Genomic DNA, 72089 nt, shown 5'->3' with positions numbered 1-72089 from the left:
TACAAGAGGTGGAGGAGAAAACCAGTAGAGGAAGTGTTAGATATAGAGGTTTGCCCCACAAGCCTTGGTTATTGCAGACGGAGATGTTATGGTGGATTGAGAAAGATGTGATGTGTTTGATGTCTGAGATCTGTCAAAAACAGCAGGAATGTCCACTTTTGTAACATCTGATGTGCTGTAACTCACCGCAACTGTAGTGGGTAAACAAGTGGAGGTTCTGAGGCTGGAGACTTGTGTGAGAACATTTACCACAGTGAAGGAGGTGGAAGAAGCAGCAGATGCTGTTGATGGGGGCGGACAGTGGGGGTGGCAGGCCACATTTTAGCTCAGTGAGTTAACCAGACTAATGCATGTTGATCGCTCATGTGCTGGTTCATGCATGCAGTAGTCAATATATTGCAATATTTGCCTCTACTATTTTCTCTTTTTTTTACAAAATTGGCAGATTACCTGAGTTGGGTCTCAAAAAAGGCCCAGGCTAGGCAACCCTATCCACCCATGCGAACTGCACACCTGCCATCATTGCTGGCCACAACCAGAGTTGTGGCTGAGGATGCAGTGCTTCTCATGGTAGCATCACTCGCACATCTGAGGTTCCCCACAGTCAGTTGGGTGATTGGAGAGTTGTGACACAGGGGAAAACAAGGGTGATTGGGGTGCCAACTCTGAGTGAGGACTGGACTGTGTGTGAGGATAAGGAGGAGACACCACTTGATGCAGCGCATGCTCTTTCTGGCCCTCATCTACAAGGTGTAGATGAGTGTGTCCCACAAGCTCTGTGCCTCGGGGTAACTCTGGACTCTGATCTCTCCTTCAAAATACATATCCATGCCATTTCCACTTCCTGCAGACTATAACTCAAAAATATTTCCCGGATCCATACATTCCTTAATCAAGAATCTGCAAAATCCCTAGTCCATGCATTCATCATCTCCTGTTTAGACTACTGCAAGCTCCTGATTTGTGCCCTCCCCTCTAATAGTCTTGTATCTCTCCAATCCATTCTAAACTCTCCCGCCTAACTAATCCACCTATCCCCCCACTATTCCCCAGCCTCTCCCATCTGTCAGTCCCTACACTGGCTCCCCATTACCCAGAGATTCCAGTTCAAAACCCTAACCATGGCATACAAAGCCATTCAAAACCTGTGCCCTCCAAACATCTGTGACCTCATCTCCCAGTACTTACCTGCAGGGAACCTCCGATCCTCATAAGATCTCCATCTCTACTCCCCTCATTTCCTCTTCCCACAATCGCATACAAGTTTTGTTCTGCGCATCCCCCCTGCTCTGGAACTCTCTACCCCAACATACAATGCTCTTGCCTACTGTAGAAACCTTCAAAAATAACTTGAAGAACCACCTCTCCCGACAAGCCTACAACCTGCAGTAACCATCTCTCCACCATACCGCTGCCCAAGCAGCTCTACCCTCACCTATTGTATCCTCACTCAGCCCTTGTAGACTGTGATCCCTCACGGGAAGGTCCTCTCTCCTTCTGTATCGGTCGGTGACTTGTATTGTTTATGATTATTGTACTTGCTTTTATTATGTACACCCCTTTACACATAAATAATGCTATAACAAATAATACTGCTGAGCAGCTGCCAAAGAAAGGGAGTGGAGTAGCCCATCCAGTAACAGAAGATGTCAAAATGCTGCACAATTATACTATTCCTACTGTGGGGAAATTGATGCCACTTTGGGCATGTGTGACGATAATTCTCTGAAATGTGGAGACTCCAAGTTGGGTCTCCATGTGTGCTGCCTGAATTTGGCAGAGCTCTCAGAGCACCAGGCCTTCACCTGTCACTCATCCACCTGTTCCTGATCAGTGTTTCAGATAGAAATGCTGCTCTAAGCTCTGCTCCAGGCATCCATGCTGCACAATTATACTATCTGTACTTTGGGTCAATTGGTGACACTTTTCCTGGTGTCCGCCCCTAAAATTAGCTGTGTGGGAAACTTTTTGGCCCCTGAAGGTGTTGTCTATGCGTTTGGTTTTGCCTCTCACTGAATTCAATGGGGTTCGGGTATGTTTGTCAAACCGTTTGGCGAAAATTGGGACGTTAGAGGAACTGAACCTTGAAAGGTTCCCTCATCTCTATTGGGGAGCAACTGCTGTGATACATGGCCTCCTCCGGAGCGTCTGTCTGATTCCTTATTTAGATGAAGAACAAATGACAGAAGAAAACGACGAATCGTGATAGAGGATAATGAGGCCGCCAGCACCGACCTCCACCTACAGAGCCGCATTCCACATAGAGAATAATGGAGCCTCCGGCACCGACCTCCACCCGCAGAGCCACACTCCACATAGAGAATAATGGAGCCTCCAGCACCGACCTCCACCCGCAGAGCCGCACTCCACATAGAGAATAATGGAGCCTCCGGCACCGACCTCCACCCGCAGAGCCGCACTCCACATAGAGAATAATGGAGCCTCCGGCACCGACCTCCACCCGCAGAGCCGCACTCCACATAGAGAATAATGGAGCCTCCAGCACCGACCTCCACCCGCAGAGCCACACTCCACATAGAGAATAATGGAGCCTCCAGCACCAACCTCCACCCGCAGAGCCGCACTCCACATAGAGAATAATGGAGCCTCCGGCACCGACCTCCACCCGCAGAGCCGCACTCCACATAGAGAATAATGGAGCCTCCAGCACTGACCTCCACCCGCAGAGCCGCACTCCACATAGAGAATAATGGGGCCTCCGGCACCGACCTCCACCCGCAGAGCCGCACTCCACATAGAGAATAATGGAGCCTCCGGCACCGACCTCCACCCGCAGAGCCGCACTCCACATAGAGAATAATGGGGCCTCCAGCACCGACCTCCACCCGCAGAGCCGCACTCCACATAGAGAATAATGGAGCCTCCAGCACCGACCTCCACCCGCAGAGCCGCACTCCACATAGAGAATAATGGAGCCTCCAGCACCGACCTCCACCCGCAGAGCCGCACTCCACATAGAGAATAATGGAGCCTCCAGCACTTACCTCCACCCGCAGAGCCGCACTCCACATAGAGAATAATGGAGCCTCCAGCACCGACCTCCACCCGCAGAGCCGCACTCCACATAGAGTATAATGGAGCCTCCGACACCGACCTCCACCCGCACTCCACATAGAGAATAATGGGGCCTCCAGCACCGACCTCCACCCGCAGAGCCGCACTCCACATAGAGTATAATGGAGCCTCCGACACCGACCTCCACCCGCACTCCACATAGAGAATAATGGGGCCTCCAGCACCGACCTCCACCCGCAGAGCCGCACTCCACATAGAGAATAATGGAGCCTCCAGCACCGACCTCCACCCGCAGAGCCGCACTCCACATAGAGAATAATGGAGCCTCCAGCACCGACCTCCACCCGCAGAGCCGCACTCCACATAGAGAATAATGGAGCCTCCAGCACTTACCTCCACCCGCAGAGCCGCACTCCACATAGAGAATAATGGAGCCTCCAGCACCGACCTCCACCCGCAGAGCCGCACTCCACATAGAGAATAATGGAGCCTCCGGCACCTACCTCCACCGGCAGAGCCGCACTCCACATATATGGCTGCTCTGTGCGCACAGGACCTGTGATGAGGTCACAGGAGGGGAGGAGTCAGGGGTCACATGATCAGGGGCCTCAGTGTGTGCAGGACTCTGCTGTGCTGGTTGTCATGGTGCTGGATGAGGGGAAGTTTCTGTGTGGGGTCAGGAGGGGTTTACAGGGTGGATGTGGCAGAGCCGTGTGTGTATGAGGTGTACGGAGCGGAGCTGTGTGTGTACGAGGTGTACGGAGCGGAGCCGTGTGTGTACGAGGTGTACGGAGCGGAGCCGTGTGTGTATACGAGGTGTACGGAGCGGAGCCACGTGTGTACGAGGTGTACGGAGCGGAGCCGCGTGTGTACGAGGTGTACGGAGCGGAGCCGTGTGTACGAGGTGTACGGAGCGGAGCCGTGTGTGTGCGAGGTGTACGGAGCGGAGCCGTGTGTGTACGAGGTGTACGGAGCGGAGCCGTGTGTGTACGAGGTGTACGGAGCGGAGCTGCATGTATGAGGTGTATGGAGCGGAGCCGTGTGTGTATACGAGGTGTACGGAGCGGAGCCGCGTGTATGAGGTGTACGGAGCGTAGCCGTGTGTACGAGGTGTACAGAACGGAGCTGCGTGTATGAAGTGTACGGAGCGGAGCTGCATGTACGAGGTGTACGGAGCGGAGCCGTGTGTGTATACGAGGTGTACGGAGCGGAGTCGTGTGTACGAGGTGTACGGAGCGGAGCCGTGTGTGTATGAGGTGTACGGAGCGGAGCCGTGTGTGTACGAGGTGTACGGAGCGGAGCCGCGTGTATGAGGTGTACGGAGCGTAGCCGTGTGTACGAGGTGTACAGAACGGAGCTGCGTGTATGAAGTGTACGGAGCGGAGCTGCATGTACGAGGTGTACGGAGCGGAGCCGTGTGTGTATACGAGGTGTACGGAGCGGAGTCGTGTGTACGAGGTGTACGGAGCGGAGCCGTGTGTGTATGAGGTGTACGGAGCGGAGCCGTGTGTGTACGAGGTGTACGGAGCGGAGCCGCGTGTATGAGGTGTACGGAGCGGAGCCGTGTGTACGAGGTGTACAGAACGGAGCTGCGTGTATGAAGTGTACAGAGCGGAGCTGCATGTATGAGGTGTATGGAGCGGAGCCGTGTGTGTATGAGGTGTACGGAGCGGAGCTGTGTGTATACGAGGTGTACGGAGCGGAGTCGTGTGTGTATACAATGTGTAAGGAGAGGAGCATCGTGTGGACAGAGCAGAGCTGTGCGCTCCATCCTCACCCGACCTAAACCCTATTAAGAACTTGTGGGCTCTTCTTAACCGGGAGTCTCACAGTGAAGGAAACTGGATTGCCAACAGATGAAGACGCTGACAGACTCCATGTTGGAGCTTCTGACTTTCCATTTAGTTGCACAATAATTCTGCACACAGAGATAATCTTCTGACCTCCAGGCAGCACATACACAAGGGCTTATGTCCATCCACTGCCGAAAGACAAATTGAGCAACCGCACATTATACTTATTAATCCACGCAGCACAGCAGTAAATATCCTAGAAAATAAGACTGAGGGGCTTATATTTGAGCTTTCTGTACCCTCTAAATAGAACGAGTTCTGTGTCACTTAGACGAATGGCTGTACGGTGGCTGTATCCATGTGTGCATGAATTTCAGCCATTAACTCCTTGTTCGGTCTAAGAAAGATGTCTACCGGACACATAGTTGATGGGAGGTATGTATCACAGAGGTCGTTGTCCTCTGTGATGTAAATCTGGAGCAATGTTCTAGTGCACATAGCACTAAGGGGCTTGTTTTGTGCACCTTACCCTGGTTTTACAGGCAGCCTGAGAGATGAACGGGTCTGACTGCCCACATAGCCAACCCATGGCTCTGGTTCTTAGGGTTAAATGGAGTCTGCTTGACACATGGTGTGTGTGGAGTTAAGAAGGCCTCCTGTGTTTTATCTCCACACTGAGCTGTATATTGGATGCTATCTAGCCTGTATGTCCTGGACTGTCTCTAAAGTTCCATTGCTGGAACTGGTAACTTTGTTTTGCCTGCACTGAAAGGCCATTTATTTTCTTGTGCTTGTGGCTTGTTTATGGAACACAAAGAAACCAGCCTGGACATATAAATGGAAATGGTTTCTATGTTACCTCACCATACACTCAGTGAGTAGCATTCCCACAATTGGTGTTAGACATGCGGGCAGCCTTCCCTGGGAACATGTGTGACTGCTCCAGAGGTACTTGCATATCCTGGGTGATGGCACCCATAAGCCAGCAAGCAACATCAGACAGCATGGATGTCCTGATTAATCACCTGGTGCAAGCCCAGCTGTAGCAGCACTAACCACAACAGCTGGTGCAACAGGAGATGAGTAAGCTGCTTGTACAACAGATACAACAGCAGCAGTTTGATTTTCTCACGGAGGCGGTTTGTTGCACAGCGGCAGCTTCGACTCCAAGATCAGCTGATGATTTTTCCATCTCAACGATTATAAGGAGAGACGTGCAGAAAATGACAGAGGGTGATGACATAGAGGACATTTTGATTGTTTTTGAAAGGGTCTCTGAGAGGGAGAAACTTCCGTCATTACAATGGGCGGAAGTGCTGGCGCCATACGGGGGAGTCCCAGAAGGCCTACTATGACTTAGCCTTACAAGATGACAAGGCATATGCAAAACGGAAATCTTGTCACACTTGCAGGTGACAATAACTGTCATTGCCATCGATAAAACACCGTTGGCTCAAAATGTTAAGTTTGTCCCTGAGGAGTTTCTCATCAAGGTGAGTGCCTTGCACCAGGAACGAATGTTATGTTATGGATAATCTTCCAGTGGAACTTGTTGGGTTTCCCCTGGGTACAGATGCATAATCTTGTTACTGACTGAGAATCTCGTGATATTGTAAAATGGGGTCCTACTTGCTCCAATGGTTGTCTTGCTGCTGTTCTTGTGTCTGCCATAAATCTGGAGGGTATTCCGGAGTACCTGAAAGATTTTGGGGACTTGTTTTCTGAAAAAGAAGCTGAGGTTAATTAATCTGTTTCCGGGTTCTAAATTGCGCAAAGCCCGCTTGTACAATCTTTCTGGCCCGAAACGCACCGCTATGAAAAACTATATTTCTGATAGTTTACGCAATGGTCACATCCATCCCTATGTCTCGCCTGTGGTTGTTGGATTCTTTTTTTGTTAAGAAAAAAGAGGTGGTTTACGTCCTTGCCTCGATTTTCGGGAAATAAAATTATGGTGAGAAATACCTACCCGCTCCCACTCATTTCAGATCTTTATAATCAATTGTCTGGGGCTAAGTGGTTTTCCAAATTGGATCTCAGGGGAGCATATAACCTTTTCCACACTCTGGAAGTGGACGAGTGGAAAATGGCATTTCCCACCTCCGAGGTTTTTTTTTTGAAAATTTAGTCATGCCCTTCGCTCTGACTATCGCGCCTGCTGTGTTTCAGAACTTCATGAATGATGTTTTTTCTGATTTCATTGCGTGCTTTATGGTGGTATACCTGTTCCTAATGCAGATTTTGAGGATTTTTTGTAGATGGCTCCAGATACCACCAGGATGGGCGATTCTACACAGGATATGTATGAGGTAATCTGAGCTGAACCACTCCCTCCACACATGTCGCCACAGGAGGCAGAGTTGAAGGCACTCACTGAGGCATGTAGAGCCGCTGCAGGCAAAGTCGCTAATATTTGCACAGATTCGAATTATGCATGGGGAATAGCCCATGATTATGGCCCTATCTGGAGAAGCAGAGCGTTTCTTACATCAGCCGGTAAGCCCATTAAAAATGCAGAGCTGGTGAAATAATTGATGGAGGTATTGATGTTACCAGTCCAGGTTGGCATTGTCAAGGTAAAAGCACACATGAACGGTGACTCCATGGAGGTAGTGAGCAACAGAAGGGCGACGAGGCTGCTAAAGTAGCAGCAAGGCGGCCTACGGAGCAGTGGACGGTGGCGGGGAGTCAGCTTATTCCAGCCACACCGTCTAGATGTCCTGAAATCCCTCCAGCAACAGGCTGCAAAAACAGAGAAGGAACACTGGGGAGACTGGGAGCTGAGCTGAACTCAAATGGAGTATGGGAGAATAAGGATAAATTGTGCCTACCGAAGTCCCTGTTCCCAGTTATGGCGCAAGCAACACATGGCCCCACTCACGCCTCAAAAAGTCACATGTGTGCCATGGTAGATGCCTTCTGGATCGCTCCTGGTTTCAGTTACACAGCCGCGAAACTCGTATAATCATGCCTCATCTGTGCACAGCACAACCCAGGAAAAACAGTAAAAGTCCCTAAGAAAGCGACACCTAGGCCTCTCTACCCGTTTCAGAGACCTCAGATTGACTACATACAGCTACCAAGGTAGGAGTGTATGCAAATGTCCTAGTATGTGTAGATCTCTTCTCTTTTTGGCCGGAAGCATACTCGGTAAAATGTGAAAATGCTAAAACGACTGCAGACAAACTTATGAAAGAACTGATCTGCAGGTATATTGTCCCAGAAACCATAGAAAGCGATAGGGATACACACTTCACGGGAGAAATAATGAGGGAAGTCATGCAGGCCCTGTGTGCACAGCAAGCATTTCATACACCATATAAGCCACAAAGTAGTGGGAAAGTGGAAAGACTAAATGGGACACTTAAACTGAAAATTCAAAAGGCCATGGAAGACACAGGAAAGAGCTGGGTAGAGTGCTTGCCTCTTGCACTCTTTTCAGTCAGACACTCTCCAAATAGAAAGACAGGTTTGTCTCCTTTTGAAGTCCTGTTTGGTAGTGCACCAAAGACTGGTCTGTACTTCCCACAGGTGCTACAAATGCAACATGGTGCCAGGACAGCCTATGTCCAGGCCTTGCAGAAAAGACTTAATGTGGTGCATAAACATGTGTTTTCATCCATTCCAGATCCTAATGCCAGAACAGACCGTGCACCAGCTTAATCCAGGTGTTTGGGTGGTCATACGCAGACACGTGAGATGGAGTCTAGACCCATGATTTGACGGCCCCCTACAAGCCCAGCTGACCACATCCACCTCAGTAAAACTTGAGGGAAAGCCCACCTGGATACACGCCAGTCACTGCAAGAAGGTCCTTTCAACAGCAGAATGACTGTTCTCCTAATCATCTTGCTTTCAGTGGCAGGGTTACTGCACTCTACAGAGACAAAGGATAAACTCTTAAATCCTGACTGGGACAACAAACTTATTCGACATCATGCTCTTCTCATAAAGGACATGGAAGGATAGAAACCGAAAGACTTGGATCTGTACACACAGCCCAGTATCTGCAAGGACTATGCCGTACTTAGCCTTACCTCTGGAGCCATGGAAGGTATTAACCCCACACTGCACATACAATGAGACTTGGACTCAGTCTAGGTTTTGGGGAAAAGATGTGCCCCTTGATATATCTGCCTCATTGGCTATAATCGGATGGGCCACTAATCCCTGGTTTCAGTTTAATATAACGCGGCCTAAGGTACAAATGTGGTGGAGGGAATATGATTCAGACATCGGAAATATGGTCGCCAGGAGGATGACTGAAATCCCTCACTCAGACCCCATTCCCAATGATGGACTGTCGTTCAGTCTTCAACACACTGGAGCAAATACCTGTGGTGAGGACAATAATTGCTTCCGCATATACACGCATGATCAGACACAGGTTAATGATACGGTGTACCAAGATGGTGTTGAAGGCTGTAAATCATCTACGGGTAAAATAATAAGGAAAGAAAGGGGTAAATGTAAATCTGGTATAAGTGGAAAACAAATAATACTTGGTGTGCCCATAAACCTATGTCAGGACTTTTGAGTTTATACCAATGTATACAGACCCCGGGTCACGTTTGTGTTCTCCAAGAAGGAGTATTCTTGATTTGAGGACATCGTGCCTACAGGTGGGTGAGCCCAGACATAAGAGGGGTTTGCACTGTTGCCAAACTAACATCAGCGACTTTCATAGTTCCTCATAGTAAGATAGACATTGCAGCACTTCATACTTTGTATAGATGGTTTGTCGAGTATGGCCACTAGAGTTGAGCGATACCGTCCGATACTTCAAAGTATCGGATCGGAATGGATCGGCCGATCTTTAAAAAAAGTATCGGTATCGCCGATTCCGATACCGGAAGTCCCATTCAAGTCTATGGGACTTCCGGTATCGGAATAAGAAAAACCCTGTTTTTGCCTTGTACAGCCTCTCTGGGGTCTGTACGGGCCTTTCGGGGGGCTGTGCCGGCCTGCCAGGGGGTCTGTGCAGGCTCCGGTGGTCTGTGCCGGCCTGCCGGGGGGCTGTGCCGGCCTGCCGGTGGTCTGTGCAGGCTCCGGTGGGCTGTGCCGGCCTGCCGGGGGGCTGTGCCGGCCTGCCAGGGGGTCTGTGCAGGCTCCGGTGGTCTGTGCCGGCCTGCCGGGGGGCTGTGCCGGCCTGCCAGGGGGTCTGTGCAGGCTCCGGTGGTCTGTGCCGGCCTGCCGGGGGGCTGTGCCGGCCTGCCGGTGGTCTGTGCAGGCTCCGGTGGGCTGTGCCGGCCTGCCGGGGGGCTGTGCCGGCCTGCCGGTGGTCTGTGCAGGCTCCGGGGGGCTGTGCCGGCCTGCCGGGGGGCTGTGCCGGCCTGCCGGTGGTCTGTGCAGGCTTCGGGGGTCTGTGCAGGCATCGTCTGATGGGACTACAAGTCCCATCGGGCGATGCCTGCTACCATGACAGTGATTGACACATTAGCCAATGATGGGACAGTAGTAGTCCCATCATCCGGCTAATGTGTTAAATGTTAAAAAAAAAAAAAAAAAAATACTACATACATACTACATGCATGCTACATACATACTACATGCTACATACATACTACATGCATGCTACATACATACTACATGCTACATACATACTACATATATACTACATGCATGCTACATACATACTACATGCTACGTACATACTACATATATACTACATACATACTACATACATGCTACATACATACTGCATGCTACATACATACTACATACATACTACATACATACTACATGCATGCTACATGCATGCTACATACATACTACATACATACTACATACATACTACATACATACTACATGCATGCTACATGCATGCTACATACATACTACATACTACATACATACTACATGCTACATACATACTACATATATACTACATGCATGCTACATACATACTACATGCTACATACATACCACATACATACTACATACATGCTACATACATACTACATATATACTACATGCATGCTACATACATACTACATATATACTACATGCATGCTACATACATACTGCATGCTACATGCATGCTACATACATACTACATGCTACATACATACTACATACATACTACATGCTACATACATACTACATATATACTACATGCATGCTACATACATACTACATGCTACATACATACCACATACATACTACATACATGCTACATACATACTACATATATACTACATGCATGCTACATACATACTACATATATACTACATGCATGCTACATACATACTACATGCTACATGCATGCTACATACTACATACATACTACATGCTACATACATACCACATATATACTACATACATACAATACATTCATACAATACATACATAGACATACAGTACATATAACATAGAGTAACATACTTACCAATACTTGTCACATTGTTCCCCGAAGCCATTGTCTTTTCCGGAATAAATATTAACATAACAAACCACAAAAATACTCACCCACGATCCGAAGCAGTCCACGAGTGTGTCCCACGACGATCTTGGGTAGAGAACTGCAGCATCAGATGATGCTGCCGTTCTCTACGGGCTGCAGGAATCCAATGACGGAAGGTAGGTATCCTTCCGCACTGTATTCCTCCGCCACTTAAAAAAAAAAAAGTCCCTAGTCTCACTTTATGCCATTGCTGTGTGGGACCACCGGCAGGCCGGCACAGCCCCCCGGCAGGCCGGTACAGACCCCCACAGGGTGCACAGACCACCGGCAGGCCGGCACAGCCCCGCGGCAGGCCGGTACAGACCCCCACAGGGTGCACAGACCACCGGCAGGCCGGCACAGCCCCCCGGCAGGCCGGTACAGACCCCGGGCAGTCCACACAGCCCCCCGGCAGGCCGGCAGAGACCCCCGGAAGGCCCGAAATTACGGCGCATCATGATGCGCACACACCGCGCATCATGATGACGTCAGGCTGTCAATCAAAAAATATCGGAAGTCGGTATCGGAATTCCGATACAGCAAGTATCGGCCGATACCCGATACTTGCGGTATCGGAATGCTCAACACTAATGGCCACCTTTTCTCCCATGCCTGTGGTACCGATGGCTGTAGAGTGGTCTGGGAGTGTGAGGATGACAGGGAACGTGGTGCTGTGGGTGGAATGTCACTGGGTCTCTGGACAACAGTGCCAGAGGTTCTTCCATGGCGATCCTGTGAGAAAGCCGAACCAGCTGTGTGTGAGCTGGAGGAAGAGGCTACAACACGAGCTGAAGAGGTGGTAGGTGGTGCTGTAGGTTGGCCTATGTCTTCAGTGTGTCTTTGTAACTCCACCACGTGCTTGGTCCGCACATGTTTCCACATATTTGTGGTATTCAGTTTGCTGACACTTTTCCCTCTTTTGACTTTCTGATTACACAGCTTGGCTTTGACAAAGCAAATGTCATCTGCAACTGTGTCAAAAAAGGACCACGAACTGCAAGTCTTGGGAGCGCCCGTTTTGCCTTTTGAAAGTGGAATGCTCCTAACGGGTGCCGAAGTGGAGGCTACAGGCAACCAAGTCGGCCCCCTCCCTCTCCCTCCTGTTTTGGCCGTTAGGGGAATCTCTTCCTCAGAGCTGCTCCCACCACCTTCCTGTTCCTCACGCCAAGATGGGTCAAGGACCTAATCATCTACACTCCCCTCTTCAAACACCTGCTTCTCCTGGGTAGTCTCGCCAGCACAGTACGCACCAGAAAGTGGCACCTGAGTCTCATCATCTGATGCGTACTGAGGTGTGCTGACCATAGGCACTGGCCCACCCACCTCTTCAGATTCAGATGGACAAAGCAGTTGCGCATCACTGCATACTCCCTCTTCTTCACATTCTAGAATGCTGCTTGGCTGGCCCCCTCTTTCCAAGCCAACGGATTCAGAGAACAGAAGTAGATATGGCTCCTGTCCAGGGCTCTCTGACTGCCTGGGCAATTTTGCAGGTGGTGAAGAGACAGATGGTTGCTCTTCAGTGCTCTGGCCCTGAGAGGATGTGGAAGTAATTGAAGTCGATGCGTTAGCTGCCATCCATCCGACAACGGCTTCAATTTGTTCATCCCGCAGCAGTGGGGTACGGCGAGGTCCTACAAATCTGTGCATAAAGGACTGTTGCCTGATAAAACTGGGGGATGCTGAGTCACTGGTGCCCGCAGCAGGCACAGAATCCCCACGTCCTCTCCCTGCTGAAACTCCACACCCACGTGCCTTACTCCCTGCCTTCTTCATCTTGGTAGACTGATAAAGATAGGCAGAAAAGTGCAAAGGGGGGGCTTAGTGTGCTTATTCCTGAACAGCTGCTAACAGGTATAAGAAACACTAATTTTATAAAGTGTGTGGACTACACTTTAATATGAGCTAATGTGGCCTACACAACTGTCAAGTGGAGTGTTTGGTAAACTTTATTTACGTGTTTTTTTTAAAAAAAACAAAAAGCATGTGACCAAAGATGTGAAAGCGATAGTATCACAAACTTTTTGGAGCTATTACAATGCAGGAAGGTAACCTACAATGCAATAGATGAGGCTCCAAAAAATAGGCTAATACCAAACTGGCTGTGGCTGCAGGGCACAAGCCAGCAAAAAGGCTCCTCTATCTACTCCTATATAGTGTTTGCAACCAACCAATGTAGATGGATACGGATGGAAGCACACTAATAAGAGAAAAAAATCAGGAAAAATGAGCTGCAATAAAACAAAAAAAGGACTATGTATGAGGCAGTGACGCACGCTGAGCGGACTACAACCAGAGGTGGTTGCAGAACACACTACAGCGTGAGCTGCACTCACACACAGAGACCTCACAGACAGCCGTGAACAGTGCATAGAACTGGGCACTAGCACTGAAAGGCTGCATAAAGGCTCCGCTATCTACTTCTATAGTGTTTGCAACCAATGTAGATGGATAAGGATGGATGCACACTAATAGGAGAATTAATGAAAAATGAGCAGCAATAAAACAAAAATAAATATGTATGAGGCAGTGACGCACGCTGAGCGGCCTACAACCAGAGGTGGATGCAGAACATACTACACCGTGAGCTGCACTCACACAGACCTTGCAGACAGCTGTGAACAGCGCTGCAAGGCAAAAGAAAGCTACAGTGATTGATAATGTAGCCTGGGTAAAGCACAGTATTATTTAGCAAATTGCTATCTCTATCTGTCCCTCAGAGTCTTGAACAGCAGCCTGTCCCTAACTGAATTGACAGCAGAGTGAACCCGAAATGGCGGCGGCGGCTTTTATAGTGCATCATGACATCATTTCAGCAGCCAATCACAGCCATGCCATTAGTTAACATGCCTACATGCCTAACAGGATGTGCCCACACTTCTGAGGATTCCTCATTGGCTGAATCAAATCAAACTGGCTCATAGCATTATGGGAACTTCCGATTCCGGTATTCGATATGCAAAAAGTATCGGAACTCAGTATCAGAATTCCGATACCACGAATTTCGGCTGATACCTGATATTTGCAGTATCGGAATGCTCAACACTAGCGGCGGGGCTTGCAACCTATGATGACATCAGCGTCGCCATGGCAACCATTATGACATCATGATGAGGGGCGGGGCTTGATACACACACACACACTTTTTCCCCATTATGTAGATAGGGGCAAAATTGTTTGGTGAATTGGAATGCGCGGGGTTAAAATTTCGCCTCACAACATAGTCTAGGACGCTCTCGGGGTCCAGATGTGTTACTGTGCCAAATTTTGTGGCTGTAGCTGCGACGGTGCGGATGCCAATCCCGGACATACATACATACATACACACACACACACTTGAGCTTTATAGATTAGATAACACCATCCCTTATTACGTACCATCCTCTCTAGTTATATATGGTGTCGTCACTTATTATTTAGCTTCCTCTGCTGTTATGTATAGTGCTGTCTTACATAATGTATTCTTGTTAATTTTTTTATTCACAGCACCCTCTTTTATTACATATTCCCTCTCTTTTTAGATATAAAATGACTGCTGATCGAGGAGCGTGTGACTAGACGACCAGTCCATCAGCTCCTCCATTAGAAAGGAAGCTTTCCCATGCTCCATCAGCCATCATTGCATTATACAGCTAACAAGACAGGACGGTAGGTAATAAAAAACAGGGCTCTATATAATCCAATATGTAAGGGACGGTACTGTACATAACAAGAAAGGGCACTGTAAAAGGGACAGCAATATACATAATAAAGGAGACTATGTAATATACATACATGTATGTGTGTGTGGCTATATATACTGTATATATGTAGCTTTGTCACCATAAAAGGAAGGGGGCCCAGACACATTCCTTGCACAGGGGCCCCAAGCTGTCAGTGTCCACCCCTTGTTGGGGCTAAAGATAGGGTGAGGGTTGAGATTAGGGTTAGAGTTGGGATTAGGGATAGGGATGTGTTTGGGTTAGGGTTGGAATTAGAATTGGGGGGTTTCCACTGTTTACGCACATCAGGGGCTCTCCAAACGCGTCATGCGTCTGATCTCAATTCCAGCCAATTCTGCTTTGAAAAAGTCAGAGTTTCCAAGCTCTGCCATGCGCCCAAATAGTGGTTTACCTCCACATATGGGGTATCGGCATAATCAGGACAAATTTTTCTGGTCCAATTTCTCCTGTTACCCTTGGTAAAATTTTAAAAAAAATTGGGTCTGAAGTACATTTTTGTGAAAAAACGTTAAATGCTAATTTTTTTTAAACATTCCAAAAATTCCTGTGGCGCACCTGAAGGGTTAATAAACTTCTTGAATGTGGTTTTGAGCACCTTGAGGGGTGCAGTTTTTAGAATGGTGTCACTTTTGGATATTTTCTATCATATAGACCCCTCAAAGTGATTTCACATGTGATGTGGTCCCTAAAAAAAAATGGTGTTGTAAAAATGAGAAATCGCTGGTTAACTTTTAACCCCTGTAACTTTCTAATAAAAAAAAAATTGGCTCCAAAATTGTGCTGATGAGAAGTAAACATGTGGGAAATGTTATTTATTAACTAGATTGTGTGACATATTTCTCTGTTTTAAGGGCATGAAAATTCAAAGTTGGAAAATTGTGAAATTTTCAAAATATTCACCAAATTTGTTTTTTTTTCCACAAATGAATGCAAGTCATATCAAAGAAATTTTACCACTTTCATGAAGTTCAATATGTCATGAGAAAACTGTCAGAATCACCGGGATCCATGGAAGCCAGAGTTATGACCTCATAAATGGACAGTGGTCAGAATTGAGAAAATTGGCCCGGTCATTAACATGCAAACCACCTTTGGTGGTAAAAGGGTTAATGCACCCCATGATCCTGCCTGGCACTGGCTGCTCCAGGTAAGTTTATCATTAACTAGGATCCCCAAGTCCTTCTCCATGTCAGATTTACCCAGTGGTTTCCCGTTCAGTGTGTAATGGTGATATTGATTCCTTCTTCCCATGTGTATAACCTTACATTTATCATTGTTACACTGCATCTACCACCTTTCATCCCAAGTTTCCAACTTGTCCATATCCATCTGTAGCAGAACACTATCTTCTCTTGTACTGACGGCTTTACATAGTTTTGTATCATCTGCAAATATCGATATTTTACTGTGAAATCCTTCTACCAGATCATTAATAAATAAGTTGAAGAGAACAGGTCCCAACACCGACCCCTGCGGTCCCCACTTGTCACAGCGACCCAGTTAGAGAATATACCATTTATAACCACCCTCTGCTTTCTATCACTCAGCCAGTTACTTACCCATTTACACACATTTTCCCCCAGACCCAGCATTCTCATTTTGTGTACCAACCTCTTGTGTGGTACGATATCAAACGCTTTGGAAAAAATCAAGATACACCACATCCAATGACTCACCTTGGTCCAGTCTATAGCTTACCACTTCATAAAAGCTGATTAGACTGGTCTGACAGGAGCGATTCCTCATAAACCCATGCTGATATGGCGTTACACAGTTATTCTCATTGAGATAATCCAGAATAACATCCCCCAGAAACCCTTCATTTCATCAACAATAGAGGTTAGACTTACTAGCCTATAATTTCCAGGGTCACTTTTAGAGCCCTTTTTGAATATTGTTACCACATTTGCTATGCGTCAGTCCTGTGGAACAGACCCAAGCAACTCGTCGTGACTTTAGCTTTAGCCAAAACTGTTTTTTGATCCAGTAAGGATCCTATCACTGCTCTGACAGGGCAACTGGGAAAGCTTAGCCTGGAGGTGGCAGAGCTAGGCACTTTCGTTTTGCAGCACCCTAACACACAAGTTTGGGGACCATGACTCCCTTAGTGGAGCCCAAGATCGCTTCACCTGACATGTTCTCTGTGGGGCATGCAAGTTTGTTGTTTTCAGGGAGGCCAGTAAACTATACTTCAGGTTACATCCTTGTTCCTCAGGAACCAAGGAGCAAAGGGTGGGGATAACAATCTCGCGCCTTCAGGATGACCCCCCCAAGCATGAGCATTCTCTCTCCTGTCTGACTTCCAGACGGTGGTGGAATTTCTTCTGGCGTTGGGTCATATATATGACAACTCCAACCACATCTCCCTAGCTGACTCCACACATCAGCTCCAGCAGGAAGACCGGTCGGCGGAGCAGTATTGCTCCGAGTTTTGGATGTGGTCCACAAACACTAAGTGGAATGACCCCGCACTACATAGCCAGTTCTGTGAGGAGCTATCAGTAGTGGTGAATGATGCCTTAGCCCTGTATGAGACTTCAGTTTTCCTTGAGACAGCCATGTCTTCGTCTATCCAGGTGGATCGCCATCTTGCCAGAGACATAAAGATATATGCCAATGTGCAGGAGGTCTGGGGCCAAGGAAAACCTGGCCTGAGGCATCTGAGGAACCCGTGCAGTTGGGTGGGGCAACTCATTCTGCAAAGCAGTCTGTTGTTTGGCACAAAGATGAGTATGTTTTTTACTGTGGTATAAAGGGCTATTTCATGGGCACATGTCCTTTCCAGTCTCATGGTAAACAGACGCCAGAAAACTAAGGAGCACAGGTTGCTGGAGGTTAGCAAATCGGGTGTAGATATCTCCTCCGTGGGTAGGACACAATCTTTTCTGCTGACTGAAATCCATCTGAGCAAAAATAAGGTGGTTATGTCTGCATTTCTGGACAGTAGGGTGGGGTTTAACTTGATTTGACACTAGGTTCGCCCGGGTCCGGGGCCTAAAACCACATACACTGTCCAGATCTATACCCATAATGGCCATTGAGTCTGCACCCTTGAGACAGGTGTATTTTACTCAAGCTGTCCGAGGTTTACATCTTCAGGTAGGGGCCATGCACTCAAAAGGTATTGACTGTTATGTGCTAGAGGGTCTGCCCTCACCTGTTGTTCTTAGATTTCCTTGGCTCACTATGCACAACCCTGTGGTAGTTTGGCAGACTCGGGAGGTGGTAAAGTGGAGTAGGTATTGTCCAGGACACTGCTTGGTCACCCGGCTTGCAAGGATGGATACCCAGTCTGTGCCTACATACCTGTCTGACTTTGGGGATGTGTTCTCAGTGTGGGGCTGTCAAGAACTTCCCCTCATGGTCCTTATGACTGCTCTGTAACCATTTTAACCCCTATAGTTGCTGGATGAATCTAAATTATCAGTGCAGCTTCTGTCTGTCACATTTTGCATTTATATAGTTAGTCTTTACCTCAGCATTGATATTGAGTTATCACTTGCAGGTCAACCGCAATTGTTTAGCAAAAATGCAGAAATTTCTAGGTATAGCCATTAATATCCTGCTCCAAAAAAATTATTTTTCTTTTAATGGCTCCTAGTATCTACAAAAACAGGGCACCACAATGGGGGCAGCATTCACCCCATCCACTGCAAACATCTATGTGTCATATAGGAACAGCAATATATCTTCTCTGATTCCAACCCCTTTACTTCCCATCATGTGACCCCCTGACTCCTCCCCTCCTGTGACCTCATCACAGGTCCTGTGCGAACAGAGCAGCCATATATGTGGAGTGCGGCTCTGCGGGTGGAGGTCTGTGCTGGAGGCTCCATTATTCTCTATGTGGAGTGCGGCTCTGCGGGTGGAGGTCGGTGCTGGAGGCTCCATTATTCTCTATGTGGAGTGCGGCTCTGCGGGTGGAGGTCAGTGCTGGAGGCTCCATTATTCTCTATGTGGAGTGCGGCTCTGCGGGTGGAGGTCAGTGCTGGAGGCCCCATTATTCTCTATGTGAAGTGCGGCTCTGCGGGTGGAGGTCGGTGCCGGAGGCTCCATTATTCTCTATGTGGAGTGTGGCTCTACGGGTGGAGGTCAGTGCTGGAGGCTCCATTATTCTCTATGTGGAGTGCGGCTCTGCGGGTGGAGGTCGGTGCTGGAGGCTCCATTATTCTCTATGTGGAGTGCGGCTCTGCGGGTGGAGGTCGGTGCTGGAGGCTCCATTATTCTCTATGTGGAGTGCGGCCCTGCGGGTGGAGGTCAGTGCTGGAGGCTCCATTATTCTCTATGTGGAGTGCGGCTCTGCGGGTGGAGGTCGGTGCTGGAGGCTCCATTATTCTCTATGTGGAGTGCGGCCCTGCGGGTGGAGGTCGGTGCCGGAGGCTCCATTATTCTCTATGTAGAGTGTGGCTCTACAGGTGGAGGTCAGTGCTGGAGGCTCCATTATTCTCTTTGTGGAGTGCGGCCCTGCGGGTGGAGGTCGGTGCTGGAGGCTCCATTATTCTCTATGTGGAGTGCGGCTCTGCGGGTGGAGGTCTGTGCTGGAGGCTCCATTATTCTCTATGTGGAGTGTGGCTCTGCGGGTGGAGGTCAGTGCTGGAGGCTCCATTATTCTCTATGTGGAGAGCGGCTCTGCGGGTGGAGGTCGGTGCTGGAGGCTCCATTATTCTCTATGTGGAGTGCGGCTCTGCGGGTGGAGGTCGGTGCCGGAGGCTCCATTATTCTCTATGTGGAGTGCGGCTCTGCGGGTGGAGGTCGGTGCCGGAGGCTCCATTATTCTCTATGTGGAGTGCGGCTCTGCGGGTGGAGGTCGGTGCTGGAGGCTCTATTATTCTCTATGTGGGGTGCGGCTCTGCGGGTGGAGGTCGGTGCTGGAGGCTCCATTATTCTCTATGTGGAGTGCGGCTCTGCGGGTGGAGGTCGGTGCTGGAGGCTCCATCATTCTCTGTGGAGTGCGGCTCTGCGGGTGGAGGTCGGTGCCGGAGGCTCCATTATTCTCTATGTGGAGTGTGGCTCTGCGGGTGGAGGTCGGTGCTGGAGGCTCCATTATTCTCTATGTGGAGTGCGGCTCTGCGGGTGGAGGTCGGTGCTGGAGGCTCCATTATTCTCTATGTGGAGTGTGGCTCTGCGGGTGGAGGTCGGTGCTGGAGGCTCCATTATTCTCTATGTGGAGTGCGGCTCTGCGGGTGGAGGTCTGTGCTGGAGGCTCCATTATTCTCTATGTGGAGTGTGACTCTGCGGGTGGAGGTCGGTGCTGGAGGCTCCATTATTCTCTATGTGGAGAGCGGCTCTGCGGGTGGAGGTCGGTGTCGGAGGCTCCATTATTCTCTATGTGGAGTGCGGCTCTGCGGGTGGAGGTCGGTGTCGGAGGCTCCATTATTCTCTATGTGGAGGTCGGTGCTGGAGATTCCCCATTATTCGTTGCTTCCAACCATCTAGCAGCACAGTCCCAATTTGGGGGAGCTGTCCCAGGCATTCAGGGTAACGTCCCGCCTCTCACTCCGTGTCTGTAAGTCGCCTCCTCTCCTCCCAGCTCTCTGTGGTTAGTGCTCAGTAGTTCCTTTTCTGACTCTGGGGGATACCGGCATCTCTGTGCTGTAATTAACTCATTCTTCACTTTTCTTCAAGTCTGGGCCCTGGTGATTCAAACACACAACTTCTTGTGCTGGTACATAGAGATACATTTCTATATACCAGTGTATTCCTATGTCCCTGCATTCTAGAGCTAAATTAAAGTCAGAGATTTTTTTTTCTTCCAGTAAATTAACAAATAACAATTAGAATAATGATTTATTGCAGTTTTTTTAATCACTTTAGTGACCAAGCCCAAATTTTCAAATCTACCATGTGAATTTACAGTATGTGGCAAAGATGCTGAAGCATTTCCACATATTTCAGTGATTTTAAGATTGTTTTTTTCATGAGTCATTGTATTTTGTTAGTGGTAAATTTAGGTTTATATGTTTTGCTTTTATTTATAAAAAATATCTGACATTTTGACAAAATTAAAAAAAAAATTAACAATTTTCAAACTTTGAATAATTATACCTTTAATCTGGGTAGTCATACTACAACAATAGTGAAAAATAAATAACATTTCCCTTAGGCATCCTTCCCACGTCCGTATAGAAGAAGTGTGTGAAAGCCTGAACGTTGCAGGTTATGTGTGAACACAGCCTAACAGACGGGTTTGGCACAATGGCCTTTACAAAAATAAACTTCATCTCGTCTCACTCAAAAAGCGAGACCTCATATAGTGAACCTTATGTAAAAATGAAAAAGTTCTGGCTGCTCCAACTATGAAGGAATGAACAATAAATCCATAGGTCCCAACCATCCCGAGTACAGCAGAACAGTCCCAGATTTGGGTCTATGTCCTGTCATCCCGGGCAGTCTGCTGAATGTCCCTGACTGCCATCATGCCCCCTTCTGACATCTCCTCCTGGCAGGGTAGGAATAAATGGTAAATGGGTCTGGCTATGGGTGCAGTTATGGGCATGTCAGGAATTTTGCCGTGGTGGCTATACATAGTTTGTCCCTCTTTCACTTTGGGTTTCCAGCAGAAACCAATAGGCCGTGTATTGCATTGTATTATTCAGTATCTCCTTACTCTATAATCATTTTTAGCTTTTTTTTTCATGATCCCAACTGAAATGAGAAAGATACTTGATGTCTGTGTTCAGCACGCAGGTGGTGCACATGGTTCGTGGGCTCACTATGCCAGGTTATCTAGGAGGGGCGTCGCGGTATACCAGGAGTTCACTGGAGCTCCTGATGGTGGAGTCAGGCTTGGCTGTAGGTAGCCACCAGGTACCACGGTACTACAGCTGCTTACCCCAGGGGTCAAGTGCGCAGACCCAGATAGGACTAGGGCTCTTTTCAGACTACTAAGTTCTGGATCCTCTATAGAACAGTTACTGACACAGACTTATTCGGAGACTGTTTGTAGTAGTCCGGTTATACGGGGGACTCCAATATCACACATTCAGACACACAGGCCTCGGATACTAATTCAGGGACTGGCTGCTCACAGGATGGGGACAAGGTTCAGAAACTGGCCTCAGCAGAATCAGGGACTTCAGATTCAGAACTGTCGGCACAATGACCAGAGACTACAGGTTCAGGACATTGGCCACATCAGTACCAGGGGACCTCACAATTTCACTCAGAGACACCCTCACTTACTAATAATTCACTGTAGTGCTTGACATCACCCTATTGGGGAGGGTGCCTGTAACGGGGTCATCCAAGCTGGGGTACCTCTTTCAGTACCACCCCGTGTTTTCGGAGGTCCACTCTGCGTTGGCTGGAATCTGAATGAAGGACGCTGGCTGGAATTCCTCTGAGTGCATGGGCGCATATAAAAGATCACTGCTTCTCCATGTATTTCCAGTCTGACAACACTTTACTCACAGGACACAGAATATATCCCACAGATAGAGGGCCGGCCAATAGACAAGCGTCAGGCCAGACATGCATTACAAAAGCCGCAGGTGGCCGGAGCCTGCGGATGTTTACTGTGGGAATTACAAAGGTGGGGGGAGGGCGGACACTGCTGATACATTAGGGACATGCATCTCACATGGAACCTATTATATATACATATAACTGCACAACATATTCTGGGTGCTGAGTGGTTCTGTAACACGGCTCCCCTTTTCAGCGATGCGATCGGCATACACAGTCTGATCCTCAACGGATCGGTTTGGGGATGACCGAAGTTTATGGGGTTGGTACAAGTTCCGTTTGTCGACTTAGTCCATCGGCGTTACCATTTTGTTTGCCGGGTCTGTACTGGATGGTGAAATCCAGAGGTTCCTCCATAATGGGGAGGGGGCGTAATTTGGCCTTGCATCGATCCCCCCTCTTGCCAATGCGCTGACAACTGTCACAGGTCTGTCAGTACTGACGAACATCATAGGTTACCCCCTGCCAAAAGAAGTTTTGTGTCAGACGATGCCTGGTGCGACTGATGCCGAAGTGCCCGGCCAAGGGTATATCATGAGAGATTCGCAGTAGCTCCTGCCTATACTTCTTGGGAACTACCAGCTGTTGTTTTATAGTGGGGCTCGTCCCTGTGTGGTGCTGCTCTGTGATCCGGTAGAGGAGTCCCTGCTTCCATACAAACTGTTCCCCTTCTAGTACTCCTCTCCCCTCCTGTGCCTTCCCACGATATCCCTCCAATGAAGGATCGTCAAGTAAATCCCTCTTAAATTCATCTGGGGTGGCCCAAGAAATGTGTCTGGCTATGGGAATACGTGCAGGGCTGGGATGTCTTACCTGGGCCTCCTCTGAGTGTGATTCCGCCTCCGCAGCTCGAGCCTGTCTCCGGGTGGTCACAGGATAGGTCTCAGCCAGAGGGGCCACCGAGAATGCAGACAACATGGGCCCCAAGTCATTTCCCAGCAAGACGTCTGCAGGCAAATCCTCCATCAAGCCCACCTCAACAAGGCCATCCCCGATTCCCCAGTTCAGGTGAATCCTGGCAGTGGGTAGTCGATGTATGGCTCCCCCTGCTACACGGATTGCCACTGTCCGGTCCGTCTTCTCTTGGTCCCGGATGAGATGAGGCTTCACAAGGGTCAAAGTTGCTCCGGAATCTCTTAGTCCCTGCATACGTTTCCCATTAACCCACACGACCTGTCGATGCTGTTGTCGATTATCTGCCCAGGCTGCCTGCATGGGGTCTACTTCATGCAGCACTTCCTCCATCTCTTCCACCCCTTGGTTAGTCGTAGCCCCCAATGCCGGGTCAGCTTCGCCTTGGTAGCAGTGTACAGCAGCCCGGCTGAAGGTAGCTGTTCCCGCCTTTGGCCACTGGGTATGCTGAGTCCGGTTGGAGCATTGTCTTTGCAGGTGGCCCAGCGGACAGCAGGTGTGGCATCGCGCCCCAGGGGGACTGTGGTAGGCCGGGTTTCTAGCTAATCCCCCTACAATCTTCGGTGGTTTTGGGCCCTCCAGGTCCATGGGCGGGCCCCTAGTGACCACCTTTGATCCGGAGAACTTCGGTCTCCTGGCATCATGATGTTCATCGGCCAGACGAGCGGCTTCCTCAGGAGTCGTTGGCCGCCTGTCCCGAAGCCATTCCTGTGTCTCGGGGTTTAGTCCATTAAAGAATCGTTCTAACAGGAAGAGCTGGAGGACGTCCTCCTTAGTGGTTGCTTGGCTCCCTTGTACCCACTGTAGCAGTGACCGCTGTAATTTACAGGCCCATTTAGCGTGGGTATCGGTTACGCGTTTTATAAGTCTGCGGAACTTTTGGCGGTAGGCCTCTGGTGTCAGCGCATACCGGGCCAAGATCGCTTCTTTGATCCGCTCATAGTCCATACAGTCCTCATCAGGTACCGTGCGATAGGCGTCCGCTGCCCGGCCTGTCAGCTTGCTGGCCAGAATCTGAACCCGTTCCTCCGGCTTTACTTGATGAAGGGCACACTGCCGCTCAAAGTCCTGCAGAAAGCCATCAATGTCTTCCTCTGCCTTCCCCAACTGTCGGAAGGCATTGTACTGGATCTTTTTGTGGCTTACAGTTGAAGGTACCTGGTCGAAGGCCAGAGCTCCCCCTGCTCGCTGACTCTCCTCTCTCAGCTCTGCCATCTCCATCTTGGCCAGCTCCACTTTGGTCCTCTCTGCCATTTCCATCTTGGCTAGCTCTATCCTGGTCCGCTCGGCCATCTTTTCCTTCAGATCAGTACGCACATCAGCCATCACCTCTCGTATGATCTCTACTGCAGGGTTTGGGCCATAGAACGCCAGTCTGTTCTTTACCTCCCTCTGGAATTCGGTCTCCTCCACGTTCACATTGGGGGGCGCTGCACTGTCGTGTTCCATGATGGCTGCTATCAAATCCGCTTTTGTTTTGTTGCTGGCGATCAACCCTTGGGCTTCCACCAGATCTTTTAATGTAGTCTTCTTTAACTTCTGGTAGTTATTTTCCATTCATTCCTTTCCTCCTGTAGAAGGGGTATCAAATCCCGTTGTCTGCCACCAGTGTAACGGGGTCTTCCAAGCTGGGGTACCTCTTTCAGTACCACCCCGTGTTTTCGGAGGTCCACTCTGCTTTGGCTGGAGTCTGAATGAAGGACACTGGCTGGAATTCCTTGGTTACATGGGCGCATATAAAAGATCACTGCTTCTCCATGTATTTCCAGTCTGACAACACTTTACTCACAGGACACAGAATATATCCCACAGATACAGAGGGCCGGCCAATAGACAAGCGTCAGGCCAGACATGCATTACAAAAGCCGCAGGTGGCCGGAGCCTGCGGATGTTTACTGTGGGAATTACAAAGGTGGGGGGAGGGCGGACACTGCTGATACATTAGGGACATGCATCTCACATGGAACCTATTATATATACATATAACTGCACAACATATTCTGGGTGCTGAGTGGTTCTGTAACAGTGCCTTTTAAGCAAGATGCCTCCCAGCTATTGGTTGGGATCCATCTTGCAGGTGTACTCTTAAACTAAATGCCTCCCAGCTGTTGTCTGGAGGGATTTTACTATGTGCAAAATCTGCCCCATTAAGAACACGGGAGCGCACACTGGGTGGTGCGTTGCACACACACAGGCCAGGAAGCAGGGAACACGCTGGGGACCACGCCGCGTGGCTGGGGTAGTGAATATCAGGGCTGTGGAGTCGGAGTCGTGGAGTCGGAGTCGGAGTCGGTGCTCATTTTGGTGGAGTCGGAGTCGGAGTTGGAGTCGGTATAAAATGGACCGACTCCGACTCCTAAAATATATAATAAATTGGGTACAGTAATTCAATGCAGGATGTGCTGAATATTTTTTCATAGGAGTTTGGGAAAGTTATGAAATGTCCTATAAATGGCTGTTATATTCCTGACCTAAGGCTACATTCACACACAGCGTTTTTCCTGTGTTTTTTGAGGATACGTTTTTCAGCTGCAAAAGCAGATCAGCTTTTTAAAAAACTGCATCACCTGAAAGGTTTTTTGAGCTCATAGATAATGTTTTCAATAGCAAAAGCAGATTAGAAATCTGCTCTATCTATATATCCATTTATCCATATCTGTCTATCCATATCGTATCTGTACCAAAAAGAATGAAAACCGGGTAGTACACCAATATATATTCTGTTCTATCTAAATATCTTGATTATTGGATCATAAAATTGATTAAATGTCTGAGGTTCACATTGTACTACAATAAATTTTTCACTTAAATATAAGCAATATGTGTGGGAGTCGGAGTCGGAGTCGTGGAGTCGGAGTTGGAGTCGGTGTAAGGGAAATTGAGGAGTCGGAGTCGCAGGTTTGGCTTACCGACTCCACAGCCCTGGTGAATATGCCGACGTTCCTCCTCGGAGGGAGAGGAAACCGGTGTCCCTGCATGGAGGGAGAAGGAAGACCATGAAGATGCGCCTATAATGGTGTTACAGTCTGAACTCTACATTTTACGTTATTGCTCTCAACTAGCAGCACCAACCCAGTAATTTGTTTGTTTTTTTTTTCCATAGTATTTTGTATGATTTTACATAATCTCACCTTCTTTCCATTCAGGTTCCTGATAAATTTTATCTTTCGCATTGACATCTACTACAAAAACTGTCTTGACCTTTCAAGGATGGATATGGACAGAGACAAGATGGCGGAGAGGATATTACACCTCACCCTAGAGATCCTCTTCTGGCTTACTGGAGAGGTGAGAGATTCTGATAACATCAAATGTCATTGTAACTTTTAATCAATTAGTGTTAGTAGCTGTGCAATTTTACAGTAGAGGGAATAACAACAGGATTAGAATAAACAAGAAAGTATTTCACTATTTAACGTTAGTGTTCTTTTCACGAAGGTGGTGCACCCAGTCTTGGGAGTCACCGCGTGAGTTCTCTTTCAAAGCGCTGGCCCTACCGGAGGTCACCGGTTTTCCCATTTCCCCTAGGACGCATGTCTCTTCCTGATGCAGTCTATTAAAGCCTAGTGAGCCTCCCATACATCAACTGGCCCACTCCCAACCAAACCTGTACTCCAAGTCCCATCTGATCTCGGTACCGTTGATGATAGCTGGAAGTGACGGCCCTGCTTGCTTACACCGTTCCTCCTCAATCGCAAGCTTGCTTCTCCTTTCGCAGAAGTCTGAGGACGTCTCTCAGGCTCAAGGCGGAGAGGACTAGGCGTCAGATCTTGACAGGCGTCATAGGGCCTCGGAGACTTGCAGCTTCTGGCTCTGACCAGTGTAAGCCATTCTCTCTGGGGAATCCAGACCTTGCCAGGTGGTGAACAACAGATGGGTCGTGTAAACTCCCCTCTGAGGCCTTCAACGCTGGTCTCAACGCGGTGTCTCTGGAGCATGTCTGCTTCGCTCCATTTCCTGGCACCAAATCTCCTCATGGATGGGTGCGCAGAGCTTTTATAGCAGGGAAGTCTTTCCTGTGGGTCACCTGATCCAGTCCAGCACATGAGGTCACTCCCCTTGCAAACTTTCCAGCATAGCTTGGTACCACTTGATTTCAGCTGGCTAGCAGATGGCAGTCTCTTCTCATCAATGGCACCTACTGCTTAAATCCTCTAGATATGTCATGGCTTTTTGTTACATTCCTCCCCCCTTTTTGCTCGCCAGTCTTTGGGCAAGTGTAATTTTTTCGAGTTCAAAGTTTCCCCACAGGTAGGTCGAGTTCGGCCAACAATTGAATGCACTCCTTGGTCTTCTGCTGCATGTGGGACCAGACAGTTAGGGGGACTTCTGGTGTTGGCTCAGTCCTGCTGAGGTGTAGAGGTGCAAATGGAGTACTTGGAAACTCAGCCACTAGAGGTTTTAAATTGATTACAAGTTAGTTTTCTCTCCCACTCGAGAGTGATAACGGCATCTCCGGTGAACTCATTGGCACTGCAAGCCATTCTTCCTCTTCCTCTAAAAGTCCACTTTGTGTGACTTCAGCCACGTCTGTTGGGAGCCCTTTATTGTTACAGTCTTCTGCTTCAGAAGAGCAGGGTCGCAGCATATTCCTGTGCAACACCTGAGGTGTTACGATGTCATCTCCCTCAGGAAAAACCTTGTAGACTGAGTTATTCGAGTGAATCTTCCTCACCACTTGATAGGATACCGTCCTCCAACGATGATCCAGCTTGTTCCCGGGTCATTTGGCCTGCACCAATACACTGTCCCATGGCTGAAGTTGTCCTCCTGACTCTGGGGATCGATTTGAATATTCCACTTCCCAAAACTTCTGCTCAACCAGGTTCTGGATTTGTCAATTCCTTACATACAATACAGTTCTGTCATCACTCGCTCCCTGGAAGCAGGCCCCTTGGTCAGAGTGAATTCGCTTTGGGCATCCATATATGCGAATGAAGTCCTGACAGATGGCTATGGTTGCAGCTTTGACTGATCCAGGGTTGGAGTCACCACCACGAACTTGGTGAAGTGATCAGTCATCACCAAGCAATACCCGTAGCCATTGTGAAGATCCGATCATCAGAGGTTCGAATAGCCTGAATAGCAGCCCTCTGTTCCAGGGTTTGTTCAGCTCACACCGGTGACATATTCATCAAACTCTTTCGACCTTCTGCCGCAGTCATTGCAGCCACCAAAAGGTCTTCTCTACACTGAAGTGGGCACCCCTCTCAGGAGCTTCTTTAGCCAACTGTACTATCAGCACTTCTGGAGCCATCACTTGCCAGTTAACATCGAATTCTTGAGGGATCATAGAATCATAGAATCGTAGAGTTGAAAGGGACCTCCTGGGCCATCTGGTCCAACCCCCTGCTCAAAGCAGGATTCGCTAAATCATCCCAGTCAGATGTCTGTCCAGCCTCTGTTTGAAGACTTCCATTGAAGGAGAACTCACCACTTCTCGTGGCAGCCTGTTCCACTCATTGATCACTCTAACTGTCAAAAAGTTTTTTCTAATATCTAATCTGTGTCTCCTCCGATTCAGTTTCATCCCATTGCTTCTAGTCTTTCCTTGTGCAAATGAGAATAAAGTTGATCCTTCTACAATGTGACAGCCCTTTAGATATTTGTAGACAGCTATTAAGTCTCCTCTCAGTCTTCTCTTTTGCAAACTAAACATTCCCAAATCCTGCAACCTTTCCTCATAAGACAGGGTTTGCAGACCGGTCACCATTCTGGTCGCTCTTTTCTGAACTTGCTCCAGTTTGTTGATGTCTTTTTTAAAATGTGGTGCCCAAAACTGGACACAATATTCCAGATGAGGTCTGACCAAAGAGGAGTAGAGGGAAATAATGACTTCACGTGATTTAGACTGTATGCTTCTGTTAATACATCCTAGAATTGCATTTGCCTTTTTTGCTGCTGCATCACACTGTTGACTCATATTCAGTCTGTGATCTATTAGTATACCCAAGTCTTTTTCACATGTGCTGTCACTTAGCCCTATTCCTCCCATTCTATATATGCTTTTTTAATTTTTATTGCCCAGATGTAGTACTTTGCATTTCTCCCTGTTAAAAACCATTCTGTTAGTTGCTGCCCACTTCTCCAGTTTATTTAAATCTTTTTGAATCCTCTCTATCTCTTCTCTAGTATTAGCTATCCCTCCTAGCTTTGTGTCATCAGCAAATTTAATCAGTTTACCCTCAATTCCTTCATCTAAATAAATCGTTGATAAAGATGTTGAACAATACAGGGCCCAGGACAGATCCCTCTGGTACCCCACTTGAGACATTCTTCCAACTGGATGTGCAGCCATTTACGACCACTCTTTGGGTCCGATCACTAAGCCAGTTATGAATCCACCTAACAGTTGCCTTGTCCATTCCATACTTAGTCATTTTTTCAATAAGGATTGTATGAGAGACTTTGTCAAATGCTTTGCTGAAGTCAAGATATACTATATCTACAGCATTTCCTTGATCCACCCAATCAGTGATACCGTCATAGAAGGAAATTAAGTTAGTCTGACATGACTTATTAGTTACAAACCCATGCTGACTCTGTTTAATCACTTCATTCTTATCCAGGTATTGACATACATGTTGTTTAATAATTTGTTCAAAGATCTTTCCTGGTATAGAAGTCAGACTCACCGGCCTATAGTTGCCTGGGTCCACCTTCTTCCCCTTTTTGAAGATAGGAAAAACATTTGCTCTTCTCCAGTCTTCTGGCACTTCTCCTGTTCTCCAAGAATTTTCAAAGATTATGGAGAGGGGTTCAAAAATTTCTTCTGCTATCTCCTTCAGTACTCTGGGGTGTAATTCATCTGGACCTGGAGACTTGAATTCATTTAGGTTAGCTAAGTGTTTCCTCACTATCTTTCTGTTTATAGATATCCTGGATTCTTCTATTCCCTTAATAGGACAGTGAATAACATTTGATGTTACATTTCCTTTCTGAGAGAAAACAGATGCAAAATAGTTGAATCCTTCAGCACATCAGGCCATCTTTCAGGAAGAGCCTCTCCCACTGGCCCAAATCTGCAGGGTACATGGGGGTGAACAAGCCCTAGCTTCCTGATTAGGCCTTTGCACCAGAGCGACCCCCTTCCTCAACCTTGCCAGCTCCGGATCGGACTATTGCAGATGTATCCACTCGTCCTTTGAACGGCCAAGAATTTGAGTGGGTCTGGGCTCTTCTGTAGACTCCTGAGTGGTTACCATGGTCACGGTGAACTGCATAAAATCTCATCACCCTCAAGCTCTTCATCTATGTCTGTTCAGCCCAGCTTGGGTGACATGGAACAAGTCGTCTGCGTGCGTATTCTGGGACAGATAGGCGATCTTGTACTGGTATTTAGACATCCTTGCAACCCACCGCTGTTATAGTGCTCTCAGCTTTGCATTTTCTAGGCAGACCAGGGGGTTGTGTCAGTCCACATGTGTATTTCTGACCCCGACAAATACTCCAGGACCAGCAAATTCAGTTTGAATGAACTGTAATTGTCCGGATTCTTCTCTGTGTCTCTCAGTGACCTACTGGCATACATGATCACCCGCTCTCTTCCTTATTGTACCTGAGCCAATACTCCCCCCAGTCCTTATAGGCTTCCATCGGTGTACAGCACGAAGGGCTGTGAGAAGTCAGGGTAGGCCAAGATTGTGGCATCTGTCAATGCCATCTTCAATGACTGAAATGCTTCCTCTTGTCATGGTCCCCATTGAATGGGTTGACGTTTGGGTCCCCCAGCCATGCCCCGCAACAACTCATTGAGTGGTGCTACAATCTTGGCAAAGTCCCTTATGAACCTGCGGTAGTAACCAGTGTAGTGCCGTGGTATCGCACTTAGCCAGTGATGATGTGGTGATCGAACAAAGTTCAAAGAAAAAGTCTCTTTAATATGTTTATTTCACACAACATGAATGTCCAACTCATAACACCACAGCACATGATATCCTCCGGTTCGCAGTTGGGCACATATCCTCTTTATTACAGTCACTAAACACGCTAGTCCTCCTCTGACTAGTTGCCGTGGGCGACTGCACTGCTGTGTTAATGTTTTACTCAGCTTTACACAATCCATTGTATCCTCCGGATCCCAACTGGGAACCATATCCTTCAGTTTACAGTCACAAAACATGCTAGTCCTCCTCTGATCTGTTACTGTGGGCGACTGTACCGCCGTGTTAATGGCTCTTTACTCACAGCTTTTCACAGGACACGACCTCCTTCAGTTTACAGTCACTAAACACGCTGGTCCTCCTTCGAGCACAGGACAGTCTACCTCCGGTTCACCTCTGGGCACAGGACTGTCCACATCCGAGACTCGTTACCATGGGCGACTGCACCGCCATGCAAGCTTTGGGTGCCAGGTGTCTCAGCTCCCCTGGCTGTTTGACTCCACTCGCCTGTGTTCCCTCACACAGGTGGGAGGGCTGTGTTCACTCACACAGGTGGAGGGCTGTACTCCTCTAAACACCAGACTGACCCTGACACACCTATACCCTTTACTGCAGGGCTTTTTAACTAGAATCTGTGGCTTCAGCCACATAGAGAACCCGGGTCGGGAATTAAACGGACTGCACGACTATCATCCTGCAGTCTGTTTCAAAACACCAAAACCCAAAGTAGGTTTTTCCCTATATCTGCCTTGGACAATTAGCATGTCCAACACCTATACTCACTTTTAGTATTCACTGCAACATCAGCTGTGCCTGCAATGCCCTCTAATGGCCTCCATATGCCTCTGGGCGCATTCTAGGGGAAAAATACAGCGACCCCTACCTGTAACACCAGTCACTGCCTCACACTGGCTAGCACTAGGTAATCTCACAGTTGTCTCAGGTCGGTAGGCGTGGGCCACTTCAGTACTGCAGCCACCTTCTCTGTGGCGGGGTAAACTCACTCACTAGATACTGAATAGATGACACTTCTGGGGCTTTATTTTTAATCCGTGTCTTTGAAGCCGCTGCAGCCGGTGAAGATGCTCTTCAAATGTGTCGGAATAAATGATTGTCATCCAGATAGATCAAAGTGGCTTCAAAGTTCAAAGCATCTTTCCATCAAAAGCTGTAAGGTTATTGGTACATTCTTCTGTCCAAAAGGCACCCAGTTGAACTCGAACTGGCCCACAGGGAGGGCAAAAGGTGTTTTCTGGCCGTCCTTCTCAGCTACCAGGACTTGCCAGTAGCCACTGGCTAAGTCAAGAGAGGAAAAATATTTGGCTTTTCCTAATGCAGATGGGGACTCCTCAATTCTCGGCAAGGGATAGGAGTCCCGTACAGTACACGTGTTCAACCTTCGGTAGTCCACGGAGAAACTCACGCAGGGTACCATCCTTTTTCCGAACTAACATGATGGGGGCCACCCAGGGACTCTGGCTCTCGCGGATCACGCCATTGCGCAGCATGTGGGCCAACAGTTCTTTCACCTCCTGTTACATCTGAGGTGGGAACTGCCGATACCTCTCTCAAATGGAAGCAGTGGTTGCTGTAGGGATCTCATGAAGAATTGCATGGGTGCACCCCAAGTCATCTTCATTCTGTGCAAACACCTCTCGATATCACTGCAATAACTGTTAAACCTGCCCAACTTACTTCGAGAAAAACTCTGTGAGGTAGCTGCCGGGTGCCACTCCAGGGTGGTGTCTGGCTGTGGCTGCTGATCCCACTCGGGAACAGGACACCTGGACAGGTGTGAGTGACAAGCAGGCTGAGACACAGGGCAAGCGGACACGGCTGAGACACAGGGCAAGCAGGCACGGCTTGGTACACTGGCCAGCAGGCACGGCTTGAAGACACAGGGCAGGCGGGCACGGCTTGGAGACACAGGACAGGCGGGCACGGCTTGGAGACACAGGACAGGCGGGCACGGCTTGGAGACACAGGACAGGCAGGCACGGCTTGGAGACACAGGACAGGCAGGCACGGCTTGGAGACACAGGACAGACTGGCGTGGTATGAGAAGGGACAGGTAAGGACCTGTTCACACAGTAGGTGTAGGCAGGAAGGAGTGGTGTATGTTGGAACAGGATTTGGACCTGTTCACACAGGAGGTGCAGGTATGGATATAGGCTGGAGTGTGGAGTAGGCAGAGCCGTAGGGGTGCGTAGCAGGCTGGGCTGCCAGGGGGCCGTTCAGGCAGAGCGGCTAGGGGGCCGTGCAGGCAGAGCGGCTAGGGGGCCGTGCAGGCAGAGCGGCTAGGGGGCCGTGCAGGCAGAGTGGCTAGGGAGCCGTGCAGGCAGAGCAGCTAGGGAGCCGTGCAGGCAGAGCGACTAGGGAGCCGAGCAGGCAGAGCGGCTATGGAGCCAGGCAGGCAGAGCTGCAAGGGTGCAGATGCACAGACAGTGCTGCGAGGGTGCAGATGCACAGACAGTGCTGCGAGGGTGCAGATGCACAGTCAGAGCTGCGAGGGTGCAGATGCACAGTCAGAGCTGCGAGGGTGCAGATGCACAGTCAGAGCTGCGAGGGTGCAGATGCACAGTCAGAGCTGCGAGGGTGCAGATGCACAGTCAGAGCTGCGAGGGTGCAGATGCACAGTCAGAGCTGCAAGGGTGCAGATGCACAGTCAGAGCTGCAAGGGTGCAGATGCACAAACAGAGCTTCAAGGGAGCAGATGCACAAACAGAGGACACAAGGAAAGACACAGCAGGGAAGGAAGCCACAGACAAGGAGAAAGGGAGACTAAGGTAGGTCAGAGTACAGACAAGGTACTGGGACCAAGACTCAAGGGCCAGGATATTCAGCCTCCTGGCAGGCGGACAGAGAAGTACTAGGCAAGGTACCAAGACACAGGAATATGCAATAAGAGCCTTCAGAGAAGGCAAGACATAGGACAGGGCCTGGCTAACTCAGCAGCAAGGAGCTAACTGAGTTTAGACATTGCACAGGCAATGTTTCAGTGGGTGTGGCGGAACTAAATAGTCAAGGGCTCTAGGTGATTGGTCAGGGACAGATTAGACAGGTGCACCCTGACTGCATAAGAACCAGAGAGTTCTGGCGCCGCCCCCCCTGTACACACATAGCAAGGAAACATACAGAAGAGCAGAGGCACAGAGCAGAGGGCTGGCAAAAGACAGAATTCACAGCATGACCCGGAGCAGTGAGTAAGTTGATGTGCGGGGGATGGGAGGCCATGCAGTGACACCAGCAGGGTTGTTACAGTCTGTCTCCCTGTCTTTGGTTTCTTTCCCTGCTGTGTCTTTCCCTGTGTCCTCCCTTTATGCGTGTGTTCTGCACTCTTGCGGCTCTGTTCGTGCTCCGCTCTCTTGCGACTCTGCCAGCTCTACTCTTTAGGCTCTGCCAGTGCTCCGTACTCTTGCGGTTCTGCTTGATTCTGGTTCTGCTGCTGCAGAACTCCTTCCTGCTCTACTACTCTTCTCCGCAGTCTTGTGGCTCTGCTCGTGCTCTGCTGTCTTGCGACTCTGCCTGCTCTGTACTCTTCAGGCTCTGCCTGTGCTCCCTACTCTTGTGGTTCTGCTTGGTTCTGGTTCTGCTGCTGCAGAACCTCTTGCTGCTCTACTATTTTTCTCTGCAGCCTTGCGGTTCTCCTCCTGTGTGAACAGGTCCAAACCTGTTCCGTCATACTCCACTCTTTCCTGTCTGTACCAGTACTAGCACCTGCTTGCCCTGTGTCTCAGCCGTGCCTGCCTGCCCTGTGTCTCAGCCGTGCCTGCCTGTCCTGTGTCTCAGCCGTGCCTGCCTGTCCTGTGTCTCAGCCGTGCCTGCCTGCCAGTGTCTCTGCCGTGTCACCGTCTCCCCAAGTGGGATCAGCAGCTACAGCCAGACACCACCCTGGAGAGACACCTGGCAGCTGCCTGCCGCACAAGCCTGACCTCACCATCAGAGGCTCCAGTGAAAACCAAGGCAGCTGTCTTGGTCACGCCCCTTCCAGGGTAGTCTGCTTTGTGGCACAGTGGGGCCACACCCCCCTGGCTCATGCCCACCAGTCACGGCGCAAGCGTGACATTTCTTGCCTGGCTTGGTTCACAGAATGGTCCGCCATCTCTATGTCTGATGTTGTATCTTGCCGAATACGCCAAAAGTAATGCAGGTGGCTGCATGCAACGAGCAGAGATCACAAGGTGGAAACAGCGAAGGCTTGATGTAATGCTATTTACAGTGTGTTGCGAAAATATTCTGTCATGATCCCAGTGCAGGGTTTGACCTGCACGTCAGGGGTTAATGTCTTGAGCTCAGTGCAGGCTTTGACCTGCACACCTGGGGTTAATTATTGTGGCCTCTCTTTGGTTCAGGCAGAGCTTTTTTATTGCTCTGAGATACTCCAATCCCTGTCAGTTATACTTTTGCCTTTGGCCGAGTGTTGTGACCCCTGTGTGCCTGTTCATTGTCTTATAGTGATGTGGAAATTTATAGCTGGGTAAATTTACCCCTGTGTGTACTGTGGCCTGCCCAGATTAGACAGAGTCTTATTGAGCGCTCAAAGAAGGAAAGACGCCAGACTTGGTTGGCAGCAATACCTCCCAGCAAAACTCTGGAAGTTTATTGAATATACTTGGTTTTATCAGTTGTACAGAAAGGAGTGGTTACTCATTAACATAAAGGCTTTACTTCTTAGCTAATTGGTCAGTTTTAATGCATAAACATATATGGGCGTCGACCTAAGGTGACTTAAGCATCAGATGATATACTGCTCTTTGTCTTACAATGTCAGCAATGTTCTGATATCGGCTGGCACATCTGGCCTAAACTTCCTCTTTCTATGTCCTGGTTAAATATCACAAGACAATGCTATCATAAGATACCATCTGCTCCCCAGACTCTCTCATGGGGGGCAGTAGGTCATTTCCACCAACTAGTTACAAGGTTCAAACTGTGAATATGTATCTGTGTGCAGTATATATGAGCATATAGCAGTATATAGCCTATATAAGAGAACATGAGTATATAGCCTATAGCAGAGAAGTGAGATCTATATGAAATACATATATATTTCCATAACAATAGCTTGCTTATATGGTTCTGTCCCCCGTTGTGAGTTTGCCTGTTGATTCTGTACTGTATATCTGCTTCTCTGGTTTCTGACTTCTTGGCTACGTCTTGACTATCCGTTCTGTCTTGCCCTTTGGTAATTGTCGTGCTATCTTGTGCTTTGACCCCGGCCTGATCTGGTTTATTTCCCTGTCTATGCCTATTAGTAACTTTGTTCCGTAGTTACCATTCTAGGAGTTTTTCTGCAGCTCCTAACTCTTGGAAGTTTAGGCCACGCCCCCAGCAGTCACATGCTTCAGGTCCTGTGGGTCTGAAGCACACATCTCTGCTGCTGCCCGCTCCACAGGTATCTCTGAGCACAGGTTGTCTTACTCAGGATATGCGCACTGGCTCAGTGAGCAAGTGCAGTGCGATGTTCCTGACATTATAACTGACCGTGAACTTTTTTTTTTTTTCTCTCCTCACTTCTGTAGCATGGACACAATGCATGCCTTATCTGAGCAGGTGAAATGCTTGACTCAGTCGCTGCAGACGCTTAGTTTGGAACACCAAGCTCTGGCCCAGTCCCAACGGCAGGTTGCGGACTCGGTTCAGGGGGTGCTTTCCGCAGGCTTTCAGCAGGTGGGGAATAGAGATGTTATTTTAGTCCCACCCGAATCCCCGGTTAAGTTACCAGATACGTTTGCTGGTGACAAAAATGAATTTAGAGCGTTTAAAGAGGGCTGTAAGCTCTTTATCTCCTTGAGACCCCGCTCCTCTGGGGATGAGAAACAGAGGGTGGGGGTAGTTATGTCCCTCCTTAGGGGGTCCCCACAAGCCTGGGCATTTTCTCTTTCCTCTTCTGCCCTGGAGAGAATGACTGGATGCGTTTTTTGAGGCCTTAGGGCTTATTTACGATGAGCCAGATAGAGTGCGTTTGGCTGAGGAGAAGGTAATGAGTGTCTGTCAGAGGAAGCACTCGGCCGAGTGGTTCTGTTCTGAATTTAGGCGTTGGGCAGCTGAGGTTTCTTGGAGTGATGCCGCCCTTTGGGGGCTGTTCCGTAGAGGCCTGTGTGAACGTCTGAAGGATGCCCTGGCACTCCATCCTCCACCTGACTCCCTGGAGGATGCCATGACCCAAGCGGTTCGCGTAGATCGCAGACTGCGGGCAAGAGGTGTTATGCAACTTGAAACATCATTATTCTCTAGTGGAGTTGAGACCCAGACTCCTCCGGTGGCTATGGAGGTGAGCGCTGTCACCTGTGAGGAAAAGGAAAGAAGACGCCGCCGGGAGAAGCAGTTGTGCTTCTATTGTGGGGAATCTGGACATTGGAAGAAGGACTGCCCCTCCTGTCCGTCATCCTCCAAGGTGGCGGGAAACGACTAGATCTGGGTAGTAGTCGAGGAGGCTACCCAGACCTTCAGGTACCTTTTTCCTCACTTGCAAAAATTGTGCTTCGGGTGGAACTGGAACTTGGTGATGGTCCTGTTCAGACTACCGCCTTTGTTGACTGTGGCTCTGCTGTTAACCGGATTATGACTCTTAATAAGATAGGGACAGTCAGGCTTCAGGATCCTGTTAAACTTGTGGCAATTAACTCGTCCTTTCTTATCCGGGACGGTATCTGTTTCAGGTCTGAACTTTTTTCTCTGAAAGTGGGTTCCACTCATGTAGAAAAATTAACTTGTCTTGTGTTAGATAACTTGCCTGCAGGACTGGTACTGGGGATGCCTTGGCTACAACGCCATAATCCTACCATTGATTGGGTGACGGAGGAGATCACTCAATGGGGATGTAAAGATAAGTGTTGTAACCTGGGGCCTCTTGTTAACTCTGTTAAAACCGTATCTGTGTCGTCTGTCGGTCTGGAAAGTATTCCGGAGTACCTAAGGATTTCGAAGACGTATTTTCCGAAAGTGAGGCTGAGACGCTGCCACCACATAGACCCTACGATTGTGCCATTACCGAACCAAGTTACCTAAGGCTCGATTGTTCAATTTGTCTGGGCCTGAGCGCCAAGCCATGAAGGAGTACATAGCTGAGAGTCTCCACAAAGGGCATATCAGGCCATCTGTGTCACCCGTGGCAGCAGGATTCTTCTTTGTGAAGAAGAAAGATGGTGGTTTGCGGCCATGCCTCGACTTTCGGGAACTTAACAAGATAACGGTTAGGAACACTTATCCACTTCCCCTCATACCAGACCTATGTAACCAGTTATCTGGGGCCCAATGGTTCTCCAAATTAGATCTCCAGGGGGCCTACAAAATGATAAGGGTTCGGGAAGGGGACGAGTGGAAAACTGCGTTCTTCACATTTGAGGGACTCTTTGAAAACCTGGTTATGCCCTTTGGGTTAACTAATGCCCCCCGCTATTTTCCAGAACTTTATCAATGTTGTGTTTTCTGACCTGATAGGCCATTTTGTTGTCATTTATTTGGATGACATTTTGGTGTATTCCCCGGACAGTCAGTCTCACTTACAACATCTACAGACAGTTCTCCAGAGACTCAGGGAGAACCACCTGTTTGCTAAATTGGAAACATTTTCATTTTTCGTACAGGAACTGTCTTTTTTGGGGCTGATTGTATCTTGTGAGGGGTTTTGTATGGACCCTAAGAAGGTGCTGGCGATCGCAGACTGGGTTCAGCCTCACGATCTCAAGGGGCTCCAGCGCTTCTTGGGATTTGCAAACTATTACCGGAGATTCATTAAAGGTTTCTCTCAAGTGGTTAAACCACTCACAGATCTTACCCAGAAGGGGGCTGATGTAAAAAATTGGTCGGAACTCGCTAAGGAGTCCTTCTCAGCTCTTAAGAAATGTTTCCTGTCCGCCCCGGTGTTGGTCCAGCCAGATCCGTCCTAACCATTTATTGTGGAGGTGGATGCTTCTGAAGTAGGGGTGGGGGCAGTGTTGTCCCAAGGTCCGACCACCCTTACTAATCTCAAACCCTGTGCCTTCTTCTCCAAGAAGTTCTCATCCGCCGAGAGAAATTATGATGTAGGCAATAGAGAACTTCTTGCGGTCAAGCTGGCATTCGAAGAATGGAAGCAATTTTTGGAAGGGGCGGCTCACTCTATCACTGTTATCACGGATCACAAAAATTTGGCATACCTTGAATCTGCTAAGAGGCTTACTCCTAGACAAGCCCGTCGGTCACTTTTTTTTCTCGCTTTCAATTCTCCATTACTTTTCGACCAGGGTCCAAAAATGTTAAAGCGGATGCCCTGTCCAGAAGTTTTGACCCGGTGTCTCCCCCCGAGCCACCGTCCTCCATTCTTCCCCCAGGGGTGGTAGTGGCGGGGGTCTCATCAGAGTTGGAACAAGAAATTTTGAGGGCTCAGTTCCTAGCTCCGACGACCAGGCCAGGGGATAAATTGTTTGTTCCGGATTTATTGCGGCCTAGACTTCTGCAGGAGTTTCATGAGTCTAGGCTGAGTGCTCATCCCAGTATCACGGCCACTAGAGAGGCAGTAGCCAGGATTTTTTGGTGGCCTTCACTGGGGTCTGATGTCAAGAAATTCATTGCTGCTTGTGGAGTTTGAGCCCGTTCCAAAAGCTCGCATAACCGGCCGGCTGGGGAACTCATACCGTTACCGGTTCCTGATAGGCCATGGACTCATCTCTCCATGGATTTTATTACCGGTCTTCCACCTTCCAGGGGCAATACCGTGATCTGGGTGGTGGTGGATAGGTTTTCAAAACAGGTCCATTTCATTCCCTTGGCAGCATTACCCTCAGCAGAAACATTGTCAAGGTTGTTCGTGTAGCATGTGGTCCGATTGCATGGGGTACCCCTGAATGTGGTGTCTGACAGAGGTGTGCAGTTTTTGGCCAAATTTCGGAGTGCATTCTGTATGAAATTGGGCATCTCACTCTCCTCGTCGGCATATCACCCGGAGAGTAATGGTCAGACGGAACGCACCAATCAATCCCTGGAACAAATTCTCAGGTATCTGACCTCCGCCAGACAGGAGTATTGGTGTGATGCGTTACCGTTGGCGGAATTCGCTTTTAACAACCCGGTGAGTCAGTCCACCAACATGTCCCCATTCCTAATCAATTACGGGTTTAATCCTCATTTTGGGGAGTTTTCACAGGTGGATTCCGGTTGTCCAGGGGCAGAAGGGTCCGTCCAACGGTTAAAAAACCTCTGGGCTTAAGTCCAGCGTAATATCTCTCAGGCCCAGGGGAGGTACAAATATTTTTCTGACAAAAAGAGGGCCCCGGGACACATATTTCAGGTGGGGGAGAAGGTTTGGTTTTCCACACGTAACATCAACTTGAAGGTACCGTCAGCTAAATTGGGACCAAAGTTCATTGGGACCAAAGTTCATTGGTCCGTACGAGATTGTGGAGATAGTCAACCCGGTGGCATATAGGTTGCATCTACCCGCCTCCTTAAAGATATCCAATGTGTTCCATAAATCTCTGTTGAAACCCGTGTGGTCTGTCAAGGAGGACTCCGAGTCTTTTGTTCCTCCAGTGTTGGTGGAGGGTCACTTGGAGTATGAGGTTGGACATATTGTGGACTCTCGGCGGGTGCGCCGCTCTTTGCAGTATGTGGTCCACTGGAAGGGATATGGACCGGAGGATCGCTCGTGGGTCCCTGCTCACTCTGTACATGCAGATCGCCTGGTTTGGGCTTTCCATGCCAAGTACCCGGGGAAGCCTGGGGGTCCAGAGGCCCCCCGTTGAGAGGGGGGTACTGTCATGATCCCAGTGCAGGGTTTGACCTGCACGTCCGGGGTTAATGTCTGGCTCAGTGAACAAGTGCAGTGCGGTGTTCCTGACATTTTCGGCTCCCTGGAACTTTTCAACCTTTTCCCACATATCATGCTTCAAACATAAAGATACCAAATGTAAGTTTTTGGTGAAGAATCATCAACAAATGGAACACAATTGTGAAGTTGAACGAAATGTATTGGTTATTATTCGGCCCCTTTACTTTCAGTGCAGCAAACTCACTTCAGAAGTTCATTGTGGATCTCTGAATGATCCAATGTTGTCCTAAATGACTAATGATGATAAATATAATCCACCTGTGTGTAATCAAGTCTCCGTATAAATGCACCTGCTCTGTGATAGTCTCAGGGTTCTGTTTGAAGCACAGAGAGCATCATGAAGACCAAGGAACACAACAGGCAGATCCGTGATACTGTTGTGGAGAAGTTTAAAGCCCGATTTGGATACAAAATGATTTCCAAAACTTTAAACATCCCAAGGAGCACTGTGCAATCAATCATATTGAAATGGAAGGAGTATCATACCACTGCAAATCTACCAAAACCCGGCCGTCCCTGTAAACTTTCATCTCAAACAAGGAGAAGACTTATCAGAGATGCAGCCAAGAGACCCATGATCACTTTGGATGAACTGCAGAGATCTACAGCTGAGGTGGGACAGTCTGTCCATAGGACAACAATCAGTCATACACTGCACAAATCTAGCCTTAATGGAAGAGTGGCAAGAAGAAAGCCATTTCTCAAAGATATCCATTAAAAGTGTCGTTTATAGTTTGCAACAAGCCACCTGGGAGACACACCAAACATGTGGAGGAAGGTGCTCTGGTGAGATGAAACCAAAATCGAACTTTTTGGCAACAATGCCAAACGATATGTTTGGCGTAAAGGCAACACAGCTCATCACCCTGAACACACCATCCCCACTGTCAAACATGGTGGTGGCAGCATCATGGTTTGGGCCTGCTTTTCGTCAGCAGGGACAGGGAATATGGTTAAAATCGATGGGAAGATGGATGGAGCCAAATACAGGACCATTCTTGAAGAAAACCTGTTGGAGTCTGCAAAAGACCTGAGACTGGGACGGAGATTTGTCTTCCAACAAGACAATGATCCCCAACATAAAGCAAAATCTACAATGGAATGGTTCACAAATAAACGTATCCAGGTGTTAAAATGGCCAAATCAAAGTCCAGACCTGAATCCAATCGAGAATCTGTGGAAAGAGCTGAAAACTGCTGTTCACAAACGATCTCCATCCAACCTCACTGAGCTCGAGCTGTTTGCCAAGGAAGAATGGGCAAGAATTTCAGTCTCTCGATGTACAAAACTGATAGAGACATACCCCAAGCGACTTGCAGCTGTAAACGCAGCAAAAGGTGGCGCAACAAAGTATTAAGTTAAAGGGACCGAATAATATTGCACGCCCCACTTTTCAGTTTTTGAATTTCCACCAAAATTTAAAATAGACAATAAATTTTGTTCAACTTCACAATTGTGTCCCTCTTGTTGTTGATTCTTCACCAAAAATGTACATTTGGTATCTTTATGTTTGAAGCATGATATGTGGGAAAAGGTTGAAAAGTTCCAGGAAGCCGAATACTTTCGCAAGGCACTGTATATACAACAGTAACTTTTAAACAATTAGTCTTAGTAGCTATGCAATTTAACAGTAGAGGGAATACCAGGTTTAGAATAACTAGTGAAAGACTTTCTTGTTTAATGTTATTGTCCTTTTCACAAAGGTGGTCGGCCCAGTCTTGGGAGTCACCAAGTGGGTTTTTACCCAAAGCTCTGGTTTTAGCAGGGGTCCCTGTTTTTTCCCGCTAAGCCGCAGGTCTCTTCCTAAAATAGTGTATTAAAGCCCGTTGAGCCTATAACGCACCAACCGGCCCCCTCCCAACCTGTAAGCCTAATCACAACTGGTCCGGGTACCATTGATGATAACTGGAAGTGACAGCCCTGCTCACTCGCACCATTCCTCCTCAATCGCAGGCGTGCCTCTCCTGTCGCAGTCTCTGCATGGGTCTTCTCGGCTTGACTATTGGCAGAAGTCTCTCAGGCTCAAGATGGAGAGGACTGGGCATCAGCTCTTGACAGGCATCGTCGGGCCTCAGAGACTTGACCAGTGCAGTACGCGTCTTCTGGCTCTGACGAAAGTAAGGCATTTTTGGGGATATCTTCTGGGGAATCCAGACCTTGCCAGATGGTGACCAACATCTGGGTGGCGTAGACTCCCCGCTGAGGCTTTCCTCCCTCGTCCCAGTGGTCTCTCTGGAGCATTTCTGCCCCGCTCCCTTCCATGTTGTCAAATATCCTCATGGATGGGCGTGCAGGGATTTAATACCAGGGAAATCTTTCCTGTGGTTCACCTGATCCACTCAAGCACACAAAGTCACTCCCCCTGCAAATGTTCCAGCATACTTTGCATACTTTGGTTCCACTTAATTTTGGCTGGGCAGCAGATGACAGCCTCTCCTCATCAATTGCACCTCCTGCAAGAGTTCTCCAGATATGTCATGGCTTCTTTTTACATCATTATCTATGAGAATAACAGATGGACAGAACTGGAGAGGTGAGGACTCTAGAAATGTCTGTAGTGATATTTATAAATATGTCTCTCCATAACCAGGATTACACAGTAGTGAAGAAGACCTTTAGTGAACGCTGTCAGGACCCTGTGTCTGAGGGATGGGGAAGACCCCTGAGTCCAATCACGGGGCCTCCACCTCACCCCCTGATACATGAGGACATCAATGACCAGAAGATCCTAGAACTCACCTATAAGATGATTGAGCTCATAACTGGAGAGGTGATACTGCTGGGAATGCTGGGACATTATACAGTAACACTATGAAGGGATTGGGGTATGAAGGTATCATTGTATGTGTCAGGTTCCTATACGGTGTCAGGATGTCTCCGTCTATTTCTCCATGGAGGAGTGGGAGTATTTAGAAGGACGCAAAGATCTGTACAAGGACATCATGATGGAGGTTCACCAGCCCCTAACATCGCCAGGTAATAGACAGGGCTAAATACACACGGCCTATAATTATCTGTAGGTATAGAATTAATTCAGACCCTGTATGTGTTTCCTCAAGATCTATCCAGTAAAAGGACAACACCAGAGACACGTCCCCGTTTTCTTCTTCCAGAAGACTGTAAAGAAGAAGATCCCAATGTTCCTCAGGATCATCAGGTAGATGGAGAGAAGTTGTCATGAGATCTCCCCTATGATGTGTAGATGGCTGTGAAGGTCTTGTGCTCAGGCTTGTTTTATCCACCAGTATTATGTTTGTGACTTTTACAATATTTGTTTCAGGGTGAAGATATGACCCATATTAATACTTTAATTACATATGTGAGGGGTGATAAGCGGTGTAAAGAGGAGATTCCTACATATGACTACGCAGGTAAGTAGTGATCACTAAATGCAGAGCAGTCACAGATACTACTGTAATTATATGTTGAATTTCTATCGGCCGTACCGGTCCTTGAAGGACAGTCAAGTGAGAAGCCAAACCGTTTTGAGGTTAACAAGAAATATGTAGGCAGATTAGCAAAGAATTTAGAAGTAAGGTTCGGTAATAATCTACTCAAAACCGGGTAACAACTTAGCTTTGGTAATAACAGATTGGCTAATTTGACTCTTACACAATGAACTAAGTGACCCTGTGAATTTAGTGCAGCATCTCCACCAGTGCAGCCAAGGACTATTTTGCGAAGGCTGGTTAGAAAAGTGACAGTGCAGGAGCGTGCCAGTATAAGAACATTACAGAGTAGTCATGGTTAAACGTGAAATGATGGCATATGAAGTTCTTCTATGTACAAAGTTGTTTCTCTATACCTTCTCTACCCAATTTATTATTGATACAACTCATCACGTAAAGTAGGGTATGAGCTAACTTGGGAAGAATAAACACGTATCTTGATGCAGCAATGAGCAAACTTTGTTGAAATGGCCATACTAGTGAGAATAAAGTTCAGCTGTTGTGAACACCTTTGACCTGGCTTCTGAGTGTGGGCTCCCTCTGGTGGTTGCTGCTGGTAATGGAGCTGGTCTGGCTGACAGAAGTCAATCACCTGAGGATGATGATTGTAGGTCAGGTGTTAGACTGGAGAGATTTAAGTGAGCAACCTTCCCTCAGTTGTTGCCGGTGAGTTGGTTTGCTTCCTGCGCATTTTGGAAGTCTACTTGCCTCCTTCTCCGTCCTGCATCTTTCAGAAAAGTTATTTGTCTGCTTGAATCTTTTTTGCATTTTGATTCATTTTTGCTGTTCTCTGATTTTGCTCTGCTGGTGCGAGTTCAGCCGGGTTCCCTGTTGGGACCTGTGCTGGACTCTGTTTCATATGCCACAGTTTGTGTCAGTCTTTTCTGTATCTCTAATCCCCTGTTATATCGATATCTTTGTTTTGCGTCCTGTTCACACCAGAGTTCTGATTTAGTGGGGGAGAGGTTGTGTGGCCTCAGTATTTTTGCATATGACACGTGTTGGATTTTTCTTAGGGTTTTTTGCGTGATTGCAGACAGTATCCTTTTCTGTCCTGTTCTATCTAGACAGTTTGGGCCCCATCATTTGCTTACTCTATTTTCTCCCTGTGTTTTGTGCTTCATCTTATCTCACCGGCAATATATGGTCGGGGGCTATCTATTCCTTTGGGGTTCTACTCCGGGGCAGTTTAGCTTTTCCATTTCTCTCTTCAGGCTTAGTTAATTCTTTGGCTGTGCCGAGGCGCCTAGGGCATCGTAGGTACGTCCCATGGCTAATTCTAGTTGCGTTAGTTTAGGGGTCTGCAATCCGCTAAGCTACCAACCTCTCTGGTTACCTAGCCTATTTACCTGCTGTCCTCCTCGTAATCATAACATTCAGCGTTATTTCTGGTGACAAGATCCCTATAACATAGCACAAAAATGTACCAATAAGAATGCCAACAACCCGGGCGTACAACGGGTTCAATAGCTAATCCTGGTATATGGTCACACATCCTTGTATGTGCTCCCCCAGCCTGCTATATGCTCCCCTAGCCTGGTATATGCTCCTCCAGCCCGGTATATGCTCCCCTAGCTTGGTATATGCTTCCCCATCCTGGTATATGCTCCCAAATCCTGCATGTTGTTCCATACATACATACATACAAACAATGACTCCTGTTATGATTGAGTCACCGTAGGAGGCAAAAATAGAAATGCTAGCTAAGTCCAGAAAACCAGAGAAGTTGGCAGCTATCGGATTGCAGACCCCTGAACCTATCAACACAACTAGCAGTAGCCGTGGGGGGCTCCTACGATGCCCTAGGCCCCTCGATCACAGCCGGAGGACTACATAGCCTAAAGACAGAAAGGGAAATCTAAACTGCCCCAGAGCAGACCCCAAAGCAAAAGGCAGCCCCCCACATATAATGACGGTGAAGCAAGAAGAAAGAACAAAACACAGACAGAAAGATAGACTGAGCAAAGATGGGGCCCAAGCTAGCTTAGATAGGAAAGGACAGGAAGGCTGCTGTCTGCAATCCGTGAAAAACCCTATGAAAATAAGAGCCAACAAACTGACAGTAAAAAAGGCCCTGAAGACGCTAGGCTTCAAAAAAGGCTATGTCAGTACTCAGGAATATTCTGAAGACAGAGCAACAGGCAAAAGGAGATTCAGCTCACCCCAGCAGGGAATGGCAGAATCCAGACAAGCAAGGAAAACAAAACACTAATGCAAAAAGTCAAAGCAGAAATCTTAGCTTTAGATGAGCAGGAATCAGACTGGTTTCCTAGAAGTCCACAGAGAAATCACCCACAGGCCAGAAGGGCGTCGGCAGCCTTATAACCAGTCATTAACTCCACTCAGCCAGTCATCATCATCAGCCCCAGGTGTTTGACAATCAGGCTCACTACCTTTCTTCACCAGAAGAGGGAGTTCCTCGGGCCTCAGTAGTGAAGGGGAAAATGAACTCACAACAGTACCTCCCCCTTGAGGAGGGGTCACCGAACCCTCAAACACGCCACCAGGGCGATCAGGGTGAGCCCGATGTAAGGCACGCACCAATCTTTTTGCATGAATATCAGAGGCAGAGACCCAGGAATTATCCTCCTGACCATAACCCTTCCACTTTACCAAATACTGGAGTCTCCGTCTAGCCAGACGGGAATCCAGTATCTTCTCTACCTCATATTCCATGTTACCTTCAACCAATACAGGGTCTGGAGGTGCAACCCCCGGAACAACAGGTTCAACAAACCTCTTCAACAAAGATTTATGGAACACATTATGGATTTTAAATGTGACAGGAAGAGCCAAACGAAAAGAGACCGGATTAATAATCTCCAAAATCTTGTAAGGTCCAATAAATCTAGGCTTAAACTTAGGAGAAGCCACCTTCATAGCAATATTTTTTGATGATAACCACACCATATCACCAACCTTAAACTGGGGACCAATGGTCCTATGTCGGTTGGAAAACCGCTGGGCCTTTTCCTGGGAGAGAGATAACTTATCCACCACTTGGTCCCAGATCTGGTGCATTCTCTCCACCACAGTGTCAACACCTGGGCAGGCAGAGGGCTCCACCTGCCCTGAAGAAAATCGAGGATGAAACCCAAAGTTACAAAAAAAGGTGACATCAAAGTGGCAGAACTAGCTCTATTATTTAAAGCAAATTCGGCCAAGGGCAAAAATGAAACCCAATCATCCTGATCAGCAGAAATAAAACATCTCAAATATGACTCCAAGGTCTGGTTTGTTCTCTCTGTCTGCCCATTGGTCTGAGGGTGAAAAGCAGAGGAGAAGGACAACTGAATTCCCAGCTTGGAACAGAAAGTTCTCCAAAATCTAGACACAAACTGGACTCCTCTGTCAGATACAATGTTCTCAGGAATCCCGTGCAAGCGAACCACCTGTTGTAAAAACAGGGGCACCAATTCAGAGGAAGACGGCAACTTAGGGAGTGGTACAAGATGAACCATCTTAGAGAACCTATCACAAATCACCCAAATAACAGTCATCCTTTGAGAGACAGGCATATCAGAGATGAAATCCATTGAAATATGGGTCCATGGCCTCTTGGGGACAGGCAAAGGCATCAACAACCCACTAGAGCGAGAACACGATTTAGACCGGGAGCACGTCCCACAGGACTGCACAAAATTCCTGACATCACGAGACAAGGAGGGCCACCAAAAAGACCGACTCACCAGATCTCTAGTACCAAAAATACCTGGATGACCAGCCAAAGCAGAGCAATGAACTTCAGACATCACTCTCTTCTTCCACTGGTCAGGAACATACAACTTTCCACTGGGACAACGCTCAGGTTTGTCCTCCTGGAACTCTTCCAGAGCACGTCTCAAATCGGGCGAGATGGCAGAAAGAACTACCCCTTCGCCTAAGATGGTAGCAGGCTTGGTCACCACAGGAGAATCAGCAAAGAAGCTTCTAGAGAGGGCGTCAGCCTTGACATTCTTAGTTCCAGGAAGAAAAGAAACCACAAAATCAAAACGTGTAAAAAACAAGGCCCACCTAGCCTGTCTAGGGTTCAAGCGCTTAGCCGACTCTAGGTAAATCAAATTCTTGTGGTCAGTGAGGACCACGACTTGATGCTTAGCTCCCTCCAACCAATGTCTCCACTCCTCAAATGCCCATTTCATGGCTAACAGTTCCCGATTCCCCACATCATAGTTACGTTCAGATGGAGAGAACTTTCGTGAAAAGAAAGCACAGGGATTCATTTTAGATGTTACAGGATCCTTTTGGGACAAAACAGCTCCTGCACCAATCTCAGAAGCGTCCACCTCTACCTGGAATGGAAGTGAGACATCAGGTTGCCGCAAAACCGGGGCGGAGGTGAATCTTCGCTTCAGCTCCTGAAAGGAAGAAACAGCCTCCGGAGACCAATTTAACACATCAGCACCCTTCTTAGTCAAATCAGTCAATGGCTTTGCAATACTAGAAAATTTTGCTATAAATTTCCGATAAAAATTAGCAAAACCCAAAAACTTCTGGAGGGCCTTCAAAGAAGTGGGCTGAACCCAATCATAAATGGCCTGTACCTTGGCCGGGTCCATTTCAATAGTTGACGGGGACAAAATAAATCCCAAAAAAGAAATCCTCTGTACTCCAAAAAGGCATTTAGATCCTTTGACATACAGGGAATTCTCCCTCAAGATCCGGAACACAGTCCAAATATGTTCCACATGAGAATCCCAATCCTTGGAGAAGATCAAAATATCATCCAGATAGATAATCAAAAATTTATCGACAAAATCTCGGAAAATATCGTTCATGAAGCACTGGAAGACAGAAGGGGCATTAGTGAGCCCAAAAGGCATCACCAGGTACTCAAAATGTCCCTCCGGAGTAATAAACGCCGTCTTCCATTCATCCCCATGCTTAATGCAAATAAGATTATACGCCCCCCTGAAGTCAAGCTTGGTAAACCAGCAAGCACCTTTAACTCTGGAGAATAGATCAGAAATCAGGGGTAACGGATACTGATATTTAACAGTAATTTTGTTGAGAGCACGATAATCAATACAAGGTCTTAATGATCCATCCTTTTTGGCTACAAAAAAAAACCGGCACCTAAGGGTGACGAGGATGGTCTAATATGACCCTTCTCCAACGCCTCCTTAATATAGGATCGCATAGCCTCGTGCTCGGGTACAGATAAATTGAAGAGCCGACCCTTGGGAAATTTACACCCCGGGCTCAGTTCAATTGCACAGTCATAACTCCTATGAGGAGGCAGAGACGCAGACTCATTCTCACTAAATACATCATAAAAGTCCGCCAAATAATCAGGAACATCATGCGACTGAGGAGAGGTGGAAAACACCGGAGCCTCACTAAAGGCACACCAACAACCCCAACTCACCACAGACACAGATTTCCAATCCAAAACTGGATTATGAATTTGTAACCAGGGAAACCCCAGAACAATAGTATCATGCAGATTATGTAACACCAAAAACCTGCAATTTTCTTGATGGTCTGGGGCGACCCGCATTACCACCTGGGTCCAAAACTGAGGTTTATTTTTAGCCAAAGGAGTAGCATCAATCCCCCTCAAAGGGATAGGCGTCTGCAGAGGTGTCATCGGAAATCCACAACGTTTAGCAAAATCCAAGTCCATTAGATTTAGAGCTGCTCCCGAATCCACAAAAGCCTTGGCGGAAAATGTGGACAGGGAGCAGATCAGAGTAATAGCCAGAAGAAACTTAGGTTGAACACCCCCAACAGAAAACGTGTGTGCAAGGCGTTTCTCGCGTTTAGGACAGACAGAAATAATATGCGAGGCATCTCCACAGAAAAAACACAACTTATTACGCCTTCTGAACTCCTGACGCTGCTCTCTGGAAAAAACTATCACATTGCATAGGTTCAGACATCTGTTCAACAGGTGGCAACACCTCTCGTGCAGCTCTGCGTTAGCGCAAACGCCGATCAACCTGAATGGCTAAAGACATAGAATCGTCAAGACCAGAGGGAACAGGAAATCCCACCATAGTATCTTTTACGGCTTCTGACAACCCCTTCCGAAAGAGAGCAGCCAAGGCATTATCATTCCAGTTAGTAAGTACTGCCCACTTTTGGAATTTTTGACAGTACAATTCTGCAGAATCACGACCCTGGTTCAATGCCAGCAGGGTCTTTTCAGCCTGATCAATGGCATTAGGTTCGTCATACAACAACCCCAAGGCCTGAAAAAATGCGTTCACATTAGTCAGAATAGGATCATCTGGTTTCAAAGAAAACGCCCAATCCTGGGGATCGCCACGCAGCAAAGAGATGACAATTTTAACCTGCTGCGCGGAGTTCCCTGACGAGTTAGGCTTCAAGGCAAAAAATAATTTACAATTATTTTTGAAATTCAAAAATTTAGACCGATCCCCAAAAAATACATCAGGTGTAGGAATCTTTGGTTCAGCAGCATGTGAATGAGCAAGGTAGGCGGAAATTCCCCGCACTTCCGCAGCGAGCTGCTCCACACGATCAGACAATTGCTTTATCTCCATTGAGAGAAAAAAAAAAATTCCCCCTACGGCCTCAGAGATATAGAGGAAAAAATATACACACCTTTTTTTTTTTTCTTTTTTTTTTATACAATTCTTTCCTGCAATTGAGTACCCTAGGATCTGCGGTATGGCGGGTGATTCTGTTATGATTGAGTCACCGTAGGAGGCAAAAATAGAAATGCTAGCTAAGTCCAGAAAACCAGAGAAGTTGGCAGCTATCGGATTGCAGACCCCTGAACCTATCAACACAACTAGCAGTAGCCGTGGGGGGCTCCTACGATGCCCTAGGCCCCTCGATCACAGCCGGAGGACTACATAGCCTAAAGACAGAAAGGGAAATCTAAACTGCCCCAGAGCAGACCCCAAAGCAAAAGGCAGCCCCCCACATATAATGACGGTGAAGCAAGAAGAAAGAACAAAACACAGACAGAAAGATAGACTGAGCAAAGATGGGGCGCAAGCTAGCTTAGATAGGAAAGGACAGGAAGGCTGCTGTCTGCAATCCGTGAAAAACCCTATGAAAATAAGAGCCAACAAACTGACAGTAAAAAAGGCCCTGAAGACGCTAGGCTTCAAAAAAAGGCTATGTCAGTACTCAGGAATATTCTGAAGACAGAGCAACAGGCAAAAGGAGATTCAGCTCACCCCAGCAGGGAATGGCAGAATCCAGACAAGCAAGGAAAACAAAACACTAATGCAAAAAGGCAAAGCAGAAATCTTGGCTTTAGATGAGCAGGAATCAGACTGGTTTCCTAGAAGTCCACAGAGAAATCACCCGCAGGCCAGAAGGGCGCCGGCAGCCTTATATCCAGTCATTAACTTCACTCAGCCAGTCATCATCATCAGCCCCAGGTGTTTGACAATCAGGCTCACTACCTTTCTTCACCAGAAGAGGGAGTTCCTCGGGCCTCAGTAGTGAAGGGGAAAATGAACTCACAACAGACTCCCCTGCTACATGTTGTCTAAGTTAAATATTTAAATTTTGTTGAAGGTTCTGTGTGCAAATTTTCTTCAATAAAATATCGCCAGAGATTGCGCCATGTACAGGTGCTGACTCCAGCCCAACACCTCCTCCAGCCTCGCCGGAGTTCGCAGTATTTCCTCACATATTCGGTCTGCGCCTACTTGTATCGCAATCTCCGTTGCCAAACTCTTCCTCCATCCTCGTCATCCTGTCACCTCTATTAATGCTGGATGTGTCCTTCTGACTCTGGCCACACTGTGCAGGCGCAGTCTATACCGGCTTTGGACAGAAGGACGTATTTAACGCTACATTATAGATAGTCATGGCCAAAAGCAAATTTGGGCAAAGTGCCAACAATTTTGTTTGGCCGAGATATCTGTGTCTTTGTGTTTCATACGTGTGGCAACCATGTGCTGCATCAGTGTAACATGTACCAGCGCCTGGGAATCAGAGGTACTGTTTTCGCTAATCTCCGGCGCCGGGTGTTGAAGACAACTCCCATCCTTATACCCTGCTCTGCCTGCGATCAGCAGGAGCAGAGGACAATATTCAGCCCCTGCTGTCTACATAGAAGAATGTAATATTAAGAATAAAACATCACATTATAGTCACATTAAGGGCTCATACTCACCTCTGAGGAAAATGGACGAGTGCAATCCGATAAGAAATCATACCACACTCTGATCAGTGTTATTCTATGAGCATGCTGCAACTGTCCTTGTATCTTGGACAACACTCATCAATGCAAGTCAATGGGTGCGAGAAAAAAATTGCACATTACTCGGACCATGCAAGTGCCGTCTGATTTTTACATACCATTGTCCTTTGAAAAGCCAGTAATTCATCTGTCGTGTACAGTAAAATCACAGTGTGATCCAACGGAATAGAATAGATAGATCTAAAGATGTCAGTCACATATAGAATTAGTACAGTGTGTGTGCAGGTTACTCTATATGTATTTTACTTACTAAATTATTTTCTGAAATAAACTGTCGTGAGGTCCTCCGACAATTTACCAGCAGAAGGAAAGCGGACAGCTGGGGGCAGATGTTTATTTCCTGGAAAGGGGGTAATACCTGTGGAGCTTCGCAGGATATTAATATCCGCTCGCAGCTGTATATTTAGCCTCTCCTGGATGTGAAAATGGGGTTCTACCAAAAAAAAAAAAAAATGATGTAACATCCCCCTCTAATTAATAACCAGCAAAGGCTTGGCATACAGCTGCAGGGTGATAATAATAGCCTACAAAGGGACCATGGACTTTGGCCCCATTCTAGACACAGACTCCTTTAATGAATCTAAATTAAACCATACTCGCCTCATTTCCCAGGCCACTGAAGCCAATGTCTCCTGTAAGAAAATTAAAATAATAAACAATAATATTCCTCACCTGTCCTCTGAGAAGATAATAATCCATTTGTCCCATGATGGGTCTAGCTCTGTTACATCTAGATGGCAGGCTGCGTTGCTACATGATGCGACTATACAGCCTGCGCTCCAGCAGAAACACTGAGCTATGCTTTCTTGCTTAGTTCATTGTCTCGTGGTGAATGCTCTTCACCTCACTGACTTCACCATGAGCGTGAGCGAGTTCTCATGCTTACAATGTCATCAGGAAGGTCCTGCGAGTTCACAACCAATGAACTCAGTTCAACCCAATAAAGTCAGCGCGATTGCTGTGGGAAGAGTTCTAACGGCACTCGCAATGACATTAGTGAGTTGAACTGAGTTCATTAGGTCTGATTTTCCATGACCTTTCTGATGGCACCGCAATCTTGTTCTGACGTCAGTGAGGTGAAAGGAGTTCACTGTGAGATGCTGAGCAAGGACACCCAGCTCAGTGTCTCAGCTGGATGGAATGCTATACAGTCGCTCATGCAACAATGCAGTTTGGATGTAGCACAGCAAGATGCGACGCGGGACAAATGGATTTATTATCTCCTCGGTGGACAGGTGAAGAATATGGTTGTTCGTTATTTTAATTCTGTTACAGGGGACATTGGCTTCAGAAGACTGGGCGATGACGTGAGTATGGTTTAATTTTAGGTTTATTAAAGGAGTCTGTGTCATTTTTTCAATTAAAGGACTTTATTCTGGGTGTGTGTGTTTTTTTTTTTTTTTATACAATTTGACTATGTGGTTAGCAATAGGGGCGTCTTATTGATGCCTCTCCATTACTAACCTCTCGGCCTGATGTCGCCTGACAATACAAAGGTGCGATCAACCCACCCAAACATCAACCCACTTGCCACCGCACCAGGGCAAGTGAGAAGAGCGAGGTTAAGTGCCAGATTTGGCACATCCTGTGAATGAGCCTTTTCTGGGGTGCTTGAGAGCTGATGTTTTTAATCTAGGATGGGGCCAATATACCTGTGCCCGGAATAGCCGTGTGTGGAATCGTGATCCACCCGCGGCTATTAACCCGTGCCGCTGTCCTCTGACAGTGGCATTTAACAAGCGCTTCCGGCAATTGCGCTGGAAATCCGCCCACAGTTGACACACGTCACATGATCACGGGTCACTGGTGGGTTGGCATGACAACTGGAGGTCTCCTGGAGACCTCTATGGTTGTCAGTGCTGGCTTGCTGTGAGCCCCACCCAGTGGTCAACACTCATATCAAGTGAGTAATTCTACTACATATAGGTGAACTGATCATCGCCTCTATGTAGCAGAGCTGATTGGGTTATGGCTGCTTCTAGTCTCCTTTGGAAACTATTGAAGCATGCCAAAACTGGAAAAAAGTTTTTCAAAATATTAGAAAAAACAAACAAACAAAAAAGTTCAAATCACCCCCCTTTCACCCCATTCAAAATAAAGCAATAAAAAGAAAAACACACACAATTAGTATTGCCGCACTCAAAATCGCCCAATCAGTAAAAAAATGGAGTAACCTGATCGCTTTATGGCATAGCGAGACAAAAAGTCAAAGCGCCAGAATTAAGTTTTTTTGGTCGCCGCGACATTGCATTCAAATGCAATAACGGGTGATCAAAAGACCATATCTGCACCAAAATGGTATAGTTAACTCGGCACGCATAAAATAAGTCCTCTCCCATCCCGAAATCACAAAAAATGGAGATGCTACGGGTATCAGAAAATGGCGCAATTTTTTAATTATTTTTAACAAAATTTGGAATTTTTTTCACCACTTAGATAAAAAAAAACCTTGACATCTTTGGTGTATATGAACTCGTAATGACCTAGAAAATCATAATTGCAGGTTATTTTTAGCAATTAGTGAACCTAGTCAAAAAAAAACAAAAAACAAGTGTGGGATTGCATTGTTTTTGCTCTTTCACCACACTTGGAATTTTTTTCTGATTTTTCTAGTACACGACATGGTAAAACCAATGGTGTCGTTCCAAAGTTCAACTCGTCCCGCAAAATACAAGCCCTCACTCGAACATATTGACTGAAAAATAAAAGTTATGGCTCTGGGAAGAAGGGGAGTGAAAAACGAAAACACAAGAACAAAAATACCTCTGGGGGTTAAGGGGTTAATTTTAGTGACCCTACATCATTTTTTGAAGGGGTCTCCAATTATAATAACCAGTAAAGCCTGAGTGTACAACTGAGATCTGATATTAATAGCCTGAGAAGCTCTATGGGTATTACCCCCTTCTCAAGCTATAAACATCACACAGCTGTCAGCTTTCCCTCTGCTGGTTATGAAAATTAAGCCCATGCAATTTTTTCAGACAAATAATATTTTAATTAAACACATGTACAGTAAACTGCACACGCATTGAACTAATTATATATGTGACTAACATCTTTATATCGATCTATTCTGTGTGTATATACTATATGTAATCTATCTGTTCTATCACGCTGGGTGCTGCTGTGATTTTACTGTACGTGGCAGATGAATTGCCGGCTTTTCATCAATCTGTCGATACATGTTTATGTGTGTGTGTGAATGTGTGTACTGAAGAATATTTCCGTTGAAAATATGTGTAAATGACAGAAAATTACTGTGTCAAACCTCATGTTAAAATTTAATTGCAATCGAATAGCAATCACATGACATTCAGATGTCAATTGGATGGCACTTGCATGACACTAGTCCTACTTTTCTGGACTGAAATCAGAACTTTTTTTTTCTCAGTAATGGGTACAAACCATTAACATCTAATCCCCTGAAGCCATTGTCCCCTGTAAACAAGCAAAAGTAAAAGACAGCAATATCTCTCACCTGTCCAAAGTTGAAAGAATCCAGTTTCCAATGACGTTTTGACATTTGCTCATAATAATATAATCTTTATTTATATAGTGCCAACATATTCCCCAGCTTTTTACAATTCAACAGTTCATATACAGCAGTCATAGCAAAGTAAATGATAATACAATAATTAATGCAAAGATATTGACGACCCTGCCCATAAGAGCTTACAATTTACAAATGTGGTGGTGTTCACACAAAGTACAGAGGCTTATTTACAATGATGGTCCAGCCATCTTGAAATTGGAGGTAGACAAAGGATGGATGAGTTAGTCACCAGCCAATATTTGCAGTGCTTTTGGGATACGATGGAGTTTGATGGAGGGTTATGAGGCAACCGCTCCCGGTGAAAAGCTGGGGAAAATTAGTCCCTGCAGCGAAATCAGGCCTATAAACTGTGATGACCTCAGTGAGATCATCGCAGTTCACCTTGAGAAATCAGGGTGCAACGAGTCATTCTCCCCAGCTTTTAAACGTGTGCATTCACCTCAGATCACCGCTCATGTTTACGGCGTGGACAGGTGAGGTGATATTGTTGTTTTTTAGTTTTTCTTTCTTTACAGACTATAATGGCTTCAGGGGATTAGGTGTTAAATTGAGTATAATGTGATTTTTTTTATTTTATAATTACTTTTACTCTATGTAGACAGCAGGGGCTGAATACAACTCTCAACATTGTCCCCTGCTCACGCTAATCACAAGCAGAGCAGGGTATAATGATGTGAACTGACGTCAACACCCGACACCGCGGATCATTGCAAACAGTACCACTGATTTCCAGTGCCGGTACGTGTCACACTGTTGACACACAGATGTCATCTGTGTGTCATCAGTGTGCACGTGTGCGAGATGTTTTGTGGCCCGTGCTGCTGCTAAAAAACAGTTATGTTAGCGTGTCCTGCCCACAGCCACACGATCCGTGGAAACACACTGACATGTGCGCAGATCCATTCACTTGAATGGGTCTGCGTGTTTAAGTGTCTCCGGTACTTATGAAAACTGACATGTGAAGGAGGTCTTAAAGGGGTGCTCCCATTTCCAATATGCAATGTGCAATAATATGCAATATTATTATTATTAATAGCAAATACCTCCAATTAGAAATGTGGTATAGTTTTCCTGATTCTCTGTCGCTTACCCCATGTCCAGAGCATTGCAGTAGCTTAGGTATCCATGGATATGACCACTAGTAACTAACAGTCACTATATGAGTGGTAGTGTCAGGAATATGACATAATTTCTTAGTGTTTGGCACATGTACAGAGCTCTGCTACATCTCCTTGGTTTTGTGAACGACATGCTCCAGCAACATTCCCTCTAAGATGCGCCCCCCTCCTTTTCTGCCAGCACTGTGTAATTCTATCTCCCTCTTTCTCAACCCTCCTTCGGGAATGTGTTGTGAGCGTCTCACTCAGCCATGTGCAAAAGCACATGGCTCTTTGTCTACTACAGTGTTCCTTTAAAGATCAAAAATAATAGCACCGATTACTGATAGAGGTGGGAAGCCTACATTTTTGGCATTGGCATAATGAGAGCGACCCACCGGTGGGTTGTGAAACTTGGGAGCCGAGAAACGGATTTGGACCCAATCAAGCCTGCCACGGCGTGTTTAGCCTTAACTGAAACGAAAATTCGTAGGCAAACCTATGATATCTCTGTCGTCTCTGTCCAAAGTTCTCACCCAGAGATATGGCACTCATAAGTTTTTTAGTAACTTTCGGAAGGGGAGTGCATACCATAGCTCCGCCCACCCAGTGATGCCACCCAACACAGAGTATAAGGCTATGAAGCCCAATTAGGAGGGTGTCTTTCTGCTTGGGGAACCAGCTAGGGTAGGCTGTGCATTTTGACCTGATGATTTGGGAAGGTTACCCTCCCCCAATCCACATGGCGTGCCATTGACTGAAATATGTAAGCTCATCTTTAACCCATTTTTGTTTTATAATTGTTGTATATACTGTATCTGTCTCTCTTTGTAACACCTTTTGTACTTTTGTGAACACTGCCTATTCTTTTTGGAGTAAAATCTATAAAACTTTACTAGCTTTGTTCTCCTTGCTCTAAACATACCCCCCACGATGTCTGTGCTAAAACTATGCTACTGTTGGGTTGGCGCCCGACCCGATATTGATTTTAATATCAGAACTAGGAGCTGGTGGCAGCGAAGTGGGTTCTGGGGTATTTGGTAGATTCTGGCAGGGACGGAACAGAGGTATTTCCTGCCTGGGACTGGGAATACACATACCGCCCTCCCTGCAGAGTGCCAATAGCCAATATACAGCAAGGCAGCCTTTCTGGCGACTACTTATCCTAGGTGTAGTTCCCTGACTGACCTAAGGGTAAGTGGGGCGCCAGAGAGCTGCAAGTTCCAAACCAGAACCAGAAAGTGGGATAAAATAAATCCACTGATAAACTGGGGGCAACCAAACACCCCCGGTTCATGACAGGTAGTAACCATGGATACCTAAGCTAATGCAATGCCCTGCACATGGGGTGAGCAACATAGCAAGTCAGAAGAACTATCCTACATATTTCCTAATATTATTACACTTACAACATATTGGGATAGTTGATCAGAGCTGGGAATACCCCTTTAAGAATCTTACATAATTTTATAGTGTGTATTTTTATCTGTTGCTATAGATTGTAATGTGATAAAGCTTATTTTTAATCCTCCTTTTATTGCTTCAAACTTTTCTGCGTTAGGGTATTATGTTTGGCGATTGTACTTTAGTGGTTCAGTACCATGTGATTTGTGAACAGGTGGCTCACCACTGTCTGAGGTCATAGTTTCATTATACTTTGAGTTGTATAGAATTATGTACAGTCATATGTAAAAGTTTGGGCACCCCTATTAATGTTAACCTTTTTTCTTTATAACAATTTTGGTTTTTGCAACAGGTATTTCAGTTTCATATATCTAATAACTGATGGACTCAGTTATATTTCTGGATTCAAATGAGGTTTATTGTACTAACAGAAAATGTGCAATCTGCATTTAAACAAAATTTGACCGGTGCAAAAGTATGGGCACCCTTATCATTTTCTTGATTTGAACACTCCTAACTACTTTTTACTGACTTCCTGAAGCACTAAATTGGTTTTGTAACCTCATTGAGCTTTGAACTTCATAGCCAGGTGTATCAAATCATGAGAAAAGGTATTTAAAGTGGCCACTTGCAAGTAGTTCTCCTATTTGATTCTCCTATGAAGAGTGGCATCATGGGCTCCTCAAAACAACTCTCAAATGATCTGAAAACAAAGATTATTCAACATAGCTTTTCAGGGGAAGGATACAAAAAGTTGTCTCAGAGATTTAACCTGTCAGTTTCCACTGTGAGGAACATAGTAAGGAAATGGAAGAACACAGGTACAGTTGTTGTTAAGCCCAGAAGTGGCAGGCCAAGAAAAATACCAGAAAGACAGAGAAGAAGAATGGTGAGAACAGTCAAGGACAATCCACAGACCACCTCCAAAGACCTGCAGCATCACCTTGCTGCAGATGGTGTCACTGTGCATCGGTCAACAATACAGCGCACTTTGCACAAGGAGACGCTGTATGGGAGAGTGATGCAAAAGAAGCCGTTTCTGCAAGCACGCCACAAACAGAGTCGCCTGAGGTATGCAAAAGCACATTTGGACAAGCCAGTTACATTTTGGAAGAAGGTCCTGTGGACTGATGGAACAAAGATTGAGTTGTTTGGTCATACAAAAAGGCGTTATGCATGCGCTGTATTGTTGACCGATGCACAGTGACACCATCTGCAGCAAGATGATGCTGCAGGTCTTTGGAGGTGGTCTGTGGATTGTCCTTGACTGTTCTCACCATTCTTCTTCTCTGCCTTTCTGATATTTTTCTTGGCCTGCCACTTCTGGGCTTAACAAGAACTGTACCTGTGTTCTTCCATTTCCTTACTATGTTCCTCACAGTGGAAACTGACTGGTTAAATCTCTGAGACAACTTTTTGTATCCTTCCCCTGAAAAGCTATGTTGAATAATCTTTGTTTTCAGATCATTTGAGAGTTGTTTTGAGGAGTCCATGATGCCACTCTTCATAGGAGAATCAAATAGGAGAACTACTTGCAAGTGGCCACTTTAAATACCTTTTCTCATGATTTGATACACCTGGCTATGAAGTTCAAAGCTCAATGAGGTTACAAAACCAATTTAGTGCTTCAGGAAGTCAGTAAAAAGTAGTTAGGAGTGTTCAAATCAAGAAAATGATAAGGGTGCCCATACTTTTGCACCGGTCAAATTTTGTTTAAATGCAGATTGCACATTTTCTGTTAGTACAATAAACCTCATTTGATTCCAGAAATATAACTGAGTCCATCAGTTATTAGATATATGAAACTGAAATACCTGTTGCAAAAACCAAAATTGTTATAAAGAAAAAAGGTTAACATTAATAGGGGTGCCCAAACTTTTACATATGACTGTATATAGAAATTATATAAAATATAAGGCATTGATATTGAAAAATAATAAAATCAGTTTTATTCTTGGCAGATGACTGTGGTGTCAAACCAGATACCTATGAAAAGCATGCCATTATTCCAGCTATACCTCCAGCCCTTCAGAGCAAAAATCAATCATCGGAGCCTTTTCAATCAGTCACCTATTTGGATTCATCACAGACTGTTAAGCAAAATGAAAGCCGCAAAAGCGATGTTGAGCATCAAATAATTCCCACAGAGAAGAAACCATTGTCCTGTTCAGAATGTGGGAAATATTTTAAACATAAATCTAAATTGATTACACATGAGAGAATTCACACAGGAGAAAAGCCATTTTCCTGTTCAGAATGTGGGAAATGTTTTAGCCATAAGTCATCTTTGCATACACATTACAGAAGTCACACAGGAGAGAAGCCATATTCATGTCCAGAATGTGGGAAACGTTATATCCAGAGATCAGATCTTCTTAAACATCAAAGAAGTCACACAGGGGAGAAGCCGTATTCATGTCCAGAATGTGGGAAATGTTTTAGCTGTAAGTCGTCTTTGCATACACATTACAGAATTCACACAGGGGAGAAGCCATATTCATGTCCAGAATGTGGGAAACGTTATATCCAGAGATCAGATCTTCTTATACATCAAAGAAGAATTCACAAAGGTGAGAAGCCATATCCATGTTCAGAATGTGGGAAAGGTTTTAACCGGAGATCAAATCTTCTTAACCATCAAAGAATTCACACAGGGGGGTCGTGGCGATGTAGTGGAGCTGAGAGGATGGGCTTAGACAGAGCTCCCAAAATTCTGACTATAATCGGGTATTTACACCACCCAAACATGACTTACCTTGGTGATAGTGTGACCCCCCTGTGCTCCTCAAGATCTCCCGCTTCTGAGGAGGTGCAGTGTGCAGCTCCGGTTGGTGTGGATCTTGGAAAATCCGGGCGGGAATCATCTTCAGGCACGGCTGACCAAACGGCACATCGGACTCACGGAGGTACACAGGGAGGAACACGCGGTGTGAGCTCTGAGAAATGAGCCCCGCATTTCCCCATTAGAGATATACATCGCCTGCTGGCACCCGCCATTATTTATTTATCCAGCGCTCTTACTTTTATCTCTGCTGACAACGCACTACTTCAGACCACATACCGGGGTTTGTTGTGGGACTCTTAGGCTGTGTTCACACGTAGCTTTTTTTTGCATTTTCGTGGCGTTTTTTAACCGCGAAAATGCAGAAAAAAAAAGCATCCTATGGCATTCCGCACATGCTGTGCTAATGCTGCGTATTTTTCCACAGCGGAATTGCATCGCGGAAAAATACGCAGCATTTTCATTCTTTTTGTGGAATCGCGGTGATTCCGCCGCCATAGGATTGCATTGAAACGCTCATTTTACGCATGTGGCTATGCCCACCATGCGTAAAATCACATCGCTTGGAATGTGCTTGAATTCCGCAGTTGAAAATTGCGTGAAAAACGCATGCGGTTTTCCCGCGGTGGGAGTTGCGGAAATGCTGCGGATATTTCCGCAACATTTCTGCAATGTGTGCACATAGCCTTATAGTAAGATTTCATTGCACAGAAACTGAAGTCGCAGTGGGTACAACTGTAGTGAAGCAACATGTTAGACTGCTGGCAGCTTTGTGCTTTCGCTTTCACTTCTCCCTGCTCCCTGTGGCTGGGGTTATAGAGCAGGGTTTCCCAACTCCAGTCCTCAAGGCACACCAACAGATCATGTTTTCAGGATTTCCTTAGTATTGCTCAGGTGATAATTGCTTCACCTGTGCAATACAAAGGAAATCCTGAAAACATGATCTGTTGGTGTGCCTTGAGGACTGGAGTTGGGAAACCCTGTTATAGAGGATGTAGCAGCTTGCTGACAATGCACACTGTCATATCTGGAAGGGATCTGCACAGCAGACCAGACTGGCTGTATTACTTCCCATTAGTAAACCAAGAAATCAGTGCTTCCACTCTACAAAAAAGCTGCTACAAGTAGGGGAAGGGGGGAAAATATTAGTATAAGCGTGTTGGGGGTACACAATTAGGATAAAACTAATTACTTTATTCAAATATTACAAAAAAAACAACAATTTAATGATAAAAGTGCACGTGCAACAACAGACAGACAGATAAATACTGCACACACTTAGTACATATCAATCCCCAACAGGCGGGAGATCGATATTCTGCAAATCCCAGGCAGAAATACAGATATATCAAAAAAAATGTGCAGTTCAGTTGGGCACCTAACCTTATACCTAACAGTCTTTCTATTGACCTCCCATTAGTCACCGTCACCGTATTACTAGGTGGTTGGTGCTCATGAAAGCATTGTCATCCTCACTACCCTGTGACAGATAGTGACTCTTTCTAATATTAAGGCTTTCACATAATCTATGATGAAGAATTAGGGATCCGAACCCTCACAAAATAATTGGTTGTTGGGGATGCAGTCCCTCACAATATACAACATTTCATAGATCATAGAGTTAGCAGCAGCATAATTAATAGCATAAACTCGAGCGACACAAAGAAAACAAGGGGGAGGGTTTTTTCAAGAACTTATAAACACATGGCGTACCTTCAATCCCGTGGTTATGTCCATTAATACCCACACAACCCCTTTCTCAAACCAAGAGTCATTGCGGCATCAATGAAAAAAGGAAGGATCTCACCCAATACATAAGACCTGCATCAGATCCATAAATCCCTTTTTGTCTCCCTTCTCCCGACACGTTTCGTTGATTAACTCATCAGGGGAGTGATCGGGCATTCTGTCCTGCCATGTCGCCATAGAAAATTGCCGCTAAACAGGCTGCTTGCCCGTCTATAGCGCGCGCCACAAAGGTGCACTTCCTGTACTGACAGGAAGCACTCACAGAGAAACTGAAAGCGTCCGGTCTGTGGACCGCACTGGAACGCAAAGGCGCACATTGCGCATGCGCGTTCCCTAAAGACAACGTACCAATATTTTACTTCATCTGGCAGGCATATTATCTATTCTGCCTTCCGGTACATCCTCTATATGCAGCGAAAACCCTCCTCATTCACTCCTTGCTGTATAGAATAACGAACAATGAACCCTTTTTTTTTCTTTTTAATTACCCCTTAATTGTCCATAGCCCTCGCAAAAGAGTGAGGATCTGTGGGATTGAAGTTTGTACAAATAGCTCATTATGCAAGCTTGTTGTCTTACCATAATGAACCTACATTACATTGGTTATATACCAAATATGTTTGTTTGTTTGTTGCTGTTTAATAAATGAATTTAAAAAAAAAGAATTCATGTTAGAAGCTGCTCAGTTTGTGACTATCCACCATTTTCTTGTAATGTTCTGGCTGCTGGTCTTTTTCCCCTGGTGCTGGATTTATTAACCTGCACCTGTCTCCCATTCCTTGCTGGACAACAGTGTTAATCCGCTTGATGTCTGGCTTGGAGCCTTGCTTTGCCTTCTGTGTGTTTAATTAGTGCAGTGCTGGGATCTCTGGTTCTGCTAGTCTTGATTTCTGTTTTCAGCTTGTTTCTGCAGCCCTCTCTTTGCTTTCTATTAGGAGGTGACCTGTTTTTGTACCCAGTCCTTATATCTTTCAGGGACCCCCTTCCCCCTATCTATAGGTCTTCGCTTGAGATTAACCTAGGATCGTCAGTGGGTCTATTCGGTAGGAATGGGTGGCCCACTCCATCGTAGGGTATCAGCCTAGTCGCAGTGCAGTCAGTTTTCCCCCCTCCTACCCTAGTCCTGTGCTGCAGTACCGTAACAGTATGTCCAGCTCGAAAAAGTATAAAAAAAAAACCCTCCCGGATTTCTGCAAAATGAACAGCGTTCAGGATCTCGCTCAACGCCTGCAACAGTTAACGTTAGAAGTTTCCAGCTTGCAACAGCACATGAGTAATTGCCCAGAAATCTGACCGAAAGAGCCTAAGGTGGGTTTACCCGAATGTTTTTCTGGTAAACGGCAGGAATTTTTTTCATTTAAAAATGCATGTTTTCTTTATTTTTGGCTTAGACCCAGGTCTTCAGAGGCTGAAGTGGGGGAGCCACAAGTTTGGGCATTTTCATTGCGTCCAGATGACCCTTGTTTGGTGTCAGTAGAAATGTTTTTTTCTGCTATGGGGTTAATATATGATGATCCGGATCAGGTCGCTACAGCCGACGCTAAGCTCAGAAGGCTGAAACAGGGTTCTGGTGACGCTGATGGATATTGTACCCAGTTCAGATGATGGTCTGCAGAAATCAGCTGGAATGATCCAGCACTCAAGAGTCAGTTTTTAGCAGGTCTGAATTACAGGGTTAAAGACTTACTCATTGCATACTCTGCACCTGCTACACTTGAGGCTGCCATGCAGTTAGCCATCAGGGTGGATAGAAGATTGAGAGACAGGCAGAATAAGGATTCAATTCTGCTGGATCCTGTCTCTCAAGAGACCCCCGTGGACTATGGGGAACTGATGCAACTTGGCGCGATGTCCTCTCATTCCCAGGAAACGGAGAGAAGGTTCTCTGAGGAGCTATGTCTTTATTGTGGTAGACTGGCCATTTTATCAAGCAATGTGAAGGTCGCATAAATCAGAAAAAAAAGGGGGGCTCAGAGTAACCCTCCCATTCATATTGCATTTTTACGTTCCGCTGGAGTTTCTTTTTCTGGTAGTACTATCTGTCATCGTCATACTATGGATTTTCAAGTGATGGTGGATTGTGGGTCTGCACTTAATTTGATCGATCAACAATTTCTAGACAAATATAAGATTGATTCTGTACCTTTATCATCCCCTTTTCCTGCAGTGGCGATTGATAACACTCCTCTAGAGCATGGGTGCGTTCCCGAAAGGTCACCGGGTTTCCACTCACTGTGAATATGGAGCACCAGGAATCTGTAGATTTGTTTGCACTTGATAAATTGCCTTTTACAGTCATCCTGGGGTTACCCTGGTTAAAAATGCACAATCCTGTACTGGACTGGTCGTCAAGTACGATAAGATCCTGGGGTCAGGGGTGTTATGGGAAATGTGATGTGCACATTGCTGCTGTTGTGAAAAGTGAGCTACCTGAAGCCATTCAGGAATTCTGGAAAGTATTTTCTGAACTTGAGTCACAAGCTCTACCACCGCATAGAGATTACAATTGTTCTATTGAGTTCATCCCAGGTGCGACTCTCCCTAAGAGTCGTTTATTATATCTGACGATTCCCGAGAGGGAGGCCTTAAAGGAATACCTGCAGACTAGTCTTGCTGCAGGTCATATAAGACCCTCTAAGTCCCCTGTGGCTGTGGGATTCTTTTTTGTCAAAAAGAAAGATGGGGGTCTTAAGCTGTGTTTGGATTTCAGGGAGATTAACAAGATCACTGGGCACATTCCTTACCCCTTACCGCAAATTCCGGATTTGTTTAACCAATTGGTTGGAGCCAATTGGTTCTCTAAGATCGATCTCCGTGGGGCATATAATTTGCTGTTTATCAAAGAAGGCGATGAATGGAAGGCAGCCTTTAATTACCCAGAAGGTCATTTTGAGTGCCTAGCAATGCCTTTCGGTCTTACAAATACTCCGGCGTTCTTTCAAAATTTCATCAACGACATCCTGAGGCCGTTGATCGGTAGGAGCGTTATTGTTTATTTGGATGACATTTTGATCTACTCGCCCGTTCTGGAGTCGCATTGGCAGAGAGTCCTTGAGGTTCTGCAGATTCTGAGAGAAAACTCATGCTTTGCTAAACTGGAGAAATGCGAGTTTGCGGTTCAGAAAATTAGCTTTTTGGGGTACATTGTTTCTAGTGATGGGTTTGAGATGGACCCGGTGAAGGTTCAGGCGGTATTGGAGTGGCCTAGACCTGAATGCTTTAAGTCAATTCAGAGATTCTTAGGGTTTCCTAATTATTGCAGAAAATTCATAAAGAATTTTTCTGTTATCGCCAAACCCCTTACTGATCTGACTAAGAAGGGATCCAATACTGTCCAATGGTCCCCTGAGGCTGTTAAGGCCTCTGAGCATCTCAAGGAGAAGTTTATCTCTGCTCCTGTGTTGGTCCAGGCAGACGAGACTAAGCCTTTTCTGGTAGAGGTGGATGCCTCTTCAGTAGGAGTGGGGGCTGTTCTGTCACAGGAGGGAGAGGATGGGGTACATCTGTCATGGTCCAGTCCAGAGTTTATCTTCTGCTGTCTTCACTCCGGACTGGTCATGCGGGGGTTAATCTCCTCAGCCTCGTTCTGGAGCTAGCTGGGCTATTTAAATCCCTCACAGCCTGCTGACCAGTGTTAGTGATAGCTCAAGCTTGCAGTTTAGAGCCGCTGACCCTTGTACCCTGGTGATCCTCCTGCCTTTGACTGATATTCACGTGTATGACCCGGACTGATTTCTGACCCCGTCTCTTGGTATTTGTCTCTGCTGTTACGTTCCCTCTCTGGCATCTGACCTCCTGGCTTGTACCCCGACCACGTGTTTCGTCTCACGTTTTGGACCATGTGCTCATGTTCTGGCTTTCTGACTCTCGGCTTTGGTATTTTGACTTTGTGTATTGCTGCTCCTTCTGGTACGTCTGCTCCTGCTAGTTTCTGACTCGGTTCGTCTGACTATTCTCTCTCGTTACCTGTGGCACCTGTGCTGTTGCTCAGGGTTGCTGCTCTTAGTGTATAACCTCTCTTCCCTCACCAGCTCCCCCTGGTGGAGGTTTCACTACATTATCACTAACCACACATTTAAACGGGATTTTGCATTTTTTTTTTCTTTGGCCATGGATCTGCTGCATAACTTGGCAGATCAAGTGTCCAGTTTGACGCAGATGGCGCAGGACTTTTCTGTGAATCATCAGTCCCTTATCATGTCTCAGACCCTCTTACAGAAAGAACTGACTGAGACTATTAAGACCATGCAGGGAAACACCTCTCATATTGTTTGTCCACCAGGTGACTCTGTAGATGTTATTTTGCACTCTCCTGAACCCTCAGTTAAACTTCCTGACACATTTTCTGGCGAAAAAGATAAATTTCATATATTCAAGGAGAGTTGTAAATTATGGTTTTCTCTTAGACCCCGATCATCTGGGGATGAGACTCAGCGGGTGGGGATTGTTATCTCCTTACTTAGGGAGGGTCCCCAATCCTGAGCTTTTTCGTTGCCCCCTACTGCCCCTGAACGGATGTCGGTAGATAGGTTCTTTGAGGCCCTAGGACTTATCTATGATGAACCGGACCGTGCTAGGGTGGCAGAGGACACCATTTTCGGTCTGGGGCAAGGGAAGCACTCAGCCGAATGGTACAGCTCCAAATTTCGTCTATGGTCCACTGAGGTGTCCTGGGACGACTCTGCACTGAGATGTCTGTTCAGGAAGGGACTGTCGGATTGCTTGAAGGACGCTCTGGCTTTCCATCGACCTCCCAGTTCATTGGAGGAGGCTAGGAGTCAGGCTATCCGTATGGATCGGAGACTGCGGGAGAGAGGTGTTACTCAGCGAGGTGTTCCGTTTTTCCCTGCTAACCCTGATGTTGTGCTTCCATCTGAACCTATGGAGGTGGGAGCCACCAACCCCCAGGAGAAAGAGAGGAGACGGCGACGTGATGGAAAATTGTGTTTTTACTGCGGAGATCCCGGACATTGGAAAAAAGATTGCCCCTCCTGTCCTCCGACTAACAAGCGGCTGAGTCTGGGTGATAATCGTGGAGGTCACCCAGACTCTCAGGTACCTTTTTCTTCCTTTTCAAGAGTACTGCTAAAGGTGGAACTTGGTGTTGAGAACGGCTTTTTCCATACATCGGCTTTTGTAGACTGTGGGTCATCCCTGAACCTGATTGACTCTAAGCTGGTGGCTCGCTGTAGATTAGGGACAGTTAGGTTGGGGACTCCCTTAAAAATTGTGGCTATTGATTCTACACCTCTCACTAAGGATGGTCTCCATTTCAGTTCTAAAGAATTAATTTACCCTCAGGGTGGGGGCTCTACACCAGGAGCGTATGTCATGCTTTGTTTTGGATAACCTCCCTGCTGGCCTGGTGTTAGGGTTTCCCTGGTTGCAACGGCATAACCCAGTTATTGACTGGGGGTCCCGGGATATTGTTAAATGGGGACCTGGGTGTTCTGAAAATTGTCCTGCTACTGTGTCTATGTCATCCGTCAACCTGGAGGGTATTCCGGAGTACCTAAAGGGTTTTAAGGATGTGTTCTCCGAAAAGGAGGCTGAGGTTCTACCACCACACCGCCCATTCGATTGTGCCGTGGATCTTGTTCCCGGTGCCAAATTGCCCAAAGCCCGGCTGTACAATCTCTCCGGCCCTGAGCGGGCTGCTATGAAGGAGTATATCTGTTGTGAGTTCATTTTTCCCTTCACCATTGAGGTCTGATGAACTCCCTCCTCTAGTGAAGGAAGGTAGTGAGACTGATTACCAAACACCTGGGCAGCTAGATGATGACTGGGTGGCTGGAATTGAGGACTGGATATAAGGCTGCTGACGCCCTTCTTCCTGGCTGGTGATTTTCCTGCTGGATTCTTGGAGACCAGTCTGATTCCTGCATCTCAAAGCTAAGTTTTTCTGCTCTGCTTTGTACTCTTCAGTTTTGTTTTTGTTTTGCCTTGTTTTTTGGGAGTTCTGCCATCCCCGCCGGGGGTGAGCTGAATTCCATTTTTGTCTCTGATCTGTTGATCTTTTGCTCTGTCTTCAGAATATACCTGAGTGCTGTTATAGTCTTTTGAAGCCTAGCGACTTCAGGGCCTGTTTTTCCTATCAGTCGGTTGTCACGCGGCGGCTGCCGCGCACTCCTCCCATTGCTTTCCCCCGACCGCAGCTTACCCGCTCGCCGGTGGTCTCCTCGCCGCGGCGTCGGCTGCCTCTGGCTTCTCCACGGTTCCTCCTGGCTCCTCTCCTCCGTCCGGCTGTCGCGTCCGTCCGGTCTTCTGGACCGCGCTGGGTGCGCGCTCCCGCTCCTCCTCCTCGGCGGGAGCGCGCACACACTATGCCCGGGCACACGCGCGCCTCCTGTTCCCCCTGAGGACGCGCGCCTCCCTCTCCTGCACTGAGAGGTCACGACCCGGAAAGGTTCTGCTTCTTCCCCTATATCAGGCCGCCTCTTCCTGCTGGCGGTGCCTGATTATCACTGCACTTCGTTAGTGATTCTGGCCCGTTCTCCATGTATACCCCTGCGTCCTGTTCTCCCGTAGCTCATTTGCCTTTTCCATTATCCTCTCTCCTAGGATCGGGAGGTCCGTGGTTGTGTTCCGTCCAGTTCTGTTCCCGCACCAGTGTCCTTCTGTTCGTGCCTGCTGTGCCCGCCTGTCCTGTGTCTCCTAGCTGTGCCCGCCTGTCCAGTGTCTCCAAGCCGTGCCCGCCTGCCCAGTGTCTCCTAGCTGTGCCCGCCTGCCCAGTGTCTCCAAGCCGTGCCCGCCAGTCCGGTGTCTCCCAGTCGTGTCTACCTGTCTGTCTGTCTATACATCCACTGGGTACCAGCTGCCGTGGTAATAGTTACCCGCAGGCTTGCCCCAAACACTCCCTGTATAGGGGGTGGTCCACCTGGTCAGCTCGCCCCCGGGAGGTTCGTTGCCACGGTCTAGCGGGTCCACCTCAGGAGTACCTCACAGAATAATCAGGCCATGGATCCCGCTGGTACCCCGACCCGACCCAAAAGGAACTTTTGTTCCTCCGTGAGAATCAGGCGAGGATCATGTCGTTCCTCAAATCAATGGAGTCCCGACTTTCTTCTTTGCAATCCTCCGATCCTGGGATTGCCTCCCAGATCTCCGGCTTGCAGCAAGAACTTGCCCAGCAGCGCAACACCCAGGCCCACATTTTGAACTATATAGCCTCAGTAGATAACCGCTTACTAGCTCTACAGACGGCGGCCGCTGCTCCTGCGCCGGTGGCAGTTCCTCATTCCTCCCCCCGGTTGGCTAAACCCCCACGCTATAGCGGAGATCCCAAACTCTGTCGGGGGTTTATTAACCAGTGTCAGCTGCATTTCGAGTTGGCGCCCCTGCAGTATCCTTCCGACCGGGCCAAGGTGGCCTTTATGATATCCCATTTAGAGGGTGAGGCACTGGCTTGGGTAAATCCTTTGTGGGAGCGTGATGACCCGGTAGTCTCCCAGCTCGCGACCTTCTTGGAGTCATTTCGTAAGGTCTTTGATGAGCCCGGCCGTCTGGTCTCCGCCACCGAGTCCTTATTTTGCCTTCGCCAGGGTACTCTCTCTGTGGGACAGTACGCCATCCAGTTCCGTACGTTGTCCTCTGAGCTTGGATGGAACAACGAGGCTCTAGTGGGGGCTTTTTGGCGCGGCTTGTCAGCTCGAATCAAAGACGAGTTGGCAGGCAGGGATACACCTACGTCTTTGGAGGATCTCATCTCGCTAGCAACGCGAATTGATCTGCGTTTCCGGGAGCGTTCCCGCGAGGCCGCCAGGGAGAGAAGGCCCACTCGTTTTTCTCCTCCCACATGCAGTCCTCCCCGCTCGCGGCCTCCCTCCTCGGCGTCAGCCCCTGAGCCCATGCAAGTGGACCGACAGACCCGCGGAGCTACGCCGCCAGGAGAGACTCACTCATGGTCTCTGTCTCTATTGTGGCAGCGCCTCCCATCTCCTGCGTTCCTGCCCTGTGAGGCCGGGAAACTCCTCCACCTAGCACAGGTAAGAGAGGCCTCCCTAGGTATCTTTGATACCTCTCTACCCTTGACCCTTCCTGTTTTGTTTATCCAGGGTTCCAGACGTTTTTCGGAGATAGCCTATATTGACTCAGGGGCTGCTGGAAATTTTATCCAACTCGAGGCGGTGAAGAGATTGCGGATACCTGTCAGGTCCTTGGAGGTTCCCCGGCAGTTAGCCTCAGTCGACGGCATTCCCTTGCGCGAGACCGTTACACTGGTCACTGAAGAGCTGGAAATACAGATCGGGGTCCTGCACCGTGAGAGAATAGCCTTCTTCGTGCTGCCGTCTCTGTCCCACACCTTGCTCCTGGGCCTTCCAGGGTTGAGGATGCATGAACCTGTTCTGGATTGGCGGTCCGGAGATATTCTTCGCTGGGGCCGCTTCTGCCAGACTAGATGCCTCCGTCCAGTACAACCCCTCAAGAGCTCGTCTCCTGTCTCGGGCCCTGCGGATTTGCCCTCGGCCTACTGGGCCTTTGCGGACGTCTTTGATAACAAGGAGGCAGAGACTCTTCCACCGCACCGGCAATATGATTGCCCGATCGAGCTTGTCCCCGGCTCGACCCCGCCCCGGGGGCGAATCTATACGTTGAGTCCACCCGAGTCCCAGGCCATGACTGAGTACGTACAGGAGAATTTGGCCAGAGGCTTCATCCGGAAATCATCTTCTCACGCTGGAGCTGGCTTCTTTTTTGTCAAGAAGGACGGGTCTCTCCGCCCCTGTATTGACTATCGAGGCCTTAACGAGATTACCATCAAGAACAGATATCCTCTACCTCTCATCCCCGAGTTGTTCGAC

General features: G+C 47.3%; 2 protein-coding genes across 2 annotated transcripts in view; one reads left to right on the top strand and one right to left on the bottom strand.

Annotated features, from left to right (window-relative positions):
* LOC141094322 (oocyte zinc finger protein XlCOF8.4-like) overlaps positions 1–3126 on the bottom strand; it is a 23157-nt gene extending 20031 nt beyond the window's left edge. The window contains exon 1 of the mRNA XM_073580161.1: positions 3006–3126. The gene's annotated coding sequence lies outside the window, so the exon portion shown is untranslated. The remainder of the gene's footprint in view (positions 1–3005) is intronic.
* A 23393-nt stretch (positions 3127–26519) lies between these two features.
* On the top strand, positions 26520–62387 carry LOC141094306 (uncharacterized). Its single transcript, XM_073580142.1, has 6 exons — positions 26520–26657; positions 43654–43833; positions 43916–44039; positions 44123–44220; positions 44344–44434; positions 60719–62387. Exons 1-6 carry the CDS (start codon positions 26580–26582, stop codon positions 61702–61704), a joined length of 1557 nt encoding a protein of 518 aa, XP_073436243.1. The 5' UTR covers positions 26520–26579; the 3' UTR covers positions 61705–62387.
* Positions 62388–72089: the final 9702 nt, after the last annotated feature.

The sequence above is a fragment of the Dendrobates tinctorius genome, unplaced genomic scaffold, assembly GCF_039654945.1.
Source record: "Dendrobates tinctorius isolate UK_male_01 unplaced genomic scaffold, ASM3965494v1 ptg000063l, whole genome shotgun sequence".
Classification (NCBI taxonomy): Eukaryota; Metazoa; Chordata; class Amphibia; order Anura; family Dendrobatidae; genus Dendrobates; species Dendrobates tinctorius.
The sequence above is the reverse complement of the archived record's forward strand: the minus strand, read 5'-3'. Positions and strand labels throughout refer to the sequence as shown.

Bases quoted from the DNA above. Each gene is read 5' to 3' on its own strand.
- LOC141094306 (XM_073580142.1), top strand. From the start codon at position 26,580: ATGGATATGGACAGAGACAAGATGGCGGAGAGGATATTACACCTCACC. The intron at 26,658-43,653 runs GTGAGAGATTCT...CTCCATAACCAG, and splicing joins TCTTCTGGCTTACTGGAGAG to GATTACACAGTAGTGAAGAA. The intron at 44,040-44,122 runs GTAATAGACAGG...TGTTTCCTCAAG, and splicing joins CCAGCCCCTAACATCGCCAG to ATCTATCCAGTAAAAGGACA.